At 41.7% G+C, this 72,089-nt stretch overlaps 1 long non-coding RNA gene across 1 annotated transcript; it reads right to left on the bottom strand.

Moving 5' to 3' along the window:
* Positions 1-22,732: 22,732 nt before the first annotated feature.
* On the bottom strand, positions 22,733-61,702 carry LOC129524878 (uncharacterized). The gene is made up of 4 exons (XR_008668824.2): positions 61,507-61,702; positions 59,606-59,685; positions 58,256-58,407; positions 22,733-23,067 (listed from the first exon to the last, which is right to left on the bottom strand). It is a non-coding gene; the product is annotated as an uncharacterized lncRNA (long non-coding RNA).
* Positions 61,703-72,089: the final 10,387 nt, after the last annotated feature.

Genomic DNA, 72,089 nt, shown 5'->3' with positions numbered 1-72,089 from the left:
GAAGATGGTAGCTGATGAAGAGGCTGAGCCCAAGTTTTCTCACTTTCTTTACTAGAGACTGATTATGATTAGGAGAAAATAAGCCAGACAGGGAAAAATTTAGAGTGGTTCTAGGTACTGCATGTCTAACTCAACTGAAACCTGTACACCCACTCCAGTTTGAACTCTAAGGGCAGTAGAGTTTTTGTTACATGCAAGAATTCAGGTGGGAAGGAGGCAGGGAAAGATGGGGGGTGCGGATAGAAGTCTCCACCAATCATGCCCCCTGCAAGGACACCAATTTAACAACTTATCTACACAGAAAAAACACGATCATAAGAACCAAAAATCAGGCAAGCCCTCATAGTATCTGGTTTTAACATTGTATCACTGAAAGAGACATTGAAGAGACAGAAAACAACAATCTTGAATTGCACCCCTCCCCAACCTCTGGCCACAGCAATGTGGTGCAGAGTGTCCCTGGGTGCTCGAGGAGGGTGAACACAGAAATTATGAAGCAATAAACTCCATGCTGTTCTGCTACAGCAGAAAGAAACACCAGACCAAACTCAGCTGATGCCAGCCCATGGCAGGAGCATTTACACCAGCCCTACCCAGACAGGAATCACCAATCCCAGTGGTCAGAACTTGACTTCCCACAAACCTAACCACTGAGGGACAAAGTACTCTGTGTCTCTAAATAAACTTGAAAGGCAGTCCAGGCCATAAGGACTACAACTGTTAGGTGAGCTCTAGTGCTCAACTAGGCCCAGAGACTAACTGGGTGGTGGGGCATCCAAATACTGAGATATCAGCTGGGGCAGCCAAAGGAGTGTTGGCAACACACCTCCCCTACTCCCAGGCTGCACAGTTCATGACTCCAAAAGAGACTACTTCCTTTTGCTTGAGGAGAGGAAAGGGAAGACTGGGGAGGACTTTGTCTTGCATCTTGGATACCAGCTCAGCCATAGCAGGATATAGCCCTGGTCAAAGTTGTGAGGACCCATTCAAGGCCCTAGCTCCTGGACAACATTTCTAAACATACCCTGGGCCAAAAGGGGACCCACTGCCTTGAGGGAGGGACTCAGTCCTGGCAACATTCATCACCTGCTAACTGAAGAGCCCTTGGGCCTTGAATAAGCAGCAGCAATACCCACGTACTGTGTCAAAGGCCTTGAGTGAGCCTCTGAGACTTGCTGGCTACAGGTGGGACTCGGCATATTCCAAGCTGTAGTGGTTATGGGGCAAAACTCTTTCTGCTTGAGAAATGCAGAGGAGAAAGTCTTGAGCCTTAGGTACCAGCACAGCACAGGAGTTAAAGCATCAAGTGGGATCACGGGGTCTCTAATTCCAAGACTTGACTCTCGAACAGCATTTCTGGACCTGCCCTGCACCAGAGGTGATCCCACTGCTCTGAAGGGTGAGTCCCAGGCCAGGCAACATTCACCACAACTGACTTAAGAGCCCTTGGGCCTTAAGGGAACATCAGCAATAGTCTGGCAGTACTCCTCGTGGCCTGGGGTCTCGGTGGCTGTTGGTTGAGGCTTTTCTGGCTTTAGAAAGGGAAGGGAGGAGTAGGAAGGACTACATATTGTGGTTTGAGTGCCAGCTCAGCTGCAGTACAGTAGAATACCAGGTAGACTTCTAAGGTTTTTGACTCCCAGATGGCAACCCTGGACTCACATGGGGCCTGGGGGACCTTGCCACCCTGAAAGGAAGGACCTACACCCAGCTGGCTTTGCCACCAGCTGATTGTAGAGCCCCAGGGCCTTGAGCAAACATAGGCAGTAGCCAGGAAGTGGTTACAGCAAGCATTAGCCAAGACTCACTGCTGTGCTGGCTTCAGGTCTGATCCAGTGTAGGGGTGCTTGTGTCACTTAAACTCCAGCTTTAGGTGGCTCAGAACATACAGAAAGAGAGAGACTCTGTTTGGGAGAAAGTAAAGGAAGAGAACAAGAGTCTCTGCCTGGTAATCAAGACAATTATCTTGGGTCTTGTCGAAGACTGTCAGTGTGGTACCACTAATGAGTCTGCAAGAATCATGTTATTAGGCTTGGGGTGCCCCCTAAAGCACATACATCTTAGATCACAACACCCAAGTCCTTTCAAATATCTAAAATGTCTTGCACAAGAAGGATGGGTAAAAATAAACCCAGACAGTGAAGACTGCAATAAATACCCAACTCTTCAATGCTCAGAAACTGAAGAACATTTGCCAGCATCAATATCATCCAGGAAAACATTACCTCACCAAATGAACTAAATAGATCACAAGGGACCAACCTTGGAGAAACAAAGATATGAGACCTTTTAGATAGAGAATTCAAAATAGCTGTTTTGAGAAAACTCAAAGAAAATCAAGATAACACAGATAAAAAATTCAGAATTCTACAAATAAATTTAACAAAGGGATTGAAATTATTAACAAGAATCAAGCAGAAATTCTGGAGCTGAAAAATACATTTGGCATACTGAAAAATATGTCAGAGTCCTTTAATAGCAGAATTGATCAAGCAGAAGAAAAAATTATAATGAGCTTGAAGACAGGCTATTTGAAAATACACAGAGGATACAAAAAAATAATAAAAAACAATGAAGTACACCTACAGGATCTAGAAAATAGCCTCAAAGGCCAAATCTAAGAGTTATTGGCCTTCAAGTTATTGAAAGTTTATTCAAAGGGTTAATAACAGAGAACTTCTCAAATCTATAGAAAGATATCAATATCCAAGTACAAGAAGGTTACAGAACACTGAGCAGAGTTAGCCCAAAGAAGACTATTTTAAGGCATTTAATAATAAAACTCCCAAAGATCAAGGGTAAACAACTGATCCTCAAAGCGTCAAGAGGAAAGAAAAACAAATAACATGCAATGGAACTTTGATACATCTGGCAACAGACTTTTCAGTGGAAACCTTACAAACCAGGAGAGAGTGTAATGACATATTTACAGTGCTAAAGGAAAAAAAAAACACTTTAGAATAGTATATCTGGTTAAAATATCCTTCGAACATCAAGGAGAAATAAAGACTTTCCTAAACAAAAGCTGACGGATTTCATCAACAGCAGACCTGTCCTACAAGAAATGCTAAAGAGAGTGTTTCAATCAGAAAGAAAAGGACATTAATGAGCAATAAGTACTCACCAGTAGGAACAAAACTCACTGGTAATAGTAAGTACACAGAAAAACACAGTATTATAACACTTTAACTGTGGTATGTAAAGTACTCTTAACCCAAGTAAAAAGACTAAACAATGAACCAATCAAAAATAATAACTGTAACAACTTTTCAAGACATAGCCAGTACAATAAGATATAATTAGAAACAACAAAAAGTTTAAAAGTTGGGGGATAAAGTTAGGGCATGGATTTTTTTAATTCATTTCAATATTTATACAAAGTGTTATATTGTTGTCAGGTTAAAATCATGGGTTATAAGATAATATTTGCAAGCCCCTGGTAAACTCAAACAAAAACATACAATGAATACACAAAATTAAGAAGCAAGAAGCTAAATCATATCAGAGAACGTCACCTACACTAAAGGAAGGCAGGAAGGAAAGAAAGAAGAAAGAGGAGACCACAAAACAAAAACAACCATAAAACAAATAACAAAATAGTAGGTGTAAGCCTTTCCTTATCAATAATAACAATAAATGTAAATGGACTAAGCTCTCCAATCAAAACACATAGAGTGGCTGAATGGATGAAAAAACAACACCCATTGATCTTTTGCCTACAAGAAACACATTTCACCTATAAAGTCACACACAGACTGAAGATAAAGGAATAGAAAAAGATATTCCATGCCAATGGAAACTGAAAAAGAGCAGGAGTCACCATAACAATATTAGACAAATAGATTTCAAAACAAAAACTGTAAGAAGAGACAAAGAAGGTCACTGTATAATGATAAAGGGTCAATGTGGCAAGAAGATGTAATAATTTTAAATATCTATGCACCCAACACTGGAGCATCTAGATATACAAAGTAAGTATTATTGTAGCTAAAGAGAGAGATAGGCCCCAATACAATAATAGCTGGAGACTTCAACACCCTTCTTTCAGCATTGGACAAATTTCCCAGACAGAAAATCAACAAAGAAACAACAGATTTAATCTATAGACCAAATGAATCTAATAGCTATTTACAGAATATTTCATCTGATGACTGCAGAAAACACATTCTTCTCCTCAGGACATGGCTCTTTCTCAAGGACAGATCATATGTAAGATCACAAGACAAGTCTTAAAACATTCAAAATCATGCAAATAATATCAAGCATCTTCTCTGACCACAATGGAATAAAACTAGAAATTAATAACGAGGAGTTTTGTAAACTATACAAAGACATGAAAATTAAATAATATGCTCCTGAATGACCAGTGGGTTAATGAAGCAATTAAGAAGGAAATTGAAAATTTTCTTAAATGATAATGAAAACACAACATACCAAAACCTATGGGATACAACAAAAGCAATGTTAAGAAGGAAGTTTATAGCTATAAGTAGCTACCTCAAAGAAGAGGAAAAAAATTCAGATAAATAACCTAATGATTTTGGGTTATCATAACCAAGTGGGTTTTTTTCTTGGGATGCAAGGATGGTTCAACATATACAAATCAATCAATATGATACATCATATCAACAGAATGAAGGATAAAAACCATAAAATAATTTCCATTGATGCTAAAAAAGCATTTGATAAATTTCAACATTTCTTCATGACAAAAACCCTCAAAAAACTGGGAATAGAAGGAACATACCACAACATAATAAAAGCCGTATATGACAGACCCACAGCTAGTGTCATACTGAATGGGAAAACACTGAAAGTCTTTCCTCTAAGATCTGGAATGTGACAACACTGCCCATTGTCACCACTGTTATTTAACATAGTACTGGAAGCCCTAGCCATTGCAATCAGACAACAGAAAGATATCAAAGGCATCCAAATGGGAAAAGAAGTCAAATTATTTTTTTTACAGATGATATGATCTTATATTTAGAAAAACCTAAAGACTACACAGGAAAACTATTAGAACTACTAAACAAACTTAGTAAAGTTGCAACATACAAAAATCAGTAGCATTTCTATCTGTGAGTGAGAACTCACTCACTGTCATGAGAACAGCATGCGGGAAACCACTCCCATGATCCAATCACCTTCCACAAGGTCCCTTCCTTGACACATGGGGATTAAAATTTGTCTTACAATTCAAGATGAGCTTTGGGTGGGGACACAGCCAAACCATATTATTCTGCCCGTGATCCCTCTCAAATCTCATGTCCTTCTCACATTTCAAAATGCAATTATACCTTCTCAACAGTCCCCCAGAATCTTAACTCATTCCAGCATTAACACAAAAGTCCAAGTCCAAAGTCTCATCTGAGACAAGGCATATCCCTTCCCCCTTAAAAAATCAAAAGCAAGTTAGTTACTTCCAAGATACAATGGGGGTACAGGCATTGGGGAAATGTTCCTATTCAAAATGGGAGAAATTGGCAAAAACTTGCCCCATGCAAATCCAAACCCAGCAGGTCATTAAATCTTAAAGCTTTGAAATGGTCTCCTTTGACTTCATGTCTCACATCCAGGGAATGCTGATGGAAGGGGAGACTCCCAAGGCTTTGGGCAGCTCTGCCCCTATGGCTCTGCAGGGCATAGCCCCTGTGGCTGCTTTCACAGGCTGGTGTTGAGTGCCTGTGGCTTTTCCAGGTGCAAGCTGTTGGTGGATCTACCATTCTGGGGGCTGAAGGATGTTGGCCCTCTTCACACAGCTCCACTAGGCAGTGCTCCAGTGGGGACTCCGCATGGGGCCCCCTAACCCACATTTCCCTTCCATACTGTTTTAGTAGAGGTTCTGTATAAGGGCTCCACCACTGCAGCAGACTTCTGCCTAGACATCCAGACATTTCCGCACATCTTCTGAAATCTAGGCAGAGGTTCCCAAAGGTCAGCTCTTGCCTTCTGCATATCCACAGGCCCAACACCACATGGAAGCCACCAAGGCTTCAGGCTTACACCCTCTGAAGCTACAGTCTGAGCTGTACCATGACACCTTTTTGCCCTGACTAGAGCTGGAGCAGCTAGGACAGAGGACACCAAGTTCCAAGGCTGCACAGAGGAGAAGGGCCCTGGGCCTGGTCCATGAAACCATTTTCTCCTCCTAGACCTCTGGGCCTGTGATGGGAGGGGCTACCTTGAAGATCTCTGACATGGCCTGGGGACGTTTTCTCCATTGTCTTGGCAATTAACATTCAGTTCCTCTTTAATTTTGTGAATTTCTGCAGCTAGCTTGAATTTCTCCCCAGATAATGGGTTTTTCTTTTCTACCACATACACAGGCTGCAATTTTCCCAGAATTTTATGTTCTGCTACCCCTTTAAATATAAGTCCCAATTTTAAATGTCTGTAAGTGCATATAACTGTATACTTTCAGGAAAACCCAGGTCATGTCTTGAATGCTTTGTTGCTTAGAAATTTCTTCTGCCAGAAACCCTAAATCATCTATCTCAAATTTAAAGTTCCACAGATCTCGAGGGAGGAGCCAAGATGGCCGAATAGGAACACCTCCAGTCTACAGCTCCCAGCGTGAGCGACGCAGAAGACGGGTGATTTCTGCATTTCCATCTGAGGTACCGGGTTCATCTCACTAGGGAGTGCCAGACAGTGGGCGCAGGTCAGTGGGTGCGCGCACCATGCGCGAGCCGAAGCAGGGCCAGGCATTGCCTCACCTGGGAAGCGCAAGGGGTCAGGGAGTTCCCTTTCTGAGTCAAAGAAAGGGGTGACGGACGCACCTGGAAAATCGGGTCACTCCCACCCGAATATTGCGCTTTTCAGACCGGCTTAAAAAACGGCGCACCACGAGATTATATCCCACACCTGGCTCAGAGGGTCCTACGCCCACGGAGTCTCGCTGATTGCTAGCACAGCAGTCTGAGATCAAACTGCAAGGTGGCAGCGAGGCTGGGGGAGGGGCGCCCGCCATTGCCCAGGCTTGCTTAGGTAAACAAAGCAGCCAGGAAGCTCGAACAGGGTGGAACCCACCACAGCTCCAGGAGGCCTGCCTGCCACTGTAGGCTCCACCTCTGGGGGCAGGGCACAGACAAAAAGACAGCAGTAACCTCTGCAGACTTAAATGTCCCTGCCTGACAGCTTTGAAGAGAGCAGTGGTTCTCCCAGCACGCAGCTGGAGATCTGAGAACCAGCAGACTGCCTCCTCAAGTGGGTCCCTGACCCCTGACCCCTGAGCAGCCTAACTGGGAGGCAACCCCCAGCAGGGGCACACTGACACCTCACACGGCAGGGTATTCCAACAGACCTGCAGGTGAGGGTCCTGTCTGTTAGAAGGAAAACTAACAAACAGAAAGGACATCCACACCGAAAACCCATCTGTACATCACCATCATCAAAGACCAAAAGTAGATAAAACCACAAAGATGGGGAAAAAACAGAACAGAAAAACTGGAAACTCTAAAACGCAGAGCGTCTCTCCTCCTCCAACGGAACACAGTTCCTCACCAGCAACGGAACAAAGCTGGATGGAGAATGACTTTGACGAGCTGAGAAAAGAAGGCTTCAGACGATCAAATTACTCTGAGCTACGGGAGGACATTCAAACCAAAGGCAAAGAAGTTGAAAACTTTGAAAAACATTTAGAAGAATGTATAACTAGAATAACCAATACAGAGAAGTGCTTAAAGGAGCTGATGGAGCTGAAAACCAAGGCTCGAGAACTACGTGAAGAATGCAGAAGCCTCAGGAGCCGATGCAATCAACTGGAAGAAAGGGTATCAGCAATGGAAGATGAAATGAATGAAATGAAGCGAGAAGGGAAGTTTAGAGAAAAAAAGAATAAAAAGAAATGAGCAAAGCCTCCAAGAAATATGGGACTATGTGAAAAGACCAAATCTACGTCTGATTGGTGTACCTGAAAGTGATGGGGAGAATGGAACCAAGTTGGAAAACACTCTGCAGGATATTATCCAGGAGAACTTCCCCAATCTAGCAAGGCAGGCCAATGTTCAGATTCAGGAAATACAGAGAACGCCACAAAGATACTCCTCGAGAAGAGCAACTCCAAGACACATAATTGTCAGATTCACCAAAGTTGAAATGAAGGAAAAAATGTTAAGGGCAGCCAGAGAGAAAGGTCGGGTTACCCTCAAAGGGAAGCCCATCAGACTAACAGCGGATCTCTCGGCAGAAACCCTACAAGCCAGAAGAGACTGGGGGCCAATATTCAACATTCTTAAAGAGAAGAATTTTCAACCCAGAATTTCATATCCAGCCAAACTAAGCTTCATAAGTGAAGGAGAAATAAAATACTTTACAGACAAGCAAATGCTGAGAGATTTTATCACCACCAGGCCTGCCCTAAAAGAGCTCCTGAAGGAAGCGCTAAACATGGAAAGGAACAACCGGTACCAGCTGCTGCAAAATCATGCCAAAATGTAAAGACCATCAAGACTAGGAAGAAACTGCATCAACTAACGAGCAAAATCACCAGCTAACATCATAATGACAGGATCAAATTCACACATAACAATATTAACTTTAAATGTAAATGGACTAAATTGTCCAATTAAAAGACACAGACTGGCAAGTTGGATAAAGAGTCAAGACCCATCAGTGTGCTGTATTCAGGAAACCCATGTCATGTGCAGAGACACACATAGGCTCAAAATAAAAGGATGGAGGAAGATCTACCAAGCAAATGGAAAACAAAAAAAGGCAGGGGTTGCAATCCTAGTCTCTGATAAAACAGACTTTAAACCAACAAAGATCAAAAGAGACAAAGAAGGCCATTACATAATGGTAAAGGGATCAATACAACAAGAAGAGCTAACTATCCTAAATATATATGCACCCAATACAGGAGCACCCAGATTCATAAAGCAAGTCCTGAGTGACCTGCAAAGAGACTTAGACTCCCACACATTAATAATGGGAGACTTTAACACCCCACTGTCAACATTAGACAGATCAACGAGACAGAAAGTCAACAAGGATACCCAGGAATTGAACTCAGCTCTGCACCAAGCGGACCTAATAGACATCTACAGAACTCTCCACCCCAAATCAACAGAATATACATTTTTTTCAGCACCACACCACACCTATTCCAAAATTGACCACATAGTTGGAAGTAAAGCTCTCCTCAGCAAATGTAAAAGAACAGAAATTATAACAAACTATCTCTCAGACCACAGTGCAATCAAACTAGAACTCAGGATTAAGAATCTCACTCAAAGCCGCTCAACTACATGGAAACTGAACAACCTGCTCCTGAATGACTACTGGGTACATAACGAAATGAAGGCAGAAATAAAGATGTTCTTTGAAACCAATGAGAACAAAGACACAACATACCAGAATCTCTGGGACGTATTCAAAGCAGTGTGTAGAGGGAAATTTATAGCACTAAATGCCCACAAGAGAAAGCAGGAAAGATCCAAAATTGACACCCTAACATCACAATTAAAAGAACTAGAAAAGGAAGAGCAAACACATTCAAAAGCTAGCAGAAGGCAAGAAATAACTAAAATCAGAGCAGAACTGAAGGAAATAGAGACACAAAAAACCCTTCAAAAAATCAATGAATCCAGGAGCTGGTTTTTTGAAAGGATCAACAAAATTGATAGACCGCTAGCAAGACTAATAAAGAAAAAAAGAGAGAAGAATCAAATAGACACAATAAAAAATGATAAAGGGGATATCACCACCGATCCCACAGAAATACAAACTACCATCAGAGATTACTACAAACACCTCTACACAAATAAACTAGAAAATCTAGAAGAAATGGATAAATCCCTCGACACATACACTCTCCCAAGACTAAACCAGGAAGAAGTTGAATCTCTGAATAGACCAATAATAGAAGCTGAAATTGTGGCAATAATCAATAGTTTACCAACCAAAAAGAGTCCAGGACCAGATGGATTCACAGCCGAATTCTACCAGAGGTACAAGGAGGAACTGGTACCATTCCTTCTGAAACTATTCCAATCAATAGAAAAAGAGGGAATCCTCCCTAACTCATTTTATGAGGCCAGCATCATTCTGATACCAAAGCCGGGCAGAGACACAACCAAAAAAGAGAATTTTAGACCAATATCCTTGATGAACATTGATGCAAAAATCCTCAATAAAATACTGGCAAACCGAATCCAGCAGCACATCAAAAAGCTTATCCACCATGATCAAGTGGGCTTCATCCCTGGGATGCAAGGCTGGTTCAATATACGCAAATCAATAAATGTAATCCAGCATATAAACAGAGCCAAAGACAAAAACCACATGATTATCTCAATAGATGCAGAAAAAGCCTGTGACAAAATTCAACAACCCTTCATGCTAAAAACTCTCAATAAATTAGGTATTGATGGGATGTATTTCAAAATAATAAGAGCTATCTATGACAAACCCACAGCCAATATCATACTGAATGGGCAAAAACTGGAAGCATTCCCTTTGAAAACTGGCACAAGGCAGGGATGCCCTCTCTCACCACTCCTATTCAACATAGTGTTGGAAGTTCTGGCCAGGGCAATCAGGCAGGAGAAGGAAATAAAGGGTATTCAATTAGGAAAAGAGGAAGTCAAATTGTCCCTGTTTGCAGACGACATGATTGTGTATCTAGAAAACCCCATTGTCTCAGCCCAAAATCTCCTTAAGCTGATAAGCAACTTCAGCAAAGTCTCAGGATACAAAATCAATGTACAAAAATCACAAGCATTCTTATACACCAACAACAGACAAACAGAGAGCCAAATCATGAGTGAACTCCCATTCACAATTGCTTCAAAGAGAATAAAATACACCTAGGAATCCAACTTACAAGGGATGTAAAGGACCTCTTCAAGGAGAACTACAAACCACTGCTCAAGGAAATAAAAGAGGATACAAACAAATGGAAGAACATTCCATGCTCATGGGTAGGAAGAATCAATATCGTGAAAATGGCCATACTGCCCAAGGTAATTTACAGATTCAAAACCATCCCCATCAAGCTACCAGTGACTTTCTTCACGGAATTGGAAAAAACTACTTTAAAGTTTATATGGAACCAAAAAAGAGCCCGCATCGCCAAGTCAATCCTAAGCCAAAAGAACAAAGCTGGAGGCATCACACTACCTGACTTCAAACTATACTACAAGGCTACAGTAACCAAAACAGCATGGTACTGGTACCAAAACAGAGATATAGATCAATGGAACAGAACAGAGCCCTCAGAAATAACGCCGCATACCTACAACTATCTGATCTTTGACAAACCTGAGAAAAACAAGCAATGGGGAAAGGATTCCCTATTTAATAAATGGTGCTGGGAAAACTGGCTAGCCATATGTAGAAAGCTGAAACTGGATCCCTTCCTTACACCTTATACAAAAATCAATTCAAGATGGATTAAAGATTTAAATGTTAGACCTAAAACCATAAAAAACCCTAGAAGAAAACCTAGGCATTACCATTCAGGACATAGGCATGGGCAAGGACTTCATGTCCAAAACACCAAAAGCAATGGCAACAAAAGCCAAAATTGACAAATGGGATCTAATTAAACTAAAGAGCTTCTGCACAGCAAAAGAAACTACCATCAGAGTGAACAGGCAACCTACAAAATGGGAGAAAATGTTCGCAACCTACTCATCTGACAAAGGGCTAATATCCAGAATCTACAATGAACTCAAACAAATTTACAAGAAAAAAACAAACAACCCCATCAAAAAGTGGGCAAAGGACATGAACAGACACTTCTCAAAAGAAGACATTTATGCAGCCAAAAAACACATGAAAAAATGCTCATCATCACTGGCCATCAGAGAAATGCAAATCAAAACCACTATGAGATACCATCTCACACCAGTTAGAATGGCAATCATTAAAAAGTCAGGAAACAACAGGTGCTGGAGAGGATGTGGAGAAATAGGAACACTTTTACACTGTTGGTGGGACTGTAAACTAGTTCAACCATTGTGGAAGTCAGTGTGGCGATTCCTCAGGGATCTAGAACTAGAAATACCATTTGACCCAGCCATCCCATTACTGGGTATATACCCAAATGACTATAAAACATGCTGCTATAAAGACACATGCACACGTATGTTTATTGTGGCATTATTCACAATAGCAAAGACTTGGAACCAACCCAAATGTCCAACGATGATAGACTGGATTAAGAAAATGTGGCACATATACACCATGGAATACTATGCAGCCATAAAAAATGATGAGTTCATGTCCTTTGTAGGGACATGGATGAAATTGGAAATCATCATTCTCAGTAAACTATCGCAAGAACAGAAAGCCAAACACCGCATATTCTCACTCATAGGTGGGAATTGAACAATGAGATCACATGGACACAGGAAGGGGAATATCGCACTCTGGGGACTGTTGTGGGGTGGGGGGAGGGGGGAGGGATAGCATCGGGAGATATACCTAATGCTAGATGACGAGTTAGTGGGTGCAGCGCACCAGCATGGCACATGTATACATATGTAACTAACCTGCACAATGTGCACATGTACCCTAAAACTTAAAGTATAAAAAAAAAAAAAAGAATGGATGCTAGCTGTAAATCACCAAAAAAAATAAATAAATAAATAAAGTTCCACAGATCTCTAGAGCAGAGGCAAAGTGCCATCAGTCTCTCTGCTAAAGCAGAGCAAGAGTGACCTTTGCTCCAGTTCCCAATAAGTTCTTCATCTCCATATGAGACCACCTCAGCCTGGATTTCATTTTCCATATCACTATCAGCATTTTAGTCAAAACTATTCAAAAAGCCTCTAGGAAGTTTCAAAGTTTCCTACATCTTCCAGTCTTCTTCTGAGCCCTCCAAACTGTTCCACACTCTGGCACTTACCCAGTTCCAAAGTTGCTTCCACATTTTCAAGTATCTTTATAGCAGTACCCCACTAATGGTGCCAATTTCCTGTATTAGTCCATTTTCACACTGCTATAATGACACTATCTGAGATGGGGTAATTTATAAACAAAAGAGGTTTAATGGGCTCTCAGATCCACATGGCTGAAGAGGCCTCAGGAAACTTACAATCATAGCAGAAGGTAAAGGGGAAGCAAGCACATTTTACGTGGCAGCAGGAGACAGAGAGAGGGGAGGAGGATGGGCCAGACACTTATTAAACAACCAGATCTCATGAGAACTCACTGTCATGAAAACAGCATGGGGAAAACCACCCCCATGATCCAATCACCTCCCACCAGGTCCCCTCCTTGACACATGGAGATTACAGTTTGGCTTACAATTCAAGATGAAATTTGGGTGGGGCACAGGTAAACCATATCACTAAGTAAAATAAGCCAGGTACAGAAAGACAAATATCACATGTTCTCACTTAATTGTGGGATCTAAAAATCAAAGCAGTTGAACTCATGGGCATAGAGAGTAGAAGGATTATAACAGAGGCTGGGAAGTGTACTGGGGGTTTGCAGGGAAGATGGGGATGGTTAATGGGTACAAAAAATAGAAAGAATGAATAAGACCCACTATTTGATAGCACAACTGTGTGACTATAGTCAATAATAACTTAATTGTACATTTTAAAATAACTGAAAGAGTATAATTGAATTATTTGTAACTCTAAGGATCAATGCTTGGGGGGAATGGATACCCCATTCTTCATGATGTGCTCATTTCACATTGTATGCCTGTATCAAAACATCTCATGTACCCCATAAATATGTACACCTACTATGCACCCACAAAAATTAAAAATTTTGAAACAATTAATTAAAATAAAAAAAAATTTGGGTGTATATCTGCACCTAGGGTTTTGTGTCAGACAGAATAGGGTAGGTTTTGATGTAGTAGTAAACAAAATTTCAGTGGCTTAAAACAACATAGTTTTGCCAGGAGGAGTGGCTCATGCCTGTAATCCCAGCACTTTGGGAGGTCAGGAGTTCAAGACCAGCCTGGCCAACATAGTGAAACCCTGCCTCTACTAAAAATACAAAAACTAGCCAGGCGTGGTGGCAGGCACCTGTAGTCCCAGCTACTTGGGAGGCTGAGGCAAGAGAATTGCTTGAACCCAGGAGGCAGAGGTTGCAGTGAGCCAAGATCGCACCATTGCACTCCAGCCTGGGTGACGAGTGAAACTCCATCTCAAAAAACAAAACAAACAACAAAAAAACATAGTTTTGCTTTCTTCTCAGCTACACTTTCCATCGTGTATTATCTGGGAGCTCTCATCCATGTCAGACTTGCTCAGGAACACCATATTTCCTTGATTATTGAAGCAGTACAAAGAAAAAAGGGTGAATCACCCACCAGCTCTGAAAAGTTCTGCTGGCTATGACATATGTTATTTCGACTCACATTTCATTGGCCACAGAAAATCACATGGATATGCCTAATTTGTTATGGGAAGGGAAGTCATGCCATTGTCATGGGAGGCAGAGAAGAGGAAATATTTAGAAAATAGCACAAACAACAGGTTAATGGCAGAAAGTATAGAGATGGCATGTCAAAGTGCCTGGTACACAACAGGAGCCAAACACATGCCAGCTTCCTGCTGAGAGATGCCCAGATTCTTTGGAGCCTTTCTGTTGCAACTCCCCTGTTCTTCCTTTCAGATGAGACTCCAGCACCAAGGACTGCTTAGTCTGTAGACTCAGAAAGGGTAGAGTCCTATATTCCTCAAACAGGCAAAGAGTTAGTACCTGAATCACAGACAAGGACTTGTCGTATTCTGGCCTCAGCATTTTGAAACAGCAGCAGCAGCAGCAGCTAAACATCCAGCATTTATATGGCACAAGCGGTGTGCCAAGCACTTGCTGAGTTTCACTATTCTATGAGTCTCACCATGTATTTAATCCTGACAACAACTATATAGATAGTTACTGTTAGTACACTCTCTTTACAGATGAGAAAATGGAGGCAAAAATGGTAAAGTAACTTTTCCCAGGTCAATGGTTAGTAATTATCAGAGCTGGGATTCAAACCCATGCAGTTTGCTCCAGTATCCAAGTTCCATTACTTCTACACTAGACAAATTGGGGAATAAAGACATGCCCATCTTATCCAATAGCATCTGATGGCATAGTACATACTACAATATGGTTTCTCAGGAAATGGAGCCCCTGGGGTCTTATGAAATAATTTTCTTGGCACTCAGAGAACATTAAATAGCATCGCCTCATATGATGGCAACTGCATTTTCTTTTTATTGCTTTTCTCCCTTTGTTTCCCAATCCTTCTGATTATGTCAAAAAAAAAAATGCCAAAGACATGCTAGCACTAACCATTATTGTTAATCTCACTTTGGAAGAAGAGAAAGTCCCCCAGCACATAGCCTGCTGAAGGCAACCATATCCGCCTACATAGAAAAAGAATGTTTTTGTTTCATTGTACTTGTTTATTGTTATTCTTTACTATTGGAAAGTGATTCAATATTTCCATTTATGGCAATAGTGTAGTTTCACTTTAAACATATTTGTTTAATAAAAATGAGCTGATGTGATAAAATAGAAAATAAATAGCATGGCTAGTGTGCAGACAGGCCCAGAAGAGTAGAAGCAGTTGGTCAAAGACTGGAATGTGGGAAACACTATTCTGGAGGGATGACTTTCCAGGGCAGTAGGCTGGACTTAGGGTAGATGCCAAGAAATTTCTTTCCTCTAGTCAGCTGCCAGTCAGTTAACAAAGAAAACAATAAGAATCTCCTCTTTTCTACCAATGACACCTGTTAAACCCTAAACCCTGCGAAGGTACACATTTAAGATGAAATGAGCCTGAGAGAAAGTGGTAAGGTGAAACAAAGAGGGCATTCGATTAGCAGGGGGAGAAGTGGGCCTGCATCAGATCAGTAACAAACTGTGTGACCTGGGTGAATTTTCTACCAACTCAGAGCCTCTACCACCATCTATAAACTAACTTGGGGAAATACAGTCTACCTCCCACGGTTCTTGTGATTATTAAATCATATCATGGGGAAAATATTACCTGACTTATCTTGTTAGCTGTTGGGAAGATCAAGCATTCATTCCACAAATTTATAAACCTACCATGTACTAGACAGTCAAAGGACAACCTCAGCTTTTGCCCTGTGAAGCTCAGTCAAGTAGGAAATTTCACTAAGAGCAGCAAGAGAAACAAAACCACGCAACTGCCACTTACTGAGGATTTGCCAGTGGCCAGGTATTGAACCAAGTGTCCTATATGTGTAAGCCCATTTCATCCTAACAATAGTTCTGCAAAGAAATTTACATATGTATCACCACCCCCATTTTACAGATGAGAATCCTGAGATTTAGAGGGATAAAGAACTTACATAAAGTTATTCAAGTGGCGAATGGCAGAGCCAGGACTCAAACACATCTGTTTTCTTTTTAAAACAGAGATCATTAGGCCAGGCATGCTGGCTCACACTTGTAATTCCAGCACATTGGGAGACCAGGATGGGAAGATTGCTTGAAGCTAGGAGTCGAGACCAGCCTGAGCAACATAGCAAGACCCTGTATCTACAAAAATAAAAATAAGAATATCCAGGCACAGTGGTGCATGCCTGTAGCCCCAACTACTCAGGAGCCTGAGGTGAGAGGATCACATGAGCCCAGTTCTAGTCTGTAGAGAACTATGATTGCACCACTGCACTCTAGCCTGGGTGACAAAGCCAGGCCTTTTCTCCCCACCCCCACCCCCCCTAAAAAAAAGAAGTTATCCAGACAAATAGAGGTGGGATAGGTTGGAGCTGCACTTAGAGAACCAGCCCTGCATCCACCAAAGCACTTTGTAGATTATGAAGCATTAAGGAGGGAAGACTTGTTGATATTCACTATTCCTACTGCTTTATTTTTAGAGTCAAATTTTCCCCATGTGGCATTTGAAGTTCTCCAAAGCTCCCATGCAAGTGTATGAGGTATTTCCAGTGTTAGGGCAATGTTCTTCAGTGCTTCCCAAGCTTTCATGGATATGGGAATCATACCAGGAAGGAATCTTGTTAAAAGGCAGCATCTAAGTCAGTAGTTCTAGAGAAGGGCCTGAGATTCTGCATTTTTTGATAAGCTTCCATGGTCTATGCTGCTGGTCCACAGACTACAGTTTGAATAGCAAGGGATTAAAGGCTTGCTTCAGAGCCTATGGGGTGATCTTTTCTACCCCTTCCAACACATAGTGCCCTACTCAGCTCCGAATCAAGGTGCGGCCTGCACAGCAGCGGGGACAGCCTCCCTGCCATGGTGGGAAATGTGCAGGAGCAAGTAGGACTTTTCAGTCCAGCACAGCAGCTTCAGCACAGAAAGGAAGAGGAAGGTTCACAATCCCCATCAGTTATCAGCCAGCGGGAAGCTAGTGAAGCTAGTGAGAGGAGCTTTTACTGTTTTCCAGTCACTGCAATAGCCCTTCTGGGCACTCAAGGGCACAACGAAGTGGTGGTTATTAAGGCTAATAAAAAAGCATGTAAAATGTGCAGTTAAATAACATTAACCCAGGGGTTGGTAGCTCATTTGGGGATGGGCTGTCTCTGCCCCTTGGTAGTGGCCTTTTTGTTTATTTAGTTGTTTCTCTGTCTCTAGCTATCCTGGCACTGGGCAGGTACACAGAAAGCAGATAAGGGGCATCAGGCCCTTCCTTGGGGTCATCTCATTTTAAGAACAATAGCTGTGTTTAGAACCAGAAAGACCTGAGTGTAAAATGCAGCAGTGTAACTGTTGGCCAATAACCTAAGCTTACCAATCTATATGTGCCTCAGTTTGTCAGTCTATAAAATGAGGATAAGAATAGTACCTGCCTCATAAGGAGTGTTGTAAGGATTATAGAGATGATGTGCACAAAACGCTACCACTATTAATGTAACTCTTCCAAAGTGCTGGTCATTGTATATTATCTCATTTAATCATGAGGTTCTGAATGTGTATGTAACTTATTCAAAGACCCAGGAAGAGTGTGATTTGAATTAGATCTGTCTGGAATCTAAAACGATAGGTAGTTTACTTTCTACTTGACTTCACTCTCTCAGCACCTATCTGTGCCATGAATGCCTCATAGAGCTTACGTACACATTGGCACTTCATGGACATTTGCCTATTTGACTTGGTCTAAGTCCTAACCCAATATACACACTGAGAATCACCTGGAGGGCTGCTCTGGACATTGACATGAGGCACACACTGGGGGCTGCTAAGAAACCATGTAATATTGGCAAAACAAGGCTTGTTGACAGGCATCACAGAAAAGCAGCAGGGGATGGCATCAGATAGTGCAGACCTTGTCTCAACTGGAAAACGTGGCCATGATATCATTCCTCTGGGCTCAGAGAGGATATAGGAGTATCAATAGCTACCTTGTCTTCGTTTCAGAGCTGGCTGTAAGGATCGAGTGAGATCACTTATATGAAAGTGTCAGACATTGCAGGTAAGGCTTTCTCATCATTGTTATTATAATCAGAATGACAGGTAGAAAAGTCCCAAGAGAACTCTAAAGCCATTCTGCTTTGGAGAAAATATTACATTGAAAGAGACAGAAGATGAGAAAGACCCAGAGCTGTGGAAAGGCTTATTATCTTCTATGGAAATATAAAAGTAACTGATTCCCAGTCTTAAGGCCACTGTGGAAAATAATAATGTGGCTAAAATTCATGGCCTGGTGGGCAGATGAATGTGGATTCATCTAATAAAAAGATGTAAAAGTGATTTAAATAAGCTATTTGGCAATATTTAAACTTTACCTGTGAAACTGACCCAGTTTTCTGGGCCACATGTGTAGCCTAGCAGCAAGGGGACAAGAGTCCCATTAAATAAATACAGAAAACCTGTCAAAGGATCTGTTAAAACTAGGAAGACTCTATCAGGAGCCTATTCAAAGCTCTGAATTGAATTTTACAGCTCAAGAGGTGAAGGAGATCAGTCCATGGTTTACAACAGAGGACAGCACAATTAGTGAGTGTTTTTTCAAGCTAACTGAGCAAGTCCCTCCAGAGATACACATGACATCTGGACAACTGTTCCCAGCTAGGAGGGGAGGATGAGACCAAACCAGCATTGACCTTCCAGTACACCCGTATGTGCACTGGTCACCAACTTTCTAGAATGAGGCTGCAATGATTGTAATTGGCCCCTTCCCTTGGGAGGCATCTCTAGCAGAGTTACAAAGCAGTGTCTTTTCAGGAGCTCACTGAGTAAGCCACAGACTTTCCCGGTCATTCATTTTTCAACTCACACTTACGGATCAGAGTAAGCAGATCTGAATCCTCCTCATCACTCTGTTTTCCAAGTGGAGCTCTCACTGGAATTAAAGAAGCTGTAATTAAAGTACCTTGTTTGGGAATGCTGCAATTAGTCACCAATTCAACATGCTATCAAATGTAATTCAAATATAAACACCCAGGCTGCAGGTGCCAATCCCCTGATGAGTTCTGGGAGACAGTGAGCCCTGCCTGCCTTCTTCATATGAACCTGTCGCCCCTGGGTGACTCACCTGGTGAGGTAGATACTGGCTCTGACCTGATCTATGGGAGTAAGCCCCAAGGCAGCCTGTCTTCCCAATTATTTCTAAGCTTTGGGAGTTGGACTCCATAAGGAAAATGGCTGTGCTTTTGTCAGGAGTAGCCCGAGGTGGCCTTCCAGGGGCAGCGTGACTCAGCGGGTTTGGAGCACAGGCCCACAACCCCACATATTATGTAACCACACCACATGAGGTACATTAACCACTCACGTAAGCTCGTGCTTGGCTCAGAGCCACTATTGTCTGTAAAAGGCATAACTACCCTGCTCATGCTGTACATACAGCTTGCTACCAGAGAGAGAATAAAGTCATGTCAAAACTGCCTCAAGTGTTTTTCCAGCTATCTGCCACTTGCCTACCCACTCCCCTCAAACCTCAACTTGGGCTGGAACCTGATATTTAGCATGACAGACTTCCAAGGAGTTGATTTTGTCTCATTGCCACATAGAGAAGCTTAGGGTAAAGACAGCTTCTTCAATCTATATTTCAAAGGGAATAATGTGGCTTCATGATTAAACATAAGCTTTGAGGCTATATTTTCATTATTTCAGTCGCTAAAAATGCTGGGGCACTGAAATCTCAAGTGGCTTGGTTGCAGCGTTGCCTCCCAGTCTGGCATCTGGCTTCAGCCCCTTCTGATCTGTTCTCCATGCATATCTTTTTAAAAATACAAATCAGATCAGGTTACAGTCCTGGTCAAAGCCCTCCACTAGCCCTCACTCCACTTGGAATCAAGTCCAGGCCCTTTGCTTTGGCCTCATTGCCCCAATGCCCTGCTCCTGCACATCCACCCTCTCACTGTGGAGCCCCAGGGCCTTTGAATTCGCTGTTGACTCTGCCAAAAAACTTCCTCCATAGATCTTAGCGTGGGTGGAAGCTTCTCGATTCTCGACTCTCCAGAGAAGCCTTTCCTGACTTAACATACCCAGCCTCTTCCCAGGCATTCCTTATCACACCAGTCTTTTAAATTTTCTATCCCATCAATGTCTGATAGTTTCTTGTTTAATTCTTCAGTCTTTGTACTTTCGCTGAGAATGCAAACTCCTTAAAAGGGATTCTTTGTCTTTGTCCCCCACTTCCTGAAGCAGAGGCTGGCACATAATAGAAAATATATTGGTGGGGTGAACGAAGCAATCTTCACAACAATTATTTATAAAATAAGGATGAACCTGCCTGAGCAGGGTAAGGTGAGTTGTGTGGCATGGCTGGTATGGAGCAGAGCCTCAATTCAAACCTGTCTTTACTACTCTAAAGTAGATGCTTTTTCCACCCTCACTGTCTTCTGTTTTGTTTCTTTCCCTTCCTCTGTTCCCAGCAGCTAATACAATGTTGTCTGAACATTTCATCTTTACGTTAAATGCTGGCGCATGACCTCAAGTCTCTGCCTCTTCTATCTGAACTGACTCATGGCTCACACTTTAAATGTCTGCATTCCAGCCTCCACTGCTTTTCTGAATCACTAGGAAACACTTATTCAAAGTAGACCCAGCCAACATATTTTACCTTTTATCAAGAGGTGCTCATCAAGTATCCTACATTTCTGTCCATTGTGCCTGCAGAAAAGCAGCATCCATCACTCTGCAGATCAGAACATGGAGGGGAAGTGTTTCTCCTTGAGGAAGATTCAACCAAGATTGCTATCTTGGGGCTGGTGGGCCAAGCTTTCTGGAATGGAGGCAACACAACAGCTTCAAAATCCCAGACTGAGGCTTGGGGGCAGAACAGGAAAGAGGGTGAGGTGAGTTAGTGTGGGCACCTGGTGCCAGTTGCAGAGAGCTCATAAAGCAGGAGGCAGGGTTGGGGGAGGGGGGAACATCCACACCTGTACTCACCTTTTTAAAGAAAAAATGAGCAATATTGAACTGGGAGTCCAAGCACTTCCCTTTGAACACTTGTCTATTATATGCTTGCTGCAGAGCCTCGGGCAAGCCCCCTAATTTCCCTGACTCTCAGAATCCTCATCTCCTGTGGATCAAGGTCAGCACCCCATCCTTGCTTACCTCAGGGCTTCCATGAAGACCATTCCAGATGATCAGTGGGAATGGAATCTGTGCAAGATATTATCGTGATTCTTACATTAATAGATGCCACATTTTGCAATCAAATCCACAGTATAAAGATGTGGCAGGGAGAGTCAAGATAGGTAAAAATAAGCATACTTTTATAATTTTAAATTATATATTTTTTAATTATAAAAATAAGGAGTTGGCTTCCCATCTCACCACCTATGCCTTTTCATTACTCAGCTACCAGCCCCAACACTCTGTGCTAAGGGCCTTGGGCCCCCATGTTCTGCCCCATCCATTCTGCAAACTTCTCTCAAACTCTTCACTAGACCCAAATTTGGCCAAGAACAATACTGCTGCTGGCAGGAGGAGCTCTCCTTGGGCTCCTGAAGTCAGAACCTGTGGTCCCTGAAAGAAAAAAAATCCAGCCCTGGCCCCCTTCCAATGTAAAAACATTAAAAGAAGTCACATTAAGAAACAAGGTTTACCCTGAGACATATGCCCAGTCCAGGGCACTGTCCTCCATAACTGAAAAGCAAATCCATCATGTAAGACCAAGGATGAGCCTCTGAAAGCAAATGGAAAAGCGCTTGTGGGGGTGACAAATTCCATCACCATAGGAGGTGGGCTAATGATGTACATAATCCAGCCTCATATCTGCATCATGTTCTCGGCCCCATATGTCCTAAAGTCATTTGGTTGAGAAAAGGAAGGGGATTGCATTATTCATGGGTATAAGACTATTCATAGTACTATTCCTGCCACTGACTAAAATATTTACACCTCCATGGGGAGGTCTGAGCAGCTAGCCTTCTGGCACACCCACGTGAGTTTGTCAAGCCATTTGAAGAATTGGCATCCTCAAGGGAGACAATACCATATTCAGGGAAGATATTCAGCATCTCTACAAAGGGGTCACCCAGCTGAGAGCTGGTGAAGCACATTGTGTCCAGTTCAACATACCTTTTTTGAGCCCCTGCTAGATGTGGGCTATATGCCAAGAGTAAGCTCTTGCAGATTTAAGGGCAAGTCATAGTTCTGTTGCTTATTGCCATGGGATAATATATGACTTAATCTTTCCAAGTCTGAGTTTCTTCATCTGCTAAATGAGGATAACAGCAAAGCCTATGTTACCCAGAAAAAAGAAAAACAAAAAAACAAAAAACTGGAGTTCACTCACCTGGCAAGTAACAAAAGACTCTCCACGAGAACACAGGTTTTCATCAATCATCAGTAAGAGTTTTATTACTTGGTGCAAGTGAGAACCCTGGGAGTATTTTCCAAAGCAGCGTTTCCCTGAGGGAAAATGGCAGGAGGGTTTAATGGAGTGATGGATAGGAGAGAGGGCACATCGTTGCACGTAGAGAAGGGGTCCCAGTGATGCAGAGGCAGTGAGTCATTCTGCCACCACATAGGTTGTATGTTATGGTAGTGAAGCTGTGGCTCCTCCTGGAGTGGAAACTTCAGCATGGTCATGAAGAATGTTCACTTGGGCTCATCTATAAATTGCCAGGGTCTGTCAGGAGCTGGTTCCAACTAACAAGGTGACCGCATTCCACATGGAGTTTGGGGAAAAACAGGCTGTAGGGCAGGAGGCTGTAAAACAGGCTGATTGTTCAAGTTGATTAAATTCCTATAATCGTTGGAGACCCTCCTTGTCTGCTTATACCTCATTCATCAAACTTAGATAGTGTTCCAATAAAAATGCATATAAAAGTGATTGTAAGTAAAAAGTGCTATTCAAATGTTATCATCAGGGAGGACAGGAAGTGTATATAGAGAGGGGAGAGTACAGTGTCTTCCTCAGCTGGCTGAAATAGCAGTACATCTCAAGATACTTCCTTGATTTCAGTAAAATGGAATGCTTCCAATGGTGGACTTACATGACAGGCAACAGTGGTTAGAGCACAAACTTTGGAGCCAGACTGACTGGCTACTTCACCACTTACTGGGTGACCTTGGATAAGTTACTTACCGTGTCTGTGCCTCAGTTTTTCTATCTGCCAAATGGGGAGAATAGCAGAATCTATCTCACAGGACTATTGTGAAGATTAAATACATTAACATATGTTAAGTACCTAGAAAAATGCCTGACCCAAGCAAACACTATGCAAATGCTTAGTATCTGTTTTTATCACATAGACCTTCAAAAAGCACATTGTTCCCTGCCTGAAAGCGTCTTAGAACAGAAGCCTTCCCTGACCACCGTATTTTATGTTGCCCTGACCCATTACCCACTACTTGGGTTATCAGGTAAAATATGGGATGCTCAGTTAAATTTGAATTTCACGTAAACAAGGAATTACTTTTCAGCACAAGTATATCTCATGCAGTATTTGGGACATACACTAAAAAGGAAATAATTCCTTGTTTATTTGAAATTCAAACTTAACTGGGTATCTGGGATTTTTATTTGCTAAATAGGGCAACTCTACCACCCTATTATCCTGTCAATAATTTCAGGCCACAAAAAGTGCTATAAAACTGGCATTTTATTATTTATTTATTTGTAGAGACAGGGTTATGCCATGTTGTCCAGACTGGTCTCAAACTCCTGAACTCAAGTGATCCACCCACCTCAGCCTCCCAAAGTGTGGCAGGCCAGGTCTCACTAATGTAGGCCTTCGTAACAACTGTTTCAGCACTGACTGAGTGGTTAAGATAAATATTAAAAGCTGATAGAGTCAGTGCCCTCATACAAAGGCTGGAATGTAACAAAAGCCCGCCAAAAGTTTTGCCTAGGCCTTTCTTGGGCCTTGAAGCATGACAAGATAAAGAAGGAATTCTTAATAGGACCAGCTTAGGATTAAACAAGTTTTACTGGGGGTCTGAAGAAACTCACCAGGCCTCCGCAAACAAGTTTAGTGGGGATCTGAAGGAACTCCCCAAACCTCCATGATTTAGCAGGGACAAAAGATAAGGCTAATCACCCTAGCACCGGGACCCACTTAGATTAAGTAAATTTACTGAGGCTCCAGAGGAAGGTCTTCAGGACTCAGATCTTATAGATTAAAAGAAGTTAATCACTTACATCTTTAGATGAATGAACACTGACACGTAGACATATAGCTTAGAAGGTATATAAGTCCTGCAAAACTTCGTAATTTTGAGCTGGTTGGGTGATATTTTCCAAGCCTTCTCTCTGTAACCAGTTTCAGAAATAAAAACTCCTTCCTTTCCCAGTTCATCTGCATCTTGCTACTGGGCCATGATAATAAGCAGCTCCACCCTCCATTTGGTCTGGGAACAAAAGTGCTAGGATTAAAGGTGTGAGTTACTGCACCTGGCAAAACTGCCATTTTAAATTTATCGGAAAGTCCTCCTCATTAGAATGTAAGCACCATGAGAGCAGGAATCTTGTCTATCTTATCTCTAGCTATTTTCCCAGAGCCCAGCAGACTACCTGGCCCATGAGAGGAGCTCAACATAAAGGTGTTTTTATAAAGACTGCAGAAGTTGACTGAAGCAGAGCAAAAGAGAGGCCCTTGGCTGCCTTCTCTAACTTCTTGCTCTTCTGGTCTCTCTCTCAAATGCTATTTTCAGGTATTGTTCTAGTCCACATACCCAGGTCTGAGACACTTCCTGTTTGCAGTCTGAAGGACCCCAACCCTTCTCAGAGCTTGGCCTTCATTCCCAGAGTGGCAGCCTTGGCATGGGGTTATGAAATGTGCCATAGTTTTCCCTTTGAACTGTGAACAATCAATTCTCTGCATTCCAATTCTGTCGCAATCCTGGGCTCCTCCACAGACCACAAGAAATGGACTTGCCTTATGCTAATGGCATTTCATTTATCATTATGGAGTCGAATGAGGAGAGACCATTAAGCTGAGCGTGATGTTTTATTAGTGTGTTTTTCTGAGGTCTGTGACTCTGCATAACAGAATGAATAAAAATGACCTAAATTTTACTTTATGAGACATTTTCAGGCTGCACTAGCTCAGCTGCCCAAGCCTTTGGTAAAAGGCGTGAGGCTTCAAGTCTTACCTTTTAAAGCATTAGTACAGGTATGGCTTTTGCTCAATTTAATTTGATGTTTTACATTTGGTACAGCTCCAGTTTCCCATAAAATGAAGATCTCTCGATTCTTCGTGATTTTTAGTTTAAAACAAGGTAGACTTTAGGGGCTTATGAACCAGAATGCCTACCCTGTGCCTGAAATTGGCAACACTTGCCACAGTTTTAAAAACCATGTTTCCAGGTGTGGCTGAAATTGTTCACAGTCCTTTCTGATTTGGAGTGTCCATATTTGCTTTGTCTGATGTACTGCATTTAAAAAGAAATGGCTCTTTGCTTTGGAATTGAGTTTTAAATTGAATGGGTGGTTACTGAAGCAGCACTGTTACATGAAAACACCGGCTTTGGGACTGGTCGTGGGGTGGGCGGGCAGTGAGAGGAGAACGCGCTGTCTTTCCTCCTAGATTCGTTACAAGGACTTAATTATCTATGTAACAGTTAGCTGCTTTGCTCCTATAAAATAATTTTTACAAGAAGCAAATAAAAAAGAGGGAAAATAAAATAAATGGGCTTCCCCAAGTGCAGATGGATGATTTTTGCAAGTCTCTTCAAAGAGGACAGCTGATAACGAACTGTGTCCCAAGCCTCCTCTCGCTGGAAACAGGAGGGAATTCTGTGGCTTACACGCAACCATATGTTGAGGATGTGAATATTGCTTCACACATTCTAGCAGTTTCAAAATGCATGAGGGCTTTTTTCCCTTTAAGAATCAATAACTCATCAAGAAAAAAGAAAGCTATATGCACAAAAATGTTAATTAACAACATTATCAATACTAGCAAGAAGAAATTACAAGCAAGCTCTATGTGCAACATTCTGGAAATTAAGTAAATTATGGTGCATGGATGATGATGAAGATAATGCATTCAATGAAATGATAATTAGAAAGATTTTGTAGGTTCATAGAAAATATTTAAGCTAAAGTGCCAAATGAGAGAAAAATGACCAAATTATATGTGCATTGTGATTGCAACTATATCAGTATAACTATGTAGATGGGCACAGGCTGGAAGAGGAAAATAAAAAATGATAATACATAATAGTTGTATAGAATTGGTTGGATTAATTGTAATTAATCACTATTTTTAAAAATTATTTTTGAAAGGGTAAAAACATTTTTTAAATAATGGCTTGAAAACAAATGGCAGAAATGTGCATTTAAACATTTAACATGCAGTTTAAATGTTTGAATCTAGAGACTAGGCATCATCAGTTCATCCTGGAGCTTGTTAATAAGGTAATATTCTACTTATAGAAGTGCTTAAATTCTCCAAATACTTACTTAGAAGGATGAAATTCAAACTATCTAGGGAGATGCTTCCAAAAAGAAAACAAAGTCATTTAATTTTAGGATGACGTCTCAAATATACCTGTGGTAAGCTCCTGGTCTTACTGATGGAGGCCCAGAAGGATCAGAGACTTGGTCAGGCGCTAGGACTAGAATGGAGCAGTCCTGATGCAGGACAGACCTAGTGTGTAAGTCACCGAGGGTGACTGGAAAGGTGGATGACCACGAGGCTCCCTCCCTGGGTTTCTACAGCCCACTGAAAAGCCCAGCAAGGGCCAGAGCTCAGTCCTGCTCAGCCCTCAGTCAGCACAAGACACAAAGTGCACAACTGGGCTCAGCGGTCCAGCTTTGGAAGGATAGGGCTGGACAATGTTCTGTTGCCCTTCCTATGTTTGCAAATGGTCTTTTCCCTGCCTAAGGCTCTACTGGTCCTTGACCCACAGCTGAATCCTTGGAGTCAGCACACTCTGCTCTGTTCCTAGAACGCTTTCCTTCTTTTGCTTTAACAAAGCGCTGTCCTCACGTGGACCACTGGCGGAACAGACAGGGACTTCTCTTGGGTCAGCCATGCTTTGCTCTCAGGGAGTTCTCACTCCAGTCCTGCTGGCCATACTGCATTTTCCACAGGCAAAACCCAAAGAACAGAGTAGTCTTGATTCAAGGTGCTGTGCTTTGCTCCCTTGCAGGACAGCTGACACCTGGCTCTGAGTCACGGCCTAGAACCTCCAGGGCTTAGAAGGTGCAGGTCCTCACTTGCCTTTCTGCCCAGCTCTGGAGTACAGATGTCCTTTCTGGCCAGGTGCGGTGGCTCATGCCTGTAATCCTAACAATTTAGGAAGCCAAGGTGGGAGGATTGCTTGAGCCCAAGACTAGCCGAGGCAACATAGTTTTTTAGTGAGACCCTGTCTCTACAAAAATGTTTTAACACATTAATGAGACATGGTTGTGCACACCTGTAGTTCTAGCTACTTAGGAGGCTGAGGTGGAATGATCGTGTGAGCCCATAAGTTTGAGATTGCAGTAAGCTATGATCTCACCACTGCACTCCAGCCTGGGAAACAGAGCAAGACTCTGTGTCTCTAAAAAAAAAAAAAAAAAAAAAAAAAAAGAAAAAAATTTCATTTCCATGCCTTGTCCTTTGTGGTCCTTGGCCTTTGGAACACGATGAAACACTCTCAGATGGAAGCTCAGGTTAACTGAATGCTTTTCATTACAGCTAAAACAGGAGGAGGCAACACTATAACTTATCTGCTCTGTTACTTGGTCAAGTTACTTAACCTCTAAACCTCAGTGTTCATATTTGTAAAAAAAAAAAAAAAAAAAAAGGGATCATAACAGTAGCCACCTCACTAGATTCCTGTGAACATTTGATGAGAGAGAATACATTAAACATGCAGGGCAGTGCCTGGCCCATAGGAAACATATGCTGTGATTTGCTATTATTTTTTATCCTAATTTTCTTCTCTGTAAAACAGGAGTTTTAACACGTTCTTCACTGCCACTATAATGGTGGTCACCATCTCTAGATGGTGAGGAAACACCATCTTCCTGTCTCTAGAAGTCAACAACCTCACACCCTAGAGGTTACTCTCCCAAACATTAGCATCAGATGAGCTGCAGTCCTGAATCTGCCTACCCAAGCGTGGAGCACTGTGGTGATGCAAGGACTTGCTGTCACGGTGTGGTGGCCCCTTTCCCCATGACATGAGCGCTAGAGTCTTTGTCCCGAGGGCAATGGGCACCAGGCAGCTCTTGGCAGCCTCATTACACCTGTGCAAGAGGACCATCATCATCACCTCAGAGACGTGGAGACAGAGGTTAATGTACAATGTGTTTGTCACTTACCTGGGACCACCAGGCTAATTAGTGGCAGAACTTGGTTTAAAACTAGGCTTGCTCAACTCTAAAACTTATATTCTTAACCAGAATTTTGTAACTGCTTTTTGCTCTCAGTCAAAAAAATCAATTCAACCATACATTACATAAAAGAACATGTCAATATCAACTATACTAAATGTCTACTGAATTCAGGATATGTAACACAATTTTTTTTAATGTGCGAGGATTTGTTTTTTGTTTTGTCTTATTTGTACTTGCTTCTGATTGACGTCTTTCCTCTTTAATAGAGCATGAGTGCATGTGGCTGTGGCTGGGCAGAGGTGGGATAAGGTGGAAGGTATGTTCCAGATCACAGAAGGCCCAGTTGTTTAGACTTTTTGTGACTAATGATTGATGTAGACTCTTTAATCAAGATTTCAGGCTGGATGCAGTGGCTCACACCTGTAATCCCAGCTCTTTGCAAGGCCAAGGCAGGAGGATAGTTTGAGGCTAGGAGTTCAAGACCAGCCTGTACAATATAATGAGACCCTGTCTCTACAAAAAAATAAAATAAAAATTATTAAAAACAAAGCAGGGGCGAGGATGAGAGGCTGTTGTGGCTATGTATCTCCTGAGAGGAAGGGTTTGGTATTAAAGAATCCTCTAAGCCTGTTTGATCCAGTTATCTTGCCCTATTGGGTCAGAGACCACCTTGATCTTAAACTTGACTTCCCTTAGGCCTACTACAAGTGAATTGTATCATCTAAGTTGCATTCAGATCCTGTCAATCATGGGTATTCTGGTTTAAACCACTTATTAACGTAAATTTTAAGAATTGGAAAAGAGGAAAATAACATAAGCTTGCATTAGCAGGAGAAAACAATAATAATTTCATCTGCATGTGGGAGTTGTGTCTCAGATTCAATGAACTCTGGAATGAGATGGAAAATATTATAAATATGACTCTGAAAATTGAATAATCAGTTTTACACATGGTTCCAACTGTAATGGATGGAAAGACATAAATAGAATAAAAGGAATATTTGCTCTTAAACTTTTCTGAGACTGTCACTCTAAGAGTGAGCTTATCTCTCCAAACAGTTGCTAATTGAACTGTGAAATAAGGGACACAACTTATAAATTTGAAGTTTCAAATTTTAAGTCAAATTAAACAAAATCCAGACACTTTTAAATTTATAGGATTAATCTCCTGTCTTTCCTGCAATAACAAGTAAATTGAATCTGCACAATCATGTTCAGTGTACGATTTTCAACTGTGTAATTATTGTTTAAAGATACATGTCTTCAATTTCTTCTGTTCCCTTTTGAAACTCAAATCCATTTCAAATCTTTTGTTAATCAGCAATTTAGTTATCAGAGAATGGTTTCTTACTGTTAGTAATTAATTCTTATATTTACGGAAAAGAAATAATGAAATACAATCTCATCCAAAAAGAACATTCTAAAACATTCCACTGAGTGCAAACACATGACCCTGCAGTGTCACAGTTTCTTCTAGTGACACTACAAAAACTTCCTGAGCTATTTTACAAGGAACTGAAAAGAAAGTCTGATTCCTCTGAATGATTTGTCCCTTTTAGACATGACAGTTGAGGTAATATTAAGCAACTCAATAGCAATTGTGAAAGTCAATATACAGTATTACAACTTTATTACTTGATATTTTGCATTAGATCTTGACAGTACGACATGCATTTTCTTCTTAGGCAGCAAATACCTGCAGGACAAGGGTGCTTTCTGCACATTTGATATAGTTATAGATGTAGCAGTTTACTAAAGTAGAAAATGAATATTAGCTAATTAGCCATCAAATATGGAGGGGGCACCTCCTGACCATGTGACAGGTACTCTGTCAAGAACTGCAGAAAATGCAAATCTGAATGAGATCAGGCCCATTCTCATTAGTGTTCAGCCTGGTCAGAGAAATAAGAGAATAAAGATTCTGATAAGCAAAGAGAGGGCAGGGGAATTCCAGTGATGGGCAATAGGGTGGCAGGGCAGACATGGGGGCAGGACATAGGCTTGGGGGGGAGGAAATGCAAAGCATGTTTAGGATAAAGGAAGAATATATAGCATAATAATGATCATTATCATAATATTTATTATATGCCAAGCACAATGCTAAATGTTTTACTTGCAATATGTCATGTAGGTGGCCACCTCATCCCAGTTTGCCTGGAGCTTTTCTGTTTTACCACTGAAAGCTGTTTCAGTAGCTCAGAATGCCTCTCAGTCCTGGACGAACGGGGATGGTTGGTCACCCCACATGCACTCCTTGCAAAATGACCTTATGAGATCTATTCTGTAATACTATCACCCTTATCTTAAAGAAGAGGGGATGGAAGGTCAGAGCGTCAAAGAACTTATCCAAGATTGCATGGTTGCTAACACGTGGGAGCTGAGAGTGAAAGAGAGAGCTCTTACCTACTAGTATCAGAGATGAATCCTGATTCTAGAGTGTCTGCAAGGCAGAGTCCCAGTTAGCAAGATTTTTTTTTTAAAGAAAGTTGGTACAAAATCATACTGCAATAAAAATTCAAGGATTTCTCCTGTGGACATTGGGGAGTTATTGAAGATTTCTGAATAGAAGGACAATGTGGAAGCTTTCCTAATTTAGGATTGATGGCACCAATGCGGTTAGCACAAACCAATGGTTTCTCCAATCATTCTTCCTGTCTCTAGAAGTCTACAACCTCACACCCTAGAGATTACTCTCCCAAACCATTAGCAAACTAGAGAAAGCATTCTGAAGGTCAAAGAAATGTGCTCCTATTCCCAATCCATTTCAAGATTTTTTTCTCTATTCATGTTAGTACTTTTCCTATGTTTCTGTCTATAGCAGAAACTAGAAATACTTGAAAGGTTATAAACAGCTTTGCTTAAGCATACTTCTTTTACAGTCTATCATGCCTCAAATCTCATTTCCTTCAGGAAATAACATGTAGAAGAGGTGCTGGTTCTAGACTTCCCTCTAAGAGACGGGAGCAGAAGCAGAGCAAATCACTGTTGAATGGCACGATTTAGACTGTGTTTGTGTGCGCGCATCTTTTGTCATCTTACCAACTTCCTGTTTGTCTGCTTATTTCCTTTTACCACTTTTTATTTTGAGCTGTTATGTGGTTTATTTAGTGGTGGGGAGAATAAGGATCCACACAGCCTATCTGTTAAGTGGTATGCCATTTGAGGTCACCATAATTCCATAGTCTAGCGCAAGATGGCCAAGTGAAGTCTCTTGAGAGTGAAGGTGGTAATTTTCATGAAGTACCTTTCCCTGTCTGATTCAAGGGGACACATAATGCAGAAACCCGAAGCAGTGAGTCTTTGTGCTGAGAACATTAATTTAATTCCAATCTATAATGCTCCTGCTGAGTCACAAGGCCCATATATTCCCAATCTCCTGGTTGTTTCAAATTGAAATCATTCCCTTTGCAAAAACAAACCATCCTTCTCCATGAGGTCCCATTACATGGCCAGAACTCCTTTCTGGGAGATTATTTGATGACAAATTATATCAAGAAATTAAACAGAAACCCCATTAGTAATGTTGACAATATTCCACAGACACATGAAATATTTAATGAAAATCTAGAGCTAGGGTGTTGAATTTGCACAGAAAGAACCCATGTAAGATGGATTTTCTCTGAATGCAAATGCAAATTTTCTTTTCTAAAGACCTTTGCAAGTACGCAAGAGCTGTCTGCTTTTAGTCACAGGGAAACATCCATTTAGTAATCTCCTACCTCCATTGATTCCACCCATAATGAGATATCCAGAGGTATAGTAGAAGTCCAGAAACATTCAAAATATGGAAGCAGAAAGATGAAACCAGCTCAAATGGCTAGTACCATCTGCTAAGGAGTCAGACATATGAATGGCCAAAAGAACCCTTAGTCTTTAAAGGATGAGTGGAGCTGGTCAAATTAAAAATGGGTTTCTGCTAGATCCTAGTATAAGCAGCTGAAAGAATTAGTAAAAATAGGAACAGTTCATGCTTCTGCTTGGGGCACATCTCACCCTCTATCTTTAAGTCAGTTGGACCCTTCCATACAGGTAAACAGAACAATACAGCATAGTGGTATTGTTGTTTACCACTGTGTATTAAAATCATCTATGGACTTTAAAAATGTCCTGATTATAGCAGACCAATTAAATCAACATCGGGTTATGGGAGAACACAGATATCTATATATCTCTTAAGTGCCTGCATTCAGGGTCCTGTTGGGATATAGAAACCAGAAACAGAGAATTTAATTAGTCTTACCAGTTATTGAGGAATGCAGAAAGCAGCTACTACCTCTAATGCTGAGAGAAATGAAGGAAGAAGTTAGGGCTATCGAAACTTAGCAGCTGGAAGGAAGAGCCCTGCAGAACTGAGACCATGGCCTCTGGGGTGTGCTGCCAACTGTTACTGGTGTCTGAGCCCAGGGGAGGAACCCCCTGGAGCTGGATGGGACCTGACTTCTGAGAAGAAGGCACTGGCTGGCTAGTGCTTATATTTCAGAAACAACTGCTTCTGGGATTGTGGTAAACCTGCAAATTAAAATCAACTGCTGCTACTGGGACCAAAGATTGAAGAACCACTGCTAAGGTGACAGTAAAAACAAAGAAAGCAAACAGAATGAGAAAAATCCCTTCTCCCTATTCCATCCTTTCAGTCTCTTCTAGAACCCGCTAATGGCAGAGCTGGTAAAGAAGAAATGCTGTTGGCAGAATCCCAGCCCGGGCATTACAGAGCAGAACATAGGAGGTAGGTCTAAAGGAAGAAACAAGCATTTAATAACGAGCATTAGTCCCCCAGGTGATTATGTTGTGTAGGCAGGGTTGAGAACCACTGGCTATGGAAAGCTACAATTCAGGACTCTTCTCAGGTATTTCTGGTTGTTTATGCTTTGTCCAAGTCCCCCAGACTTGGTTCAGTTTTCCCATTATCGGCCTGCTCTTTCAAGCTCTGTATTTGCTTTTGGTCTCTTGACTTTTGGGTTCCCACAGTTATGGCTTACATCTGGCCCATGGGCTCCTCAGCTTTAAAGAATTTACTCTCATTGGCCCCACAGGACCCAAGCCTAGGCAATTAGAGTAGAGGGTTTGGACTTTGATGTCCATGGAGTTTGTTTTGGCTCATAATTCCAAGGACCATATTTCCCTGGGACCGCCCAGCTCTGGTGGTCACTTACAAATCTGTGCTGATGACCAGCCCCAACAGCTGTCTGCTGCCCTTGGCTTTGCTGAGAACCCAAATAGGAAAAATCTATTATCCTGTGAGGTGTGGCTAAAATGAAAACATCAGCTTTCATGCCTCTGTTTTTGTTCTTTGGAGAGCCTGACTTGGTTATGTTCTTAGCTGTAGACTTCATCACTTAAAACACCCAACCAGTTAGATCAGAAGAGAAATAAAGCTAATCCTTTTTATCTGGAAGATCTCCCACATATAATGAGATACTCTAAATCCTCATTCAGATCACTTCAATGGATATCGGTAGGCTCTAATGTTCATTTAACAAATATATATTGAGCTCCTCCTAGGATCTGGGCAATGTCCCAGGCACTAGAGGAACAGCAATGCACAAAGCAAAGTAATTGCTCTCATGGAGGTCATATTCTACTTAAGGAAAGAGACAATAATAAATAAGCAAACCTATAATATACCAGATGTAGTTGGGTAGTTCAAGATAATAAATTCCCATGAAGTTGTCAAGCTGTTAGCTAGGATAATAGTCTCATCTGAAGTCTCATCTGGGGCTGGAGGATCTGCTCCCAAGTTAACTCATGTGGATCACAAGGCTTTGTTTCTAAACCATGTGGACCTCTCCAGAGAGCTCCTCATGACTTGGCAGCTGGGTTCCCCTAGAGTGAGTGATCCAGCTGAAAGTGATCAAGATGGGAGCCACAGTATTATTTCTAACCTAAGCTTGGAAGTGACATACCATTGCTTCTGTCATATTCTATTGGTCACAACGGATCAAATGTGAAAGGGGACAACATGGCAGCATAAATACCAGGGTTTGGGGATCACTGGGGCTGTCTCAGCTGCCCTACATGGTAATAAGTGCTATGGAGGAAACAAAACAGGGTGAAGAGATAGGGAGGGCAGAGGTTTGGGGTGACTATTGCTTTTGATACAGATGGTCACAGAGGACTTCACTCAGGCACAAAACAGAGGCCTGAAGAAAGTGAGGGAGTAGCTTCAAGGCTTTCCTTTTAAAGGATTCCACCTAGGGGTTAGCTTTTGTGGGAAACCATCCCTCAGCTCCACTAAGAACCCATCACTCATCAGCCTCACTAAGAACCCCTACTATGCTCTCCCAGAGCATCTACACTTAACTCTCTGAAAGCTGTCATCACACTGCCACATCTTCTTTCTTCCTTCAACGTTAGAGGGTGAGTTCTTCAGTGTCATGGAAAATGTTTGATTCATCTTTGTATCCTCAGTAAAAGGTCAGTAATTTTAGATGAGTGAATGAAATAATTAACTTACCTTCTCTGCAGTCTTTTTTAGGAACTTAGAACAAATTACTGTTTAACAATTTGTTAAATTAAGTATTAGTTTTGTCTAAAGCAAAAACTGTAGATATAGATTTATATGGCCACTTTAAACACATAAATCTACTCTTCTGCCCTGTCAGTGGCATTGCCTACAGATACTGTTAGTTTATGAAGTACCAAATGGAACAAAAATATGTGGCAACTTATTGAACGAAAATGTTTTGTGAGAAAAATATTTTTGTTCCCATGCAGCAACGTTTCTATTAAATTGTTTCTAAATATGTAAAAAGAAAAAAAATACTCAGAGTGGCAACAGAATACCCTGAGGAGTCTAAAAAGCACGAAAACAGCAATATTATTTTGATAATGAAGAACAGATATGAATGATATTATTTCTTCATACTCTATTTTGGGAGGAGCTGATTTTTTTAAATATATGTCCCTTGCACAACAAATCAAATGCTGTGACTCCCCCACAGCCCTAAGACAGAGGCAACAATTTACACAAAAGGACAGTTGGCCATACAGAAATATGTCTCCCATGTGTTTGGGAATTAACTCATCAGTCAAAGCATCAGCTATCTCTCTCCTTGTGACTCCAGAAACATTTAATATAGTATTACTCCCAAAATTCACCCTGAGTACTTAAAGTACCAAAGCCATGGAAACTGTAATGTGCATACCAATCACCTGGGTATTCGTTCAATGCAAGTTTTGGTTCAGAATCTGGGGTAGGGCCTAAAAGTCAGCATTTCTAACAAATTTCTGGGAGATTTGTGAGAGCTGGTCCTCATATTACATATTGAGTAGGAAGGTATTTAAATAGCATTCAGAGTCCAAAATCTGCCTGCCTACATTTATAGGTGACTTGAAATTTCTTTCTTCTTTTTATTTAATCAGCCTAATGAGGAAACCTATAATAATCAAGAAACAAATTTATCATATTAATTTGAAAAGTTGTTAAATCATTTATTCTTCCACAAGACAATGTAGATTTCAGATTTGAAAATCAGCATGTTCAGCCATACATTTTTATTTGAACAAGTGCAGTTGCTAAGAAATCTACAATGTAGATTCCAAACTTAATCAAATCTTACTTCTTACCACCACATCTAATGTGCTGTGTTTCAAGCATTTCCAAATTGAAAGTGAGCAAAACAAAGTCATTAAAACTAAAATTTAGAAGTTATATTAATCATCCTGTATAAAATTCCAAGTGGACACCTTCCTCCTGCACTCCAGTTACACAGGAGGAACAGAGGAATTTCACCCATGATTTATTTTATTACATTTTCTTTAATGTTACATTGACCTATTTCTCAAAGGAGGGCACAGACTCTGCAGGGTTATTTACTCTTTGGCTTTTGTATATGCAACTTGTCTTATTGAGATAGGCAAATATAGAATCATATTGATGAGGTTGTTGGCTTTCATTATTTCAAAAACCTAGCAAAGTACAAAAATCTATCAGAATTAATCAACTTATTACATCTGAAGCAGCTTGTTACATCTAGCTTGTTACATCAAAAGCGGTTGACCCTCATGCCTCACCCCCTACCCCAACCTCAGACTCCAGCTCCACTCTCAGAACTCTCACCCAGATCTAATTGGGAAGGTTGCACTGGTGCCCAAAAGATCTTTGAGACCCATTTCCTGGGTCTCTGCAGCAGCAGAACCCAGCATGGCGTTCTCCCATCAGCCAGCAAGCTGCAGGCTGTGAATCATTTCAGCCCCCAACTCGACAGCTCTCAAAGCACCTGTCTTTCACAGAAAATAACTCACACAGTGAATTTGGATATTTTTGGATATTTTTAAAATGTCTATATTTGGTGGGTTTGGAGTAATCTCAGATTTACCACCTCAATTCAGTTGTGGGTCTTACTGATACACCAAACATCCTGACTTCTAAATATCTGAAGAGGCATAACAATGGAAACCCAACTAATTCCTTTCTTTGGTCAGTGACAGAGCCTATATACTCGTTCTCCTCCTCCACCTGCTTTTGGTTGCTTTTAACAAATTTTTAAAAATTTTCCTTGGATAATGTAAACTAGAATTCCAACCAAATTGTGCCTAGCACAAAGGAAGTACTTAATACACTGATTAAATAGGTAAATGAATGAAGGATTACTCCAGTAAAGATTTTCAACCCAGCCACTTCAAAGGAGAGACGTGGCCATAACAATAAGTAGCATATACATGTGACTAGTTACCATTTCACAAAGTTTTTGCCTATATCAGCTCAACCAGTCTTCACTACAGCTCTGTGAGTGTGAGAAAACAAGCACTTCTCACTGATGAAGATGCTGAGACTCAGAGATTAAATGGTTGGTCAAGGTTTCATAGCCAGTAAATGGGACAGCCATGGTTTGCACTTGGGTCTTTTAACTCCAAATGCCATACCTTTCACACTGTACCCTTTTGCCTCAAGTAAGCCTAGGAGACAGAGTTTTGATCCTAGAATTGATGGGACAGATCTGAATACATTTCCAGTATTCCACAATTCTGAGTCTTAAGACTTTTTCTTAGCCCAAACATCCCAACTTTAAAACTAGAAAATATAAAATCAAAATCTAATCTAGGGGGACAGTCCCTGCCACAGTGAGAGTTTTCTGGGGATATCACAATGTATTAGTCCATTTTCACACTGCTTGTAAAGACATACCCAAGACTGGGCAGTTTACAAAAGAGGTTTATTGGACTTACAGTTCCACATGGTTGGGCAGGCCTCACAATCATGGCAGAAGGTGAAAGGCAAGAATAAGCAAGTCACATCTTACATGGATAGCAGCAGGAAAAGAGAGAGCTTGTGCAGGGAAACTCCCATTTTTAAAACCATCAGATCTTGTGAGACTCATTCACTATCATGAGAACAGCACAGGAAAGACCCACCTCCATAATTCAATCACCTCTCACCGAGTCCCTCCTACAACATGTGGGAGTTGGGGGAGTTAAAATTGAAGATGAGATTTGGGGGGGGGACACAGCCAAACCATATCATTCCACCCCTGGCCCTCCTAAATATCATGTCCTCACATTTCAAAACCAATCATGCCTTCCCAACAGTCCCCCCAAAGTCCTATTTCAGAATTAACTCAAAAGTCCGTAGTCCAACACCTCATCTGAGACAATACAAGTCCCTTCCACCTATAAGTCTTTAAAATCAAAAGCAAGTTAGTTACTTCCTAGATACAATAGGGGTAGAGGTATTGGGTAAATATAGCAGTTCCAAATGGGAGAAATTGGCCAAAACAAAAAGGCAACAGGCCCCATACAAGTCTGAAATCCAGCAAGGCAGTCAAATCTCAAAGCTCTAAAATGATTTCATTTGACTCCATGTCTCACATCCAGGTCATGCCAATGCAAGACTTGGATTCCCATGCTGTTGGGTGGCTCTGCCCCTGTGGCTTTTAATATTTTCATGGGCTGGTGTTGAGTGTCTGAGGCTTTTCCAGGTACACAGTGGAAGCTATCAGTGGATCTACCATTCTGGGGCCTGGAAGATGGTGGCCCTTTTCTCACAGCTCCACTAGGCAGTGCTCCAGTAGGGACTCCGTGTGGGGGCTCCTGCCCCACGTTTCCCTTCTACACTGCCGTAGCAGAGGTTCTCCATGAGAGCCCTTCCCCTGCAGCAAACTTCTGCCTGGACATCCAGGTGTTTTCATACATCCTCTGAAATCTAGGCAGAGGTTCCCAAACCTCAGTTTTTTGTTTCTCTACACCTGCAGGCTCAACACTACATGGAAGATGCCAAGGCTTGAGGCTTGCACCCTCTGAAACCATGGCCTGAGCTGTACCTTGGCCCTTTCCAGTCATGGCTAGAGTGGCTAGGACACAGGGCACCAACTATGGGGACCACAAGCATGGGGACCCTGGGCCTAGCCCATGAAACCATTTTTTTCTCCTATGCCTCCGGGCTTGTGATGGGAGGGGCTGCCTTGAAGACCTCTGACATGCCCTGGAGACATTTTCCCCATTGTCTCGCTGATTAACATTCAGCTCCTCATTACTTATGCAAATTTCTGCAGCCAGCTTGAATTTCTCCTCAGAAAATTGGATTTTCTTTTCTATCACGTTGACAGGCTGCAAATTTTCCAAATGTTTATGCTCTGCTTCCCTTATAAAACTGAATGCCTTTAACAGTACCCAAGTCACCTCTTGAATGCTTTCTTGCTTAGAAATTTCTTCTACCAGATACCCTAAAGTTCTCCCTCAAGTTCAAATCTCCACAAATCTCTAGGGCACAGGGGCAAAATGCTGCCAGTCTCTTTGCTAAAACATAACAAGAGTCACCTTTGCTCCAGTTCCCAACAAGTTCCTCATCTCCATCTGAGATCACTTCAGCCTGGACCTTATTGTTCATATCACTATCAGCATATTTGTCAAAGCCATTCAACAAGTGTCTAGGAAGTTCCAAACTTTCCCACATTCTCCTGTCTTCTTCTGAGCCCTTCGAACTGTTCCAACCTCGGCCTGTCCCAGTTCCAAAGTTGCTTTCACGTTTCTGGATATGTTTTCAGCAACGCCCCATTCTACTGGTACCAATTTTTACTGAATTAGTCTGTTTTCATGTTACTGATAAAGCCATACCCAAGACTGGGCAATTTACAAAAGACAGAGGTTTATTGGACTTATAGTTTCATGTGGTTGGGGAGGTCTCATAATCATGGCCGAAAGTGAAAGGCAAGGAGGAGCAAGTCACATCTTACATGGATGGTGGCAGGCAAAGAGAGAGCTTATGCAGGCAAACTCCCATTTTTAAAACCATCAGATCTTGTGAGACTCATTCACTATCACATCAACAATGCAGGGAAGACCCGCCCCCATAATTCAATCACCTCCCACTAGCTTCCTCCCATGACACAAGGGAATTGTGGGAGTTACAATTTAAGATGAGATTTGGGTGAAGACACAGCCAAACCATATCACACAGGAAGTAAAGGGGAAACTGAATAGGAGAATCTCTCAGTTCCCATGCTTTCCAAGTCACCTCTACTTCTTTTTACTGTTTTAGAGATTGGAGTTCAGTCTTAAAAATATACCCACTATTATGGGGTAAAGAACAACAGAAGTCAGGAAACCCAAATCCATGTTTCATGGCTTACTTGCTATCTATGCCTGGTTAGCCTTGAACACGTCTCACCTCAGTTTCCCCATTTGGGAAAATAAACCAGCAGAGCATAGTGAGGCGTAAATGAATACAGTCATGCTTTGGGGATAGACTCACTCTCCACAAATGCAAGGCGTTCTCACATGCATGACCTTGCTGGGGTAGAGTCAGGGATGGAGTGCTGGGTGATGGTTAAGATGAGTAAGACCAAGGAAAGAAAAGTCAAAAATTCTCTATAGCCTACAGCATGGTGGAACCTGAAGGAAAATTCTCATGACTTTCCCAAGGATCACCCTGTCCTGGGAAAGGACTTGAATGGTCCCACAGAGAAATTGGACCCTTTTCCTATTCCCCATTAAGAAAGCTGATGTCAGGCAAAAATGTGAACTCTTTGGGGAGAGGAAGTGTATTTGCTGTATTAATCTTCAGTACCATCCCAGCGGGAAGGATGAGAGGACAATCTTAGAATCCACCTCGTGGGAACAGAAAAGAGAGTGTTTCCTGTATGGATAGCCTGGGAGCAAGCAGGACATCAAAGTGGCTTAAGTGAACCCATACCCCATTGTAACTGGAATCATATACTTGGACTATGTAAATTTTCTTTTTTTGTCAGTATAATTTCAGCCTGAAGAGGCAGCATGGTGGAGTAGAAAGAGGACAAGGAGTCTGGATTTGGTCTTTAGGTTTGCACTCTGGCTTAATCCCTGCTCTGTCATTTACAAATGGAGTTCGCAGATGTCTTTATACATAAAATGGGCATATGTTGGGATTTGAACACAGCAATACTTCATGCTTTTCTCCTCCTCCAAACAAAAATTTGAATCAAATAAGAAATAGACGTGAGTCAGATTGAGAGAGGTTATTGTCAACATTAGTTTAATTCCTGTTACATCTGGATTTGGGAGTCCAGCCTGGACCTACAGCCAAATGTAATCCCTAATATATTACTTTTCCAAGGACTACGTCAAATTCAGACAAAATAGCCGGTCAACTGTAGCCACCTACCTTCCTCTAAAGGTCACTCTTGGCAACAAAGAAGAGGACAATGTGGATCAGACCATTTCCAAATTAGGAAGAGGTAAGCAAAAGGAAACAGGAGCTCTCTTGCCTTAAACTACCCGGGAAAAGAACAGTGAGCTGATAGATATGCAGACCATTTACACCCCACCAACTGGAAAAACTGTTCATCTTCAGCATCTCCTCCTGTGGGAAGAGAGGCTGCAAGGGTCCATAACAGAAGCCCCTCACAGAAACAAGAGAACAAAGGAAAGGGTTCCCCAGTCAGAGACCACCCCCTTGTAGAGCTGGTGAAAGAATAAAATTATTTCAAGAAAATGGAGCTCCAAGCCAGTGAACATTTGCATTTTTCTTTCTTTCTTCCCTCTCTCTTAACTTGCTTCAGAAAATGAAGAAGGCCATATTCCCTGGCAGCCCTCCTGAGCCGCTTGCCCCAGGACAACACTGTCTACCTCAGTCTGATGTTATGGCAAGTAGATGGCCACATATCCTTCTTTGTTGCAGACAGACTGGGGTTACTGCCACAGTCCCTGTGTTCTGTCCAGAGTGGCATTTGCCTGGACAAAAGAGTCCCAGTTGGGTGATAACTTATCCAGCCACCCTCTCCTTAGCGAAAATCTTTAACCAGGCAAACAACAAATTCTCTTCCTTTTCTTTCCAAATCACTGCCATTTCTTGCCTCTTCTCCCATCCCTTCTCAGCCTCCTTTGCTAGATCCTTTTTAATAAATGTTCAGCATTTCCCAGGTGTGACTTCTATTTCCTTCTGTCTGTCCTCTCTGGAGGACCCCACCCACTCCACATCGTCCACTACACAAGCTACATTTGAGACAACTACCAAACACCCTTCTCCTTCCCTGACATCTCAGCTCACATCTCCAGCTGCCACACCTCTGTCTGGGTTCCCTACAAACACTGCAAACATGATGTGTCCCAGACAGAACTCATTTTCTTATCCTCCTTCTCTCCAACTGCTTCTCTTTCCTGTCTTTTCCAGATTTTTTTCCCCAACTAAAAATCTTGAAGTTATCCTTCATTGCGGCATCTTTCTTACTCCCTGTATTTAATAGATGCTCAATTCTATCATGTGTCTCTTACACTGGGCTTTTTCTCTCTATCCCAGCTTTCCCTACCTTACACTAAATCCCTAGCTTCCACCTCACTCCTTGCAATGGCCTCATGAGTGATTTCCCAGCTACAAAGACCAACCTCCTCCAGGACATTGTTCACACTCATCCACAGTTAAGTTCGTTTACCAAAACCTATCCCCCTCCCTCTGTGTATCTCTTGTTTCTGTCTGTTTTAGTCTAACTGGGTGTCTATAACAGAATGTCACAGATTGGCTTATAAACAACAGCAATTTATTCCTCACAGTTCTGAAGCCTGGCAAGTCTGAGAATAAGGAGCTGGCAGATTTGGTGTCAGTAAGAACCTGCTTCCTGGTTCATTTTTTCTCTATCTTCCCATGGTGGGAAAAGGACAAGGCATCTCTATGGAGTCTCTTCTATAGGGACACTAAACCCATTGATGAGGACTCCACCTTTAAGACCTAATCACTTCCCATACCCCCACCTCCAAATACCATTACACTGGATATTAGGATTTCAACATATGAATTTTAGGGTGATGCACGTGTTCAATCTGCAGCTGTCCTTTTCTTTCTCTCTCCCTCAACTCTCTCTCTCTCTCTCACACACACACACACACACACACACACACACACACACACTCCATGTACCTTGCAAACTTGTCTTGACTCTGTTCACCAACCACCTGGAATCCAAACTTCTTAGAATTTCCCACAAGCCCTCAAGTGCCCCACCTATCTTTGCCTTGTCTTCCACTGACCCACCCTCCAAGCCTTAGGACCCAGTGGCACTGAATTTACATCACCATCCCAGAAAAGCCCATGCCCTCTTACGTTTCTCAGGGCCCCTGGGCCCTCCACTTTGAATGCCTTTCCCCAGAACACACCCTATTTCCTGACTTATAAACCTGTATTTTTCCTTCAAGGATAACTCAAATTTCTCTACCTTGGTGAAGCCTTCCCTGACATCCCCCTGGGTGCCCTCAATATTAACTGCTATAATAGAGTTATGCATAATTGGATTGAAGGTAATCCATTTGCACTTATATTTCTCCCATTACAATGGCACCTTTCTTGAGAACAGAGAGATGTTTTTCATCTCTTTACTTTTAGCAGGTAGATATTGACCTTCTTCTAGGTACTATCACTGTGTTGTTTATTCCACACAGAGATAAACTGAAGAATAAAGACTAGTTTACTTTGTTCTGATAAAGTATTCCCATTCACCACAGGTCTGCAAATCAGGAAAACATGGCCCCGGGTATCAGTGCTGCCTCTACTTAGCCCTGTGAAGTCCCTCTACCAGGATGTGCTTTGGTTCTTCTGTCTGAACAATGATCAGAATAACTAAATACTCTCCTAATGGGTAGTAATGAAAACATAGAAAATTACTTGTTTCAAAGTACTTTCAAATCTAATGTACAAATTGACTATAATGAAACATATCATTGTTATTACCATGAATTAGACTTTCTAGCAAACATTCAGGTAGCTCTTTCATCTAACATACTTTGTAATAAATGAATGAAAAGATAATACAGAGAAGATTTAAGGAATTAAGCATACAGAACACAATTTATAGTATTATTCAACCACACATATTATCAATTTAATATTTGATAATATGTATATTATCAAAATAGCATTATGATATTATATTTTGACTTGCTTAGAATTTTTTCCTTTTCATAGATCTTTACTTTGAAGTCAGACCCCTCCCAGGATGTGACTTCAGACTAGCTTGGCTTCAAAATCTGTTCCTCACATTTTGAGAAAGTGAAGAAAAATTGAGGGCAATTTACACAGCTGAGGTGCCAGAACTCAATCTACATTAGAACTCTCCTAGGATTCTAAATACAGAAAAATCTTCATGCACTGAGAATTCATCACAATATGTTTTTTCATAAAAGAAAAAATAACTGAAAACAATCAAAATGTACAACAGTGGTTAAAGAACATTTTGTATTTGTGTGATAGGAAACAATGAAGGCCTTATATATTTATTCTGTTACAAGGACCTGTAGCACTTGTGTAAGCACTTGTGTTATAATGTTAAATGAAAGGGAAGGTAAAAAATAGATGCACAACAGGAGCACAAGTATCTAGAAAATAAGCACGAGAAACTAAGAAGCATAGACCTGTCTACCCTTTGCTTGTTTTTATTGCCTCTCCCTCTGGAAGCTGTGAAAACTGGCTTAGGAGAGCCATCTTGGTGTCAGGAGTGGGAACGTCCACCAAGAGCTTTTCATAGTCAGAGCTTCCTTTGCCAGTTTGCCCTGTGGGAAAAGGATTTCATTATTCTCATATTCTTAGTACTACTTCATCTCCCTAAACTTCAAAGCAAAACAAAACAAAACTCACGTTTGATTACCAAAGTAATTTATGTTCACTTGAAAATCTTCCTTAATTTTTAAGTTCCTTAGCCATCTCTGGTTTGAAGTGAAACTGGAAAACAATTGTTCTTTCAGCCACCAAAACTTTTGGCAGCTTGCCTCCAAACAGAGCTTAGAATTATGTAACTCTCAGTTTAGCGAAAAATTTTTCTAAAAAGCCCAACTTCTTTTCTAAAACCCAACATTTCAAAACAGCATGTAAACAGATTGTAAATGGATTTCACCACTGTGGTGGTATTTCCAGAGTTCACACTTGAATGTGTGATACAGTCTATGGGGTTTTCTTAATGCCTCGTAATAAGTGATGGATTATTAAATAAACAAAGCAATTCTTCCCCTAACCCTCAAGAGGGCTGTTAGTGAATAATTAACAACTACAGGTGAATCAAAAGAGAACAAAGCCCACTTAAGAGGCAGCTTTGGGTTAGAGAATGGCCATCTTCCCAAGGAGGCAGACCACAGGCTGGATGTATACACCTGCAATCAGCTGGTGTGTAAGGCTGAGTGCCCCAATCTGTCATATGTCCAGGGGACTCCCTGTAGTCCTCACTGTGTCTCAATAAATCTCTCCAGGTATTGGTGTAAACAGACTTTCTCAACAAAATCTTCTGGCATGATGGTTACAAATACAGATCCCCAGGCCTCACTCCAAATCTACTAAATTGCAATCTCTGTGGCTAGGACACAGGACTACGCATCTTAACAAGGTGCCTGGTGGATTTTATGCATCTGTGTGACAACTAATGATGTGAGGACCAACTGACCTAGAAATTGGAATTATATGTTATGAGACTATTAATAGAATGGGTCTTGGGAATTATTCTTATCCAAACCCTTCTCTTTACAGGAGAGGAATCTGAGCCCCAGAGAGGAACATGACTTGCCTAAGGTCACACTGATGGGTGGTGGCAGAACCTCCTTATCTGCAGGTCAGTCCCTCTCTACTAGGACGTTAGGCCTTAGACGGACAGACCTGTGCAAGAACTGAGGGCTGGGTGTGACCATGGCTCTAGCTGAAAACAAACTTGCTGCTAATCACTGGGTTGCCATCCTCCCAAGTCTTCTTTGGATCAGAGAGGCATCTTCCTGAGGTTATTAGAGGGAACTAAAAAAGAAAACTAGAGATTAAAGCAAGGTTTCCCCAAGTGTATTTCCAAGAAAACAAGTTCTTACAAGGTAGTCCATATTAGTCCATTCTCATGCTGCTAATAAAGACATACCTGAGACTGGGTAATTTATAAAGGAAAGAGGGTTAATGGACTCACAGTTCCATGTGGCTGGGGAGGCCTCACAATCGTGGCAGAAGGTGGAGGAAGAGCAAAGTCATGTCTTACACGGCAGCAGGCAAGAGAACATGTGCAGGGGAACTCCCCTTTATAAAACTGTCAGATCTCATGAGACTTATTCACTGTCATGAGAATGGCCACAGGTTTTCACAGGAAAAATACCCCTGTAATTCACTTACCTCTCACTGGGGTCCTCCCATGACACGTGGGGTTTATTACAATTCAAGGTAAAATTTGGGTGGGGACACAGAGCCAAACCATATCAGTGATGCATGCAAAAACAGAATGCCTGCATTCTCAAGAAGTCATTGTATCCTCTCTCCCTGTCTTGAACAGTCACAAAGAGTGACTTAGGTGAGCCTGTGAAAGGCACGGAGAAGTCTCGCAGTAGGGAATCCTGTTTAACTTTCTCATTCCAGCAGTGCTCTGATTCATTTGACAGAAACAACTTTGTATGTGTTTATAATACCTTTGACATTCTGAGAAACTAGTGTTCTAGAGAAACCATCTACTCATCCAGAAGTTTCTCAACTCAAGTTTATGTCACAACCAGTAACCTGGTTGGCATTGTGGAAAACACACAAAACTTGGGGTTTTGGCTCTTCTCTGACACTCGCCAGTTTTGAGACCTTGGGCAAGTCTATTGCCCCATTTTTACAGATGAGAAAATTGAAGTTAAGAGGTACACACCTCTCCTGCTACATTACTGGGTTGTTTGGGGAACCACAAATAAAAACTGTTTACAGAATAGAAAACACTATAAAAGTCACAGTGTCACCCTCCTCCTCCTATTCCCCACATACTCATCACTCCTGCAATCATCTCCATATCTCAGAGACCTCATGCTACTTTTAACAGCAAGACTCTGACAAGATGACACCAGAAGTTGGTGGTGATACAAATACAGCATCCAAGGGTAGACCAGCTAGTCCTTGAATCACTGCAACCTCAACACTCATTTGTCATTCATAACAAAATCTCAAAGCATCTGCTGTAGAAGGTATTGATGCAGGGGTGGAGTATTTCTTACTGAATTATAGGTCAGTTGTTCGTGTAACTGAGTTTCGTCTCTAGAAATATTGATGCTGCTAATACTGTCATTATCAGTATTCGTAGTCATGTGGAGGAGGACAGAACAGTTTCCCTCAGTTTTCCTTTGTCTGTGTTCCAGCCGGGTGGTTCTCTGTCAAAACACACTTCTATCAGTAGCAGCTCCTCCCTTTCTCCCTAAGGGAGGGTCTCCATTGCAGTAAAAGGGGATGAAGACTGGAAATGGAGGCATGGGTGCTGTATAATAACCTTAGGGAAATAGCCACTGATGTGTTTCCCTGGCTCTGCTAAAGTGTGACCAGGAGCCCTACCTCATGGATCTCAGTGTCCCTCATAGTGCTTTACACAGTTCCTGCCCCCTCCTGGGTGTTCAAGAAATATGTCTGAATGAATGGGTGAATAAATGAATGAGGTCTGTCTTACCCTACCCCTAGCATATTTTCTCTAGTTTAATGGGGCCTTCATGAGCCATATTCCTCACCCATGATAGGCAGTACCCTATCATAAGGTTGAAAAGTTCAGATAAAACACCCATTAATACAACTCAAAAACCAGGCAGTAGAGACTCAGAGATGAACAGAGCATTCTTTGTACCTTCTAGGATCTCACAGTACAGTATGAGAAGTTTGTTGGGCCACAACCACCACAGGATAAGGCCATGGCAGCATGAGGAATTGCTTTATTTCCCTCAGCAGACATTAAACTCCCAGGTGGCAGAGACCATCTTCAATGTCATCATCACCACCACCATCATCATCCTCATTGTGTATTCTCCATGAGAACAGGAATTTTATTTTGTTCTCTGATGCATTTCAAGCCTTCGAAAACAGTTCCTGGCACACAGTATGTGTTTTATAATCTTCAGTGAACCTTGAATAATCATTATCAATGCTATGCTAAAACTGCGTGCTTACTTCTTTGCAAGCACTATGCCAAAGACTTTATAGTCATTATTTCAAAAATCTGAGGAAACTGGGAGACTGCAGCATCAATAGGTACAGAATGCCATAAGTTGACAGAGTCAAGTGTCACATCTGGGCAATCTGACTCCAGAGAACACACTCTTGCCCACACCCCTCCCATTTCATCATTTACAGCCACCTCCAATGCTTCTCTATGTTCCACAGAGTTCCTTATAAGACAAGTGGCAAATCCTCATCCAATGAGTTAAAGAACATGATCATGATTCCAAGCTGAATTACTGGCCCTGGACTGTTCACTGCCTCCAAGAACTCTAATCTTGAAGGATTCAGCACTTCAAGTCTTCACACCCAACCAGGGTTAACAAAGGAAGAGAGACAGGATTGACCAAATGAGCATGCCAATGTTAAACCCTGCTCAGCCAAGTGGCTAACAAGATTTTTATTGACAGGAAAATAAAGACATCAAAGAGCAATGTGCTTCACTCTGCCCTGTGTTCAAGTGAAAAGTGAGTTGGGCCAGAGCAATAACAGATCATTTCCCCTTTCATAGTTTGTCTCTAGTGATACTCATGCAGCCAAGCTAACAGCAGAGCTACTGGTTCAACTACCACCCGGACAGGGAGACAAGAAGAGATGAATGGGGACAAGAGAGAGGGAGCTTCATAGCTTCCCAGGCCATGGAGAGATCTCCAACCCACTAAAAGAGACATCCCTGGGTGGACCAGGAAGTGTGCTGAGTACTTGCCACTTGAAATGCAAATAAGAATATTCATGAGGGTCAGGGTGGGGGCATATATCTTGTGCCAAGTACTTAGAAAAGCCTCTTGTTTTAACAATTATATTTAACTCTTCAACACATATCCACTAATCATCTAATCAGTGCCTAATCTTGCATTAGATGTTTGCTCCTTTTGTATTTGTATTGTCTAGTAATAATAACACCACCTAATATTCTGTGGCACTTTATAGTTTACTATGTGCTTTTACCTTCTGCTTGTTTTGATTTAGTCCCAAATGACACCAAGGGATAGGTGTGGCAGGATTTATCATTTATTATGCCTTTTTCCCACTTAAGGAAATCAGGGTTCAGAGAACAACCACCAGCAGCTAAGAAACGTCTATTGAGTGTTCAACCTGTGCAAAGCACTGTGCAAAGAAGTTTGCACACATTATTTACTTTCACAACAGCCATGCCAAGTAGAGACAGTATTACCTTCATTGTGCAGATGAGAAAACTGAGACTTCAAGAGATAATGTTTAGTTTCCCAAAGTTGCACATACAGTAGGTAACTAGGCTGGTATTTAAAGAAGTCTTGTGCCCTTGTTTGGAAGTTCAATTTTATCCTATCAACAGAGGTTAAAATATGTGCCTAAGAGCATGTGACTTTCCAGAGACAAAGCTCTACCAATACCCAGAGTTTTTTCCTCTATCCTTGCTGCTTGGGGAAGTTATCTATTAATATTGGAAAGGCCCCTGTTTTAAGGGCATTTATCACCTGTTAAAGGAAACAAGACAAACATAATACAGAACTAATATCAAAGTAAGGTCAAAGTTTGGCCTTCCATGTATTGATAAGATCTCCAGGTGTGAAATATTGTATGTATTCAGAACAGAAAGAAAATCTATTGGCACCATATGCCACTATGAGCAGACCTTTACTGGGAATCTTATATGCACTAATGTTTGACTTGCTTTGTTAGAGTCATTTACTGCTCATGGACTGCACAGATGCTGTGTGTGCCTCTTTACTTCTTTGAATTTGGGCAGAGCCATGTGATTAGTTTTTGACAGTGAGCTGTGAGTGGAGGTGACTGATATTACTTTTGAACCAAAACAGGAGAAGTACATATGAACTTTCTAAGTGCTCTTTTTCCCCAGAAATATTCCAGATGGTAAAGACTTTGTCAGCCTGGGCTCCTTAGTTTCTTTGAGAAAGCTTCCTGCTGACTTGTACTAGATGTGTATCATGGGAAAAATCTATTTTTACTGTGTGTTAACCCATTGCAATTTGAGACAGATTTGTTACTACAGCATGTCTTGGCCTATGCTAACTAACGCAGAAGCTTGGTAGCCTTTAAAGGGAGAACATGCCAAGGGAGGGCTGAGATTTAAATATTGTCTTGACAATCCTGCTAGAGAGAGAGAAACATGGGAAGCTGGAGTACCAGGAGAGAGAGCCGACTCACCAGATCAATGGGTGTGTGGCAGAAATCAGAGTTGGCTTAGAAAAGTGAGCTGAGGCCAGAAAGAGCTCTCAGGGTCACACCCAGGGATTAGAGTCATAGGAATGAAGCTGGGAAGTATCTTGAAGATCATTTTCAATTTGAGGGACAAGATACCTAGAGATGGGGATTGACTTGCCCTCCATCACATCACTTGGGTTCCATCCTGTAGGGACAGGGGCACTGCTGGGTTTTGTGTAAGAAAGTGACATTCTGCTTGAGGAGAATGCAAATGACAATAGTGTCTAGGTGGTTGGCATTTTGGAAAACTGAAACCATGAAGACAAGTTAGGAGGCTACTTCTAATGCAAAATCTAGAAGCTCATAACAATGAAAGCTTGACCTCACTCTCTCAGAGTTTATTGATATAAATATGGGAAGACTGAGGCAAGAGGTTAGTCTGAAGGAGACCACAGGATATCCAGGTCCTAATATCCAAGGAAGGGTTTGTTCCCAAAAGATGACCACATCCCCTCCCCAAACTGGAACATGCTCCTTGCATGTTCTTTTCAGTAGTCACATTCTGCTATCCTGAAAAGATCTAAAGAAAAGGAAATAAGAAGAGGGAGCAGCCCAACTAGTAGCTTCACAAAGAAATTATCTCCCAGGGACCACATGTCTTTGGTCCTTGTTTACAGGTACAGGGTTCATCTGTTTATTAATTTATCAACTACTTCATTCATTCATAGTAAATGTTCACTGAATACCTATTAGGTGCCAGGAGCTGTGCTATGTCCGAGAAATATCATAATGAGAAATCAGTTATGTACCTTAAGTTCCTGACAGAGTTTCAGTCTAGTAGAAAAGACAGATTTTTGTCCTTCCCTGATATCTAATCAAGGGTCATAAGATTGCTAAAAAAGAAGCATGGGGGTACTTCAGAGCCTATAAGAGAAGGACATGATCTAGTTTGTAGGACAAAGGAAGACTTCTCTAAAAAAGTGACAACTAAGCTGAAAACTAAAGGATGACTTAGTGGGTGAAGAGAGGAGGATATACTTTCTAGGCAGAGGGAAAGACAATCTGTACAATCTGTAAATGTCCAGAGGAAAGAAAGACCATGCCATATTTAGACCCTGGACCAAAAAGGCCATAACACTTGGAGTTGAGAGAGACAAGGAGAAAGTTAAGAAAGATGAAGCTGAAGAAGTCAAATAGTTTCCAATTCCTTGCCGTGACCTACCATGCCTGTGTGATTGGACCCTGGCTGAGTACAGCAGGAAGTCCCAGATGGCTTTAAGCAGTGACTTAAACTGAGCTATAGATCTAATATCAATCTAAGTGAAATGGAGGGAGCAGACATGAGGAAGGCAAGACAGTATGGGGGATAAAGAGTTAGGAGGCTGCTGCAATTACCCAGGTAGTAGATGACAATTGCTTAGTTAAGGTGGTGGAGGAAAAGGTGGAAAGGAGGGGATGGATTTGAATGATGTACATAAAATCACAAGAGTTGATAATAGATAAGAAATAGTGAAACAGAGAAGAGGCCAAAGATGCTGTCTAGATTTTCTGAGTTGCACAGCTCTCTAATAGAATAAATGTTGACTGAAATGGCTGACACCAGAGAAGAAGCCCCGTTTGGGGAAAAGGAAGGCAGTGAGTTTGGTTTTGAACAAGTTGAAAGAGCCCAGAGTGGGCTCTTGATGCTCTGCTTTCTGCTCCACTGATAAGGGGACTTGAGGACTTCCTGTATTCCAGGTGGTGTGTCCTGTTCTCAAATCCTCCGTGAAGGACTCAGAGTTTTAGGAACTATTGGTTCCTTCCCAAATCCCTAATTAGAGGAGCTGGAATAACACAGTCACGCTCTCCCTCTGTTGGCCACATTTGCAACAGAGCGGATTCACAGTTCAGAGCTACAGTGTTTGACCCTGTAATCTTCTCTTTTAAAATACATTTCACGCTTATTAAGCCCAAGTTTGGCAGTTGACTTAAGATCCATGATAAGAGCTTTTTACAGGAATAGACACACAGAGACCAAACGGAATTGGGAGTGTGGGCACAGCTAATCATTTGGGGTTTTCCACTGTTTATAGGAGAATCCCATCAACATCCCACAGGAACACAAGATTTCAAGTTTCCAGAAAAAGGAGTGGTTGTTTCTGGCTAAGGACATTAAGCAAAAATTTCCTGTAAAACTTGCATTTAAGTTGTCTCTTAGAGTATGAGTATGGTTTAGACAAATTGTGACGGGAAAAAGAAAAAGAATTCAGGCTAAGGAAAAGGCAAGGGCCAAGGCAGTAAGCAGGAAGATAGATGACATATCTCCTCCCCAGACACCTTCCAGAAGCCTCTACTTATTACGTTGTCCTGAGCACAGAGCCCTTATCTATCCTTACTTAGTGAGAGTGATTGCCACCTGCAAAGAGTTTCAGCTCAGCAGCTGATGCATGACCACATTGCACTAACATGGAAAGGGTTGAAGACAAGGAGAAAATTGAACTTGGAAAATATGTTTTAACAATCATTATGGGAAACAGTATGGAGATTCTTTACAGAATTAAAAGTAGAGCACTTTATCCAGCAATCCCACTACCGGGTATTTTTCCAAAGGAAAAGAAATCATTGTGTGAAAAAGACACACGCACACACGTTTACAGCAGCACAATTCACAATTACAAAGACATGGAACCAACCTAAGTGCCCATCAACCAACAAGGAGACAAAGAAAATGTGGTATATGTATACACCATGGAATACTACTGAGCCATAAAAAGGAACAAAATAAGGTCTTTTGCAGCAACTTGGAGGAGCTAGAGGCCATTCTTCTAAGTGAAGTAACTCAGGAATGGAAAACCAAATATTGTACATTCTCACTTATAAGTGGGAGATAAACTATGAGGATGCAAATGCATAAGAATAATATAATGGACTTTGGAGACTCAAGGTGGAAGGTTGGGAAGGGTGTAATATGGTTTGGCTCTGTGTCCCCACCAAAATCTCATCTTGAATTGTAATCCACACATGCAGAGGGAGGGATGAGGTGGGAGGTGTTTGGATCATGGAAGCAATTTCCCCCAGGCTGTTCTTTTGATAGCGTGGGAGTTATCATGAGATCTGCTGGATTAAAAGTGGCAGTCTCCCCTGCATACTCTCTCTCTCTCCTGCTGCTTTGTGAAGAAGGTGCCTTCTTCCCCTTCACCTTCCACCATGATTGTAAGTGTATAGAGGCCTCCCCAGCCATACAAAACGAGTGAATTCAACCTCTTTTGTTTACAAATTACCCAGTCTCTGGTAGTATCTTTATAGCAGTATGAAAATGGACTGATACAGGGGGTGAGGGAAAAAAAGACTACATATTGGGTACCGTGTACACTGCTTGGATGACAGGAACACTAAAATCTCAGAAATCACCACCAAAGAACTTATCCATGTAACCAAAAACCACTTGTACCCCAAAAATGATTAAAATAAAAAATAATTAAAAAGGAAATGCCTTGTTTTCTACCTGCCTTCTTCTCTTCTACATCCACACATGTGCTAGAATAGCCTATTCATTATTGCCTAAACACATCCTTTAGTTTTCTCTCCCCCTACCTTTAATTATACTGTTCTCTCTGCCAGAAGTATTCTTCCTCCTCCATCACTTTCTTTTCAAATCTTGTATCTCCTCCATGGTACTACATCCAACTCAAAGACTACCAGAGATGACACTTCCCCTCCAGCAGCTTTCCCATGTGCTTCTCATTTGATGTCTCACTCTCCAAGCTTATGTAGGGGTCATGCTAACAACACTTCTTGTGCCAGAACTATGTCTAGTTCCTCTTCAGAGGCCCAGAACAACCTTGCACACAAGTGAGAGCTTCATAAATGTTAAACAAATGAAAGGCCAAGCCTAAATCAAGAACTCCTGGGTCCTCTTTCCAGTTCTGACTCTGAGCTGCAAAACACAGGAGTAATGTAAAGCCAACCACGTCCATCAAATACTTTTTTGCCATAGCCTGAAACCATGATAGTGAAACTATGAGCACCTAGAGGGTCTGTAGCCAATTTACTTTTACTTTGTCTGAGTTTCGCAGCTTTATCTTGTGAGAAAAATTTTTTCCTGACAGTAAATTGGTATTTCTTCTGGCCTCATGTGCTCTACCTCGTGGTAGAGAAGAGATGACTGTGGCAGGGAATGTCTTGTTCCTCTGCCCACCAGGCTGCCCAAGCTGAGGTCCAAATGCCACTGTGTACATGTGCCTGTATATGCCCTGTGTACACATGTGCATGTATGTGCAGACGTGTGTGCAGGAACGTGCATGTGTGACCGTGGACATGTACAAAGACAAAGGTGCAGTCATTGGCATATGCCATGCCCTTCTCAAGCCAATCCTCTATTTTGGAATATTTTGGCTTTGGCCAGAGAGAAAGAGAGAAAGAGAGAATGGATCTATTCCCCAGTGATAATCACGTTACTGAAAACCACCAGGAGTCATCATATTTATCTTTCTCATTTATCCAAACCTCAAACAGCCTTCTGCAGCAAATCACATTTCAGCATGGCAGATTATTCTGTCTGTAGCATAAACTTCTCATTGCGTCTCTCTCAGGAGAAGCCTCTCTAGGTAAATATAAATCTTACTCTAATAGCAACATTTGGAGAAGTAATGTTATTTGCCCTGATTTAGAGAAAATACAACATAGTCTCTAGCAAAGCTGATCCTTTCTTTCGAAATTGATCAAAGGCACATAGAAGCAACACAAATATTTCTCTGGCAGAGTGAAGCGCTGGTGTGTGTGGTGGTGGGGGTGGTGTGGAAGGGAAGGGGTTGTGGCGGGGGTCTTGATGAATTATTCCAGCCTTCTAACCCTCCCTCTGTGGAGGAGGCGGAAGAGTGGGATCCCTCTTTTTTATTCTTGTGATGTAAGTAGTTTCTGCAGACCAGTTCATAAGATTCATATAGAATTGAGAAAGATCAAATGACTATTTCTCATTGCACAACTGAGAGTCTGCAAGTTTTACCCCAAGGGAACATGAAAACTCAATCCAGTATTGACCTCAGCATGTGGAGGTGAGCCTCTGAGAGTGCGGTGAAGGAGCAGACAATTACCTCCTAAAGGAGAGATGGGGTTTTAATGACCACAGCTAGATGGGAGGGGAGGGACCCTGTGAGCCTCTTTCCTGCCTGGCAGAGTCACTACCTTTCTGATCCTTTCCCACCTCTAGCCCCTGGGGAAAGGGAGACAGAGTTTGTAATCAATGATTGATTGATTAAATAAATAAATAACAGTGCTGGCTGTTCTAAAGCACCACTCACTGCAACCAGCTTGAAAGCCTGGGCACTGGAGTCAGACTTGCTAAACCTACATCCCAACACTCCTGCTTACAAGCTGGGTGATCCTGAGCTCATTACTTATCCTCCCTATGCCTCAATTTCCTTATTTACAAGCTGAATTGCTAGAATGGTTGTGAGTATTGAATGAGTTAATGTGTGGACCTAGAGCAGGCTGTGGCACACTAGAGAGTGTCAACCATATTATTATCATTTTTCACAGCACTGATGAAACGCTCCTTGTGAACCTCTTTCTGGCCCACATTCTTGTGAAAACCACGTTATACAAAAGAGCATTAAATATGTAGATTTACAAACCTGATGGGTTACAAAAAAGCTGCAAAGGGCTTAGGACAGGAGGACAGTAATAATTAACCTATCTGTCCCTCCATGGTCTAAGATCTTTTAGAATCCAGGCCAAATACATACTAAAATATTCTATTTTTCTTGGGTTGGTTATATAGAATTCACTTTTGTGATCAGAGGCCATTTTCTGTCTTCCAGAGTGAAAGTGTGCTTCTAACTACTTTTAGGATTGGAAAGAATGTAAGAGGAAGAATCAGGTCTGAATTTAACATCAGTGGGCCATGTGATTTGTACAAGTCCCTTCTCTTCTGTGGGCCTCAGTTTCCCCATCTTTGTAATGAGGAGGGTGTTGTCAATGGCCTTTGAAGAATCACCCGGCTCCACCAGTCCATCACCACCACCATGTTCTAGGTAGCCTTTGTGTTGTGACTGAACTTCAGAAGTGGACAATAAGTTGGGGGTCACCCCCAATGCCCCAGGACTCACGCTGGAGAAGTGAGCAAAGAATCAATGACTTACTTGGTTGTTGACATCTCAGTAGTTTTGTTTATGCTCATGGGGCCAGCAGAGTGATAATAAGTGTGGGTCTCCTGCCCCATTCTTCCAGTAGCACACTCATGGTGAGACAGGACCAACATCAAAGACTGAGTGAAGGAATTGGCTGCTGTGTGTCAGCCACTTCCCTCTGGAGGGCTGATGGTTCTCAGGCTTCTTCATTGTATGACCCTACATGAGGTCCTTGGGTGCCCAGATTCTAACTATCTCACCTTCCAGAGGACACTGCTCATGGTACAGGCCTTGCTGCCCCCAACGGCCTCTGACAACTCTGTACTTCATCTCTGTACTTCATCTCCTTCTTGCCCTGGGCCTCCTGTCAAGCCAAGAGCTGGTGACCAAAGAGAGTGGAGGCTGGCCCAGCTTCACTCTGGGTTTCCATCTCCCTAAAACCACTGGTTTCTCCTCCCTAACAATTTCAGAGCAGGGTTTTAAAACTCCATGTTTGAAATGCAGTAGAGCACTGCTATTTCAATAAGGCAAGAGAGTTGGGTCTCTCAGCAATCAGAGAATGCATCATTCGATAAATCCTCAAACAAGAATTAGGCACCTGCCACATGCTAATAACAGTAGAGTAATCTTTGAGTGCAAACTAGATATTATAAAAGCCTCTTCACACTTTTTATCTCTTTAATATTTACAACAGCCTTATAAATCTACTAGAACAGTAGATATTTTATAATGATGCTCAGAAAACTCTGTGAATATTCTGGAAAGTGACACAGCCAGGACTCGACCCAGAGATATAAGTACAATAGGAAATATGAAAAAACAAAGGACCTAGCTCCTGCCTCTAAGAGTAAATATCCTGTTGGGGAAAAAGAATGTGGGCTCCATCTGGCTTTGTCCTGTGCTATTGTTTGATAGTTTAATGACCAGTGATAGATAACATATTATGCAGATTATGAGATATAAGAGTTAGCTCACTCTGGCTTGGGAAGTGAGTAAAACTTGAAAGGGCTTCCAGCCAGGCTTTGGAAGATAGGGAGGGATCCTGTCAGCAAGGGGAGACCTGATCAGATGAGAAAAATAGCACTATCAAAGGCCACCCAACCGGGCCCTTCAAGAGCCTATTTCCTTCAAGTTATCCTTGACTAAAGATGCAGGTTTGCATTATGGAAAAGGACACGAGAAGAAATTGCTCAGGTATTTCCTCACATTCAGAGCTGTGGCTGGCCTTGAGATCTGGGGACTATCTGCATAGGAACGTGATCCAGGAAACAGCACTAGAAAATGGTTCTAACAATATATGGTGAAGCTCAAATTAAAGTTGGCTTGACTATTCCTAAGAGACAGCTCCTTAAACATTTTACCAAGTGCTATTCATGGTAGAAAATATAAAGACACACCCTAGTATGCTCACCTGTTTGGATTTTTAAAATTCATGCTATGCTTATGTAATTCTAGAACATATTCGTGTTTATTTCAATCCACTTATTTATAAATTCCACAGATATTTGAGCCCCTATTCTGGGTTAGGAACTGTTCCAGGCGCTGAGAAAAAAAGCAGTGAAAATCCATACAGTCAACTCATGAAGTTGCATTTCTGAGTTTTTTTTCCACATTTCAGTAGAAAATGGTCTCTTGGAAATGTATGGCATCTATTTGGGGCTTCTGGTACCCTCAGCGCAATGCCTGTGGGAGTCCCCCAGGGTATGCATGCCCACATTTGAGGAGTAGAGTCCTCAGAAGACACTCATCCAACCCATGGAAATAGGAAAGACTTCACTCCTTTAAGGAATTTTCTGTCAGATATCGATATGATCTTCCAAAGCTGCACATCAATAACAGTCTTACTCTCTTCCTCTCCTATTATCAACAACCCTTAGAAAGAACCAAACCCTGGTCTTATGATCTCTCAATGTTCCCAAACTATGCTTCTATTTGTCAGGATTTCTTGGCTGCCAATAACAGAAAATCTAAACCCAATGGCCTCAACAGTAAGTACCACCATGTTCTGTATCTTACCTGACATGGGATGTATGATGGAGTGTTCCCAAGGGGACTAATTCGGTGTTCAAACCAGCATCACCAAGTCATATTCTTTCCACCATTCTTCACTGTCACACTCAGCATGCTAGCTTGACCTCTAGGTTGGCTCTTTCATGGCCCTAAGAAAACTACATACAACATTTTTGATGGTCATATGCAAGTGTCAGCTGGAGAGAGAAGAGCCCATTTTCTCTAAGTGCCTTTTGTTTGGTTGATTGTTTTTGGACTGAGAAACTCTTATCCAGAAGTCCCCTCTGTAGAATTCCCCTCACGTCTTCTCTGTCAGACCTGAGTCATATGACTTTCCCTAAACCAGTCCCTGGCCAGGCAAATAGGATTACCGTGATTAGCTGCCACGTGCTTTGAAAGAAGTGGGGTTACTTTCCTATGCTGGAAGATGAATCCTGACTAAATATTTTTAAGCAAGGAGGAAGGGGGAAAGGAGCAATGCCTTCTGAGTGGGTAGCAAAGGGATCTGACACCATGGTTTCCTCTCATGTACTGAATTCTAAGATGGCGCTTAGTGTCATGTAAAATGTTTGCCTCCTACATGCCAAACATTGTCCTAGACACTGTAAAAGACATTGATTCCAGGTGCCTTCTGAGTTTTTCTTCAAAACTCCTCTCATAATCTGGAATTTTTTTCTGCTTATTTGTTAGTTTGCCTCACCAGCTGAAATGCAAACTCTAGGATGGTAGTGACCATGTGAATCTTGTTCATTGTTACAACATCTAAGCCAGCACATGGCACACGATTGGCACTCAGTGAATATTTTTGAATAAATAAATAGGTGAATTCCTTACAAGATGCAATATTCTTCCTATTCTTCCATAGCCATTCTTCTTATTTTCCTTTTGGGGAAATTGGTCAATAGAGCTCAGGTAACTTGCTCAGGATCACTCAGGGAGCATGTGGTAAAGTCAAACTTTAAACCTAGGTCTGTTAGATTCCAAGTCCTTGTTCGGTCCCCAGTGCTATATTCCCTGTCCTTGCATGAACACAGCCTTTGATTTCATGAGTCCTCTTCCTTGGACAGCTACAAACCCCTTAGTCTCTAACTGCAGTCATGCTCTCAGTCACCTCTGCTCCTGCTCTTCTCTTGATCTGGAACCTTTTCTACCCACCCGTGCAGAGTTTCTCCCCACCCTGTACACATCCATGCCCAAAGTTTAGCCCAGGTCCCTCCCCCTTCCTGACACCATCATCTTGCCTCCATTTTTTCATCCTCTACTTCTAGCTTAACTGATCTCCCCAGGGAGAATGCAAATCCTCGACTACCCCATGGCCTTGAGAGAATAATGACTATGTTCTATGGCCGGACTCACTGTGTGCAAATCCCAGCTCCTCTTGCTGATTTGTGTGATCCTGGGCAAGTTTCTTTGCTTCTTTGGGCCTCTTTGCTGATCTGAAAAATGGGGATAACCATGGAATGCACAGCACAGAGTTGTTGTGAAGACTGAGTCACCACGTGCAAAAGTCTTCATGCGAAGCACATGGTAAGAGCCATTTAAATATCGACTGTGATTTTTCATTTTTCTTATTTTCTTTCTTAACAGTGCCAGGCACTTGAAGGATGTTGAAGAAATTCCTGCTAGCACAAATTTGCTAATCGCCTGCTTCCTCAGTATATGGTATTTCTCCCATACTGTCCCGCAAATTTCAAGGACAGGCATTGTTAGTGTTTTCTCCTTCCTCCGTACCCTTTCAGGGTCTACTGTAGTGATAAAAGCCCGACAAGCACTTAATAAATCCTTACGAAAATGAACAAACCAAAAAAGCCCTGGGCTTCAAAGAAAGTTCTCATTTGAATTTCTTTGCTGCCTTTCCTCTTGCCTTTAATTCTACATCTCTTCTTCCCTTCTGAAAATCAGATTAAGCCCCACTGAGGCTAAACCGATAGTGTTTCAAGTCATTTTGTTAATGGATGTAAATTGGCTGTAATCCTTTTGTTTCATGGCTACTGGCAGTTGGTCAGGCAGGTGACTGAGATGAAGATTTTAATCACACCCAAAATATGATACCGGCTTAGAAAATGTCAGCCCTCCCCTGCACCACAGAGTCATTTATGATGACGCTGCAGTCGGAAAGAACCCAGAGAAACCTTAATTGGCCTTTGGCTAATTTCAGAAGCCAGGCCTTCCTTGTAATTTGCTGCAAAACTGGTACAATTCTCTGAAATAAGATCAGTGAGAACGTTACAGAAAATGACTCAAGGCCAGATCTGTGCACCACAGATTCATTAAGGATGCCCTAGCTAGATTTAGCTTCCAATGCGCTTGTCTTCGGGAGCACTGGTTTCCTATTAGGACTTGACTTTCAAAGGCCACAGAAAAAGTTGCTCCCAGCAAGGTTTTGCAGCTGCCCCTTTGGTCCACACTTTAGTGACCCCAGAGAGAAACACTGGTGAGAGAGAAAAACAGGATAGTTGATTCACTTGGGCAGGAGTCTGTGTCCCCACAAAGGTGAGTCTGGAATTGAAATTTAGAAAACGAGAGCATATAGAGCATATCAGCTGAGGCCAACCTAGGTGACACCAGGGCTTACACACATACAGTAAGGCCTCATTAACTTAGAACAGGGATGGCAAATGGATTTCATTTCATATGACATTTCTGATCGATTATAGTGGCTGCTGAGAACACTGTGTTCAGTGGGATTCTCCCACTGTATCTCAGCTCAACAAGAAAGAATGCTGTGATCATTCAGCAATGTCTGCTGTGGCAGAGTCATAGGAAGTGAACCCATATACCACGTGTTTGCAGTCTTTGACTTGGAATAATGGAGACAGAGTGGATTTCTGTCCAAAATGTTGAAAAATCTGTAAAGCTCCGTTGTGTTTTTTCATTTACTATTTTCCATAGTAAACAAACAGTAACATAAATCAAAATAGGAATGTCTAAAGTTAGAGCACTTATTTAAAAGCTTTTATTCAGTGGACTCTCACATTTTTTGTTTTCTATCATTGGAAAACCTCTATCACGAGAGCCTATTGATAGTTTGTCAGTGAGGGAGATGGTCAACAGAGAGGAGCTGTTCTATGGTAATGAAGGAGATAAACCAAATACCCAGTGTCGCTCACAGAAGACTTCTCCCTGAGTACATTCACCTTGAAACAAACCCTATACACATACCCCCTATTTCCATGGGTTCAGGCAAGCCTTAAAAAGAGAGCTCTTGCTCATTCTCACCATTTGCTGAAAGAAGCAGCAGCTGATGAGTAACTTACCTGTTTCACTTGCCATCTGCGTCATTGGTTCAGAACAGTAGGAGGGAACCCAGGAATTGAGCAAGAGGAAAGTCGCTCCACCAAGGGTAGCTCCAGCCCCACTGCTGACACTCCCTGGTGTCAGCTCTGACAGCTGTTTGGCAAATCCACTCCTCCACTACTGTTCATGATGACAGCTTGAAATGGGGCTGGGGATATTCTCCCTTTCCTGAGTAGAGAGAATGAGAGAAATCAACACAGCAAGAGACATCTTCTCTGCATATTTTGTGGGTACCTACAGGCTAATGGAAAAGGCACCAGTGATTCAGAGAGTAGGAGGTTTCTGTGCAAGTCTGAGCCTGGAGTGCCAGAGACTGGCAGTGGCCCTGGAATAAAGACAGTGCAAAGATTTCTAAAGACATTTCAGTCTTTTCAAAGCCTGGGCTTGAATGTTTCAGTGCAAGTCAAGGGAAAGAAGAGGGGTTTTTTGGGAAGCAGCTGCCAGAAGTTCCACCTTCCGGCTGATGAGCTTCCCTTTCAGGCTGATGAAAGCAAGACAACTTCTTCAGCTTCACCAAAAAAGACATTTAGAAAAAGTCAACTGAGTCAGGCTAGAGATCAGCTCAGAAAAGTCACTGTCCTCCTCTCTCTCTCTCCCCACTGTGATATCAATAGCTGCAGAATCATCCCTGGTTTCTAATAAACTTGATGAAAATATGAATAACAGTTTTTTTCTGTTCACCTTCTCATGAAGTGGAAAATTCCTTAAACTGGGGGGAGGTTAGTCAGTGGACCAGTCTAGTTGGAAATTAAGTTAAATTCAATTTACATAAATAAATTGGGTTACTTTGGTATTGTAATTAATTCTTGCTTTGTAAAGTGAAGTTTGTCCTTGCAGACTGTGTCGCAGAATGTGCCATGAGAAACTGTCCTAATCTTACTGACAGCCTGGCTTCAAAGTCACCAGCAGATGGATTTTAAGCTCTTTGAGGACAGAGTCAAGGCTGATACTGTTCTGTTGGATAATCCGGTATTCACTTGGCAAGTATTTATTGAGCGTCTACGGTGGTTGTCCACCAGTATACACATGGCGCTTAAAAGTAGATACGATAGACAGATGTCCCTTCACTGATCTTATGATCTGGCTGAGGAGGGACAGTTTATAAATAAGGAATCCAATCAATAACAAAATCCTTTCAGGTGATGACAAATGCTATCTTATACTATAAAAAAATAGAAAATAAAAGCAGTAAGAAAGGCCCCTGGAGATTGGTGGCTCAGGGAGGAGGTGGTACATAGATGATAAAGAGTCAGCCTAACTCCTAGCAGAGGAAATGTCAAGTGCAAGGTGCCATAGGCAGGCAGTCTCAGTGGTACCAGAAACAGAAGGAAGACCAGCATCACCAGAACCTGGTAAGTGAGAGGGAGAAAGACATAAGAGGAGGCAGGCAGGGCAAAGAGGGGCTTGATCAATGACAAGCCATTAGAACATTTTAAGGTTTTAATCAGTGATCTGATTAATATTTTAAAAGGTCATTCTAGCTTCTATTTAGAAAATGGATTGTAAAGGTAACAATAGATGCATCTTATGTGTACATTATCATTCTAAATCGGAGTGGGGGGCAGGTGAATGAGTGTTGAGCAGAAGTACACAGGCAAGAATTAGCTGGCTCTGTTCATGGGTACAGGATAAGCTGCTATAACAAAAAGGTCTCACAATACAACAGCTTGAACAATATAGTTTATCTTCCTGTTGATAAGTCCATAGGTGAATAGTCCAGAGTTTGCGGGATGGCCCTTCTCTACAAACTCATCAAGGACACAGACCACTAAGTTGACCCAGCCTATGGCTTCCATCTCTGAATCCCAGGCAAATGCTCTAGTTTTGCTATTTCCCAGCCATGAAGAAGAAGACAAAGGGAGAACTCCAGAAAGTGTCTGGTCAATGTTTAATAGCTGGCTCTCTGAGGGGGAAAAAACGAACCCTGATTTGTGGCATTTGCTGATGTCCATGGTCTAAATACTTCTACCATGACTGATTTCAGACTACCAGCTGGACCTCTCTGAACTCAGAGTTGGAAAGAAATGCATACAGTGAGGTCTCAAAGGCCAGTATGAGCAGGCTCAGTATACCACCGACCTCAGGACAGAAAAGAAATCCTTTACAAGTAAAAGCTTTTGCTAATTCTGCTGAAAGAAGTAAAAGCTTCTGCTACAAGCTTGAACTATTCTCATATGGAAGCGTGATAAGGCACACCACACTCAAGAACACTAGACCATAGAGTCTGGGAGAAGCTACACATTAATTAGTGAAAAGGGGTTCAAAACTTTACTGAACTTCCCAGAAGAGAAACATTTTAAATGATGGGTGTAGAACACACGGAATTTTTAGGTTGGTAAAACTATCCTGTGTGGTACGGTAATGGTGGCTACATGTCATTATACATTTGTCAAAAATCTACAGAATGTATCACACAAAGAGTGAATGTTAATGTAAACGACAGACTTTACTTGGTAATAATATATTAATATTGGCTCAATTTTAACAAACACAAGAGGATGAGAAGAAGGGAAATTGTGGGGAATGAGGGAGAATATTGGAACTCTTTATACTTGCTGCTAAACTTTTCTATAAGTCTAAAACTGCTCAAAAACATTAACTGTATTAATTACATCAATTAAAAATATTTGTAGGGGAAAGATCACCATGTATATGTACATAAAGGTGAAAGTGTATGTCTGTGTCTGCATGTGTATGCTGATGAGTATGCCTGTGTTTGTGTTGGTGCATATGTGTGTTGGGTGTGTAGGGTGACAGGAGAGACTTCTTCATCGGCCCGGTGACAGGAGAGCTAATTGGCTCACTGTGCTGCCCCTGAACCTCAGACCCAACAGAGTCAGCCCAAAAGCAATCCTTTGGAGGAAATGCCCATCATGCCTCAGTCAACATGGTGCCTTCCTCCATAAGGACACTAATTAGGGGCTTATTAATGTGGGCCTGCCTGAGACTGCACTTTCATTGACTATAGATATTTCCCATGACAGTTCCCCTAAATCAGGGGTCCCCCAGCCTTTCATCCCTTTATTTGTAATTCCCCTGTCTACAATTGTTTTGGAAATAACCATCCACATGCATTCTGGTCTTGGAGGGGAAGGAGCACCAAGATGGCGCTTGAGAGGAATCACTATCCTCTTCTCCCTTTGTCCTTTTCCCAAAGACAAATAACCGTAAAGGATCATCTGTATTATGATCTAAAATATCCAATTTCCTTGCTATTATACTATGGCCTATATGATAGTTCTCCTCCAGAACCTGTGAATATGCTCCTTATATGACAAAAGAGACTTTGCAGATGTAATTAAGTTAAGGATCTTGAGATGGGAGATTATCCCATTTTATCTCAAGATGGGATAATCTAGCCAGATGGACACAATATAATCATGAGGGTCCTTACACGACAAAAGTCAGTGGGACAAGGGAAGCACAGGGACAAAGAGAGAGAGATTAGAAGATACTGTGCTGCTGGCTTTGCAGTTAAAGAGTGGACTTGAGCCAAGGAATGTAGGTGGCCTCTAGAAGCTAGAAAAGGCAAGGAACTGATTCTCTCCAAGAATAACTAAAAGAAATGTATCCCTGCTCACCCATTTTAGGACTTCTGACCTCCAGAACTGTAAGAGAATAAATCTGTCTTGTTTTGAGCCATTAAGTTTGTGGTATTGTGTAACACAATTTGTGATACAAAATGGGAAACTAATATACATCACTGTAGCCTGAGAATCTGCACTCTCTCCAAGATTCAAGCTCTCCAGGTATCCCTTTGTCTGCTTATTCTTTTTTCTTTTAGCACCTACTTTAACCTGTGGCCCCTGCAGTGAACCTTGAGCCCTGACAAAACACATGTCATCTTGTCTCACTAGTGCCAGGCACAGTTGCAGGCTGGCGCATCAGGGCACTCAATAAACACTTGTTGAATGAACGAATGAATGAATTTTTCCAAATGTATTCCATGCTCAGAAGGAAATATTGGGATTTATTGTTTTTGTATTTTTTCAGTTATCTTCCCTCTATCCCGTAAGAAACCACCCACACACATAATTTTGGTGGCCTCTAGCTGTAAGTACACACAGATTCATTTCTTGTTTTGACCTGGCCCTGTGATCTAAGCTCTTTATGGGACTCCAGTTCCCAGAACTTCCTGCTGGTAAATGGACATCTCAACTTATTTTTATGTGGGGTGTCAATTTAAACTAAAATCAGATGGGAAGCTCTACATAGCCCCAAAATATACTGCACTGGGTTGGGGTCAAAAAGAGATGGTGACTGTATCTGGGACAGTTTGCAGGTGGAACTAATAAAGAAAACCTTAAAATTGGGCTCATAAAGAGAAAAAACTGCTACCAAGTCACAGATTGTACCCCTAACCCAGCCATCCATCTCAGATATGCAATATCCCGGGTCGCAAGGAGACTAGGCAACAAATTATAAGCAGATGAGATCCTAATATGGAAAAACATATCAAAGGCTGTCTCCTTCTGAGGGTGGGTCATAAAGTCTAAAAGTATCCAAAATACGATTTGCAAAGAAATTTAAAGACCAATAGTTCAACTTCTCTTCAGAGCTTGGTAAATGACTTCTCCCAGACCTTAGTTGTCTTAAGACAGTAAATGTCTGTTTCAAGTCTTGGCAGCATGTAAGTACAGGAAGGCACTTTTGTTTTTTTAAATTAAATGCAAGGAATTAATGAAATGATCATATTAACTTTCTAAAATTTAATATTGACTAATTTCACTCTTTGGTCCTTTACAAAGCAGTTGAACTCTGTCAACCAAGAACACACGCAACACACACAAATACACATACAGGCACGCAAGCACGACTGGGAAGGGTGCTGATCCACAGAGGGGACAACGGCTGTTCAAAAATCAGCCGTTCCCACCCTGCTTTCTCTTTGATTCCTTTCCATGAAGCTGGAAATGCCAAGTGTCAAATATTTCCAGTTACTTAAGCCCCTCAAGATGGATCTTTTATTTCTCAGAGAGAACACTGGGCAGGAGCTTCAGAGAAAGCTCCATTTAAATGTTCCAAGTTGATTTGCTTTTCCATGGGAGCAGAGAAGGAGGGGGAAAACGCCAATTAAACCAAGGCCTCGGGCACAGTCCTCTCATTACAGGAATCTGTGGTGCAAGATCTTTGCAGAACCCCTTCACTGTGCTAGATGAGCTCCTGTGATTGCCCACCTCTTAGAATGACCTCCAGGCCAATGACAGAGCATTCTTTCAGTTGTTCCAAATGAGACCCCATGGCTAGTAGGACATTTGGCATTTCTGTAGGGGTTCCTTTAAGCCACATTTTTCTACAGTCATACATGGGAAAACTTACCTCAGCTTAAATACAAGGAAATGCTCCAAGCTTGTGCATCTCTACGGATGACTAGTAGAGTCCACTTGATTGGAAGAAAGGCAGGCACCTCATGGCTTTGAAGTTCTGTTGTCTTTTGGACAAACAAGCTGGTACAATGGTGTTCTCATGGTGCTCAGCTTTGATCTTAAAATACAACCCATGAAATGACTGGAAGAGATAGTTCACAGTAAAAGAAATACAGTTTGTTAAAAATTAATGCCTGTAATCCTAGCACTTTGGGAGGCCGCGGGTGGATCATGAGGTCAGGAGATCGAAACCATCCTGGCTAACATGGTGAAACCCCATCTCTGCTAAAAATACAAAAAATTAGCCAGGTGTGGTGGCGGGCGCCTGTATCCCAGCTACTCGGGAGGCTGAGGCAGGAGAATGGCGTGAACCCAGGAGGCGGAGCTTGCAGTGAGCCGAGATCACGCCACTGCACTCCAGCCTGGGCGGCAGAGCCAGACTCTGTCTAAAACAAAACAAACAAAAAAAATTATATGGAAAAACTTTGACCCCATTTGTAATCAAATATGTTTACATTTATATAACAATGAGAGATGACTCTTGTCTGTAAAATTTGAGAAGAAATAAATATAATGTGTACCTATATGTGTGCATGTGAATGGGTATATGTATGTATCTATATCTCAGGTCTGGTGAAACTGGCATGTAATAAACATTCTCGTAATATGCTAGTGACAGTATCAGTTGATTCAACTGTCTTAGAGAGTATCAGTCATTTATGTCAAGAACCTTAAAAAAGAACCTTTTGGACTAGTTATGCCACTCCTGAGGAGGCATTTGAGGGCTATTACCCACATTTAGTATACACAAAGTCTTCAAAGCAGTAATGTCTACAGTAGCAAAAACAATAAAAGGAAACACTGTAGCTCCTGATTATGGTGTACTCACATTACAGATTATGCAGCCCTTAAAAATGGTATATAAACATTATCTTTAAAACACTGTAAAGGGCATATATTGTCATGTTAAAGAAAAGGATAAAATTTATATGCTGTATGCAGATAATTTCTGGGGGAAAACAGAAGGAATGTAAGCACAGCAAAATGCAATTGGTGTTAAGATTGTGGAAAGGTTGTTCTTATTTTCCATTTTCCAGTTTTTACAATGAGTATATATCACTTTTATAATCATAAAAATATAAATAAAAATTTGCTATATTTTAAACCATAAATAAAACTGAAAGTACATAGAAAAGGTAGCCCATTTTTGCCTCTACATTGGGGAACATAAGCTATAGGAAAACTCATATCATGTTTTAATCCCTATGCAAATAGAACTCTAGTTTTCATATGCAGATATCATGAATATGGAGAATATGGAGACTGTGGCAGCTGAAACCAGTACTTTGATAAATGCCAATCCCTGCAGGACTATTAGAGAGAGGATTTGTGATAATCCTGTTGACATAACCCAGAGAACTTTACCTATTCCAGACATCAATTTGAACACAAAAATGTCCTAGAAAGACAAACAGCATGGGGTAATTAGGAATTGCAGTAAATGGATTGGGGGATGGTTTTGTTCATCTCTGTTTCCAACATTTCAATAACAGATTCCTTTGGAGGGTGAAATAGAATAAAGCACTCCAAGCTAATATTTGTGTTGAGAAACACTAGGGTGCAGGAAGTATCTCCTTTGTCATCTTGAAAAGGTTAGGGCAATACAACGCTACAATAAAATGTTTTAGAATCCCTCAGAGTTGCATGCATCACTGGACAAATTATGGCCCTGGCCATAGAATGATCCTCTGCAGCATTGGTGAGGTAAGACCCCAGGGCACAGGACCTTTGCTTACATGCAACCCCAAACAATTTTGCCCATTGCAAAATCAGGAAAATTCACTTTAAAGGGTATATTTTCAAGGAGGCAGTGTTGACTTCCCTGCAAGGGAATCTGCTCTGACTCAAGACTTTTAATATGTTTTGCCATAAAATATATAAAGGAATAGAAAAAAATATATTTTAAAAAGTGGCCACAAAAATATCTTTTTAAAGATGGTATTTTTAAAAAGACCCACTGTATTAGTCAGGGTTCTCTAGAGAGACAGAACTAATAGGAGATATATGCATATATGTATGTATGTATGTGTGTATGTGTGTATATATGTGTGTGTATATATATTATATATAAATTTATATTTTATATTTTAATATATATATATTTTATATTTTATAATATATAAATATATATTTTATATTATATAAATATATTTTTATATATTATCTATATTTACATATATATTATACATATATATATAAAAGGGAGTTTATTAAGGAGAATTGACCTCAGGATCACAAAGTGAAGTCCCAGGATAGGCTGTCTGCAAAACGAGGAGCCACCAGTAGTGGCTCAGTCTAAGTCCCAAAACCTTAAAAGTAGGGAAGCCGACATTGTGCAGCCTTCAGTCTGTGGCGGAAGGCCCAAGAGCCCCTGGCAAACCACTGGCATAAATCCAAGAGTCCAAAAGCCAAAGAACCTGGAGTCTGATGTTCAAGGGCAGGAGGAAGGAAAGGAAGCATCCAGCATTGGAGAAAGATGGCCAGAAGTCTCAGCAAGTCAGCCCATTCCACCTTCTTCTGGTTGCTTTTTCTAGCCACACTGATAGCCAATTGGATGTTGCCTTCCCAGATGAGGGTGGTTCTGCCCCTCCCAGTCCACTGACTCAAATGTTAATGTCATCTAGCAACACCCTCACAGACATACCCAGGCATAATACTTTGCATCCTTTAATCCAATCAAGTTGACAATATTAACCATCACACCCACCAACCAAGCAATGTTGTGAATAACACTGGGCTTGCAGCCACAGAACTGAGTTTCAACACAAAATCTGCAACACCTTGAGTTCATGACTTTTCTTCCTTGAGATTCTGTTTCCATAACTATAAGATGGAGGGAAAGGGGGCAGATGAGCAGGGCAGATAGGACTGGATTTGTATTAGATGAGTTCCGGGTCTCATCACAGGGTTAATGTTCGCTAACCCTAAAAGGATGGGAATTCTTGCTTTGGGGGAAGCATCTGACAGAGAAAGAGATTCTGCAAACCACACAACAGACTCTGCCAGCATTGTCTACGTGCTGGATTCTTAAGGCTAATGTTGCTGCATATGACTCTCTGGAGACTGTGGTTTAAACCACATCCAAAACTCAATTGCCTAATTTGAAGTCTTTGCCTAGGAAAGCCGAATCAATTGCTCTGTCTCCCAGCAAACCTTAAACTGCACATTATTCAAAGAAACATCTCTGAGCTCAGGGTAGCTGATGGTCAGGCTGTCAGCACCAAGTGGGCCTCATTTCAGATTCAGGCTTGGATGCCCAATCCTGTTGATGGAGAAGCAAACTGCTGACCTGGGCAGATCATGGCCCTGCCTGCCACATCAGCTGCTGCTGTTGTGCTTAGAAATCTGCCCCTTGGAGTTAAGGTCTTGGCTATTTGCCAGGCCTTTTCCTATCTCAGGGAACATGTGCCTTCAATCAAGGACCCCCAGTGACAGAGATAATCAGTGGATTCATCAGATCTGCTATGTTCCTGAGCTATACTGACTGGTCAATATTTTGAATATAATCCCTGGTTATATGTCACTTAAAAAAGCAAGTCATTAAAATTGGGAAAAAGCAATATTTAGTAGCTTGAATTCTAGTCTCAACTCTGTTGGTATCTTGCTAACTAGACTTAAATGAACCACTTATTTTCCTGGTCCTTGGTGTTCTTTTCTATACAGTATTTGGACCTATTCAGAAGAGTTTCTACTGTTGTGTTTTGCTTCGCTTTAACCTGGCTTCAGGGGCTATGTAAACTCCATGAAATTGTGTACAGAAATGTGGGTGTATGTAGTTTTTCCTTTCAGAGGATCCATATCCTCAAAGAGGATCCACTGAGTCCCAAAGAGATCCATAATCCAAAAATCGATTAAAAGCCATTGCTTTAAGCAGATTCAGAATTTGCACACCGAAGGGGCTTAGTGGCAGCATACTGATGACAAACAACTGTCTTGAAGCTGTGTTTGCACAGCAAGAACATTCATTTGATTTACACCATATGATCCAGATCAATATGAATAGCAAAGTTTTCCAAAGATGCTATCCACCAGACTAAGAAAATGCAATGTGTCCACATCATTGCTGTTATTTTCTCACCAATAGTATTACTAGCACTGAGGCCCATCTTTGGCTCCAAGGTCTCTAAATGTTTCATGATTTCCATTTTGGATTATGAGACATAGAGAAGACCCAGAGAATGTAGTATTTCTCCAGGGAAGGCAAGCCCAGGAAACCAGAGGAGCACATGAAGGATAGCAGCATATGATGCTCTCAAGGCCAAAGAGCCAAGTGGATGAGCACCTCAACTGAATCGGAACGATTTCATAGCTGTGTCCTTGAAAATCTTTCTCACCTCTGTGCCATGTCTCAATTTCCTTTTTTTTTTTTTTTTTTTTTTTCTTTTTGAGATGCAGTCTCACTCTGTAGCCCAGGCAGGAGTGCAGTGGAATGATCTCAGCTCACTGCAACCTCCGCCTCCCAAGTTCAAGAGATTCTCGGCCGGGCGCGGTGGCTCACGCCTGTAATCCCAGCACTTTGGGAGGCCGAGGTGGGCGGATCACGAGGTCAGGAGATCGAGACCACGGTGAAACCCCATCTCTACTAAAAATACAAAAAATTAGCCGGGCGCAGTGGCGGGCGCCTGTAGTCCCAGCTACTCGGGAGGCTGAGGCAGGAGAATGGCGTGAACCCGGGAGGCGGAGCTTGCAGTGAGCCGAGATCGCGCCACTGCACTCCAGCCTGGGCGACAGAGCGAGACTCCGTCTCAAAAAAAAAAAAAAAAAGAGATTCTCCTGCCTCAGCCTCCCAAGTAGCTGGGATTACAGGAGCCTGCCACCATGCCCAGATAATTTTTGTATTTTTAGTAGAGAGGGGGATTCATCATGTTGGCCAGGCTGATCTCAAACTGCTGACCTCAAGTGATCCACCTGCTTCGATCTCCCAAAGTGCTGAGATTACAGGCGTGAGTCACCGCACCTGGCCTCAATTTCATTTCATAAAAATACAGCAGTAACTTTACCAGCCTACTCTACAGAGATGGTGGTAAGAACAAGGCACTGAATTAATGCAAAAGGATGGCAACAAACTTTGCCAGAGAGGAAAGTTTGATTCAATTTACATAGTCACAATGTTTTCA

The sequence above is a fragment of the Gorilla gorilla genome, chromosome 8 (assembly GCF_029281585.2).
Source record: "Gorilla gorilla gorilla isolate KB3781 chromosome 8, NHGRI_mGorGor1-v2.1_pri, whole genome shotgun sequence".
Lineage (NCBI taxonomy): Eukaryota > Metazoa > Chordata > Mammalia > Primates > Hominidae > Gorilla > Gorilla gorilla.
This window is presented reverse-complemented; position numbering and strand designations above follow the sequence as displayed.